This window comes from Pteronotus mesoamericanus, unplaced genomic scaffold (assembly GCF_021234165.1).
Source record: "Pteronotus mesoamericanus isolate MK-2021 breed Mesoamerican mustached bat unplaced genomic scaffold, CSHL_Meso_final contig_116, whole genome shotgun sequence".
Taxonomy (NCBI): domain Eukaryota; kingdom Metazoa; phylum Chordata; class Mammalia; order Chiroptera; family Mormoopidae; genus Pteronotus; species Pteronotus mesoamericanus.
In genome coordinates, this window is record NW_026555027.1 from 12,585,189 (window position 1) to 12,657,277 (window position 72,089).

The following is a 72,089-nucleotide window of genomic DNA, read 5'->3' on the forward strand; positions in this document are numbered from 1 at the left end:
ATTATTGTCTTCCCTCAAGTACCAACAACCACTATCTTATTGTCACCACTTGAATTCTGGATATGGCCCTCTAGAATGCCAAAGTTGCTATAAAACTGAGTTATAGTCATGACTGCTTTCATAAGCTAGATTTCTTTCTCTTTTTCTCCAACTCAGACCCAGATCATAAAAAAATAAACAGAAATGGAATAGTTTTGGCTTTGTCTCTCCTTACCCCAAACTTCTGAGATTAGAGGAAAGTGATTTAATCAAAATTAATTTAAGCAAATGTATGTTGACGGGCCACAGGCCTGTTGTTGTGCTAGATGCTGGAGGCACGTTCCGCTGGGTGGCAGCCCCCACACTCTGTGGTGGCAGGAGAGAGAAAAGGACGAGCACACAAATGACTTTCATTCTACCTGGGAGTATAAACACAGGAGGACATGAATGGGATACATAAAGTGGCTTTTAACATTCCTCTTTAGAGTTCACGTAGGTGTCAGAGGCAATGATCACTAGAAGGTGCATCTCTCTCAGCCCTTTGGCGGTTTCTACTTTGCATCAGCCTTGCCTCCAGTTTTAGTACCTGGAATGTCTTAAATACCTTTATTCTTCACAGCTGTAGTGATTTTCTTTCAACACCTCCTATCAGAACATACTCTTTGACGTGCTCTTTGAGCCAAAATATAAATGGACATGAAAGAATTCAAACTAAATCCTCAACAGCTGCAGTGGAATCATTGTCATCACCATGATCATCACCGCCGTCGTTGTGGTAGTAATACATTATTTCTTTTCTATGCACTTCACACATATTTAAACTGTTCATCTTAATAAAAACCCTCCTGGGCTTGGGAGGCCAACTCTATTAACCTAATTAGTAAGCTATGATTTTGTCACACTTTTGCAGATGAGGAAATAGGTGCGCGAAGGGTCTACGTAACTTCCCCAGGATCACAGATATGAACAGGCTGATGCATAACCTTGGGCATTTTGTCTCTTTGCTGTTGTTGTTCTTGGAGGGGTGCGGCCAGCCCTATGGAAAGGTAGCACAATGGACATCTTCTGCTATTCCCATGCCTCCCAACACGGTGGGGGCTTTGTTACAGTGCTCAGTTCTGACAGTTTCCTCTAACTACTCAGAGCTATGTCATTAGTATCTCTCTGCACAGCAGGGTTAGGCAGAGAGGAGGCAGGTGAGCCACACATCTCTTCAGAGTACCCACTGAAGGAGTGTTAGGTGTCCTTATATTCTAGAATTCCACACATTCACAGTACTTAATAAGATTATACAAACTTAGAATAACAAAAACACAGTGGGTGTCTCAGTTTTAACTAATCATAAATATAAAAAATCTGTAATTAGTCTGTCAACCCAGATAAAAAGTGTTGGCAATTTTGATACAGACCAGCGTTAGACATGCAAAAGTGAGTGACATAGGAGAGAATAACAGAAAATACAATAATAGAACAAATGGTGTGTATTTATTAGTTACTTGAGATAACAATTTTCAGGAACAATATATGATATAAGCTTGATAGTTAATTTCAGACCATATTAATAATGCGTATTTATTCCTTGATCCAAAAAAATTATTTAGACTGTCTACCATATGCAAAGCATTGAGCTGCAGACTAGATATAACATGGTGAGCAAAACAGGGGTGTGTTCATCAAAATTCTGTCTGTTTTAGATGACAGAATTCCTAATAAACTAGCATAAACAAAAATAAAGATTTTATTGAAATTGCCGGACTCAAGGGTTCTAATGGTATTATCTTCCCTTTGTTTTTTTCTTTTTTCAAAAAAGATTTTACTCATTTTTTGAGAGGAGGAAGGGAGGGAGAAGGAGAAAGGGAGAAAGACCAACATGTGAGAGAAACATCCACGGTTGCCTTTCTTGCCTTTCGCACCCCACCAAACGGGGAGTGGGGGGTTGAACCTGCAACCCAGTCAGGTGGCCTGACTGGGAATCCAGCTGGTGACCTTTCATTGAGCCACACTGGTCAGGGCTCTTTGTTTTGTTTTGTTTTTTTTTTTGTCTTTCTTACTTTCTTACTCATGTTCTCTTTCTCACCACTGCTTGGCTTTCTGCTTAGTCTTTTTCTATTTGGTGACATCATTAAGATAAACTGCCAACAGCAGAAACTGACTAGATGGGTTTTTCTCCCTCTTTCTTCTTGAGCTCACAGCTGCTCTATATTCTCCAGCTGCGTACCTCCACCTTATACCTGGGTGGGGCCACATGGCTAGTTTTGTCAATGGACTACAAGCAGAAATGAAGTATGTCACTCGTAGAATGAGCTAAGTAAGAGAGGGTGACATGTCTACCCTGTCTTCTTCCCTTTCTAAGCCTGCCTTCGAAGTAACAGGGAAAGGATTGGGTAGGATCAAAGCATGAAACAAGCTTGAATTCCTGATTGATTGCACAGACTACTATCAACCCACAACAAACTGTGATATGAGCAAAAAATAAATTGGATCATGTAAAACCACTGAGAATTTCAGTGTTTCTTACAGCAATCAAATAAACTTGGATTGTGTGAGATCATTGAGGATTTATCGGTGTTTATTATGGCAGTAAGATTTCCATTTTAATACAAGGTCTTTATATCAGCTGATCATGGAGAAAAAGTACATTTGGCTAATGACTTGGGGAAATATCCCAAGTGAGACTCCAATGGGCAGAGCTCTTTCTGGAAACAACAGCTACAGCCAAGTATATGGGGCACTTGAGTTGCCGATTTGGTATCCAGTGCCCAGACCTGTGAGAAGGAGTCAGGAATGGGACCAGTTTTATTCAAACACATGGTTTCCCTGAAAAGGTGTGACTTTATTATCAGAGAAAGAATGGATAAGAAGGGTGATGGACAAATATCAATAACCTTTTAAAATAATTGATCTACCTATTTTGCCTTCTAGTCGTCAGCTATGGAGGTGGGAAGTGGAGTTACAGTGGTGACAAAGGCAAGCATGGCTCTGTTCCCAGGGAGCATGCATTCTGCTGGAGAGGACAGACATAAAAGAAAGAGAAGGGGAGGAGAAAGGGAAAGAGTGTGGAAGGAAGGGAAGGAGGGAGGCCAAGAATAATTCTGAAGCATTATTTTGAGCATGCAAAAATTTACTTGCGTAGGACAGACCCGACCCTTAGACTGGCCAACTGTCAATGATCAAAACAAAAACAAGGTCTACGATGGAGAGAGAGGAGGGAACGAAAAAACACATCATAGTCTCAAGACATTGTTTTGCATTTTGGGGAGGGTAAATTGTTTGGCTGGAAGCCAGAAGAGAGTCCATTTAGGACAGTTTGCCCGGTCACCCTCTGATTACCAGCATTTTTTAAAAACGTTATTTTTGGACTCTGACAATTCTGTAGAGTTTAGCTGTGCGATATACGTAAGGCTCTCTTTGTGTCATACGAACACATTCCCTCTCCTCTGTGAATGTCTCCTCCTTCTGCACCATTTCCCCCATTTGATTTTTTTAAAGAAAGACATCTCATAAGCAGATAGATGAATAAAATAATGACCTATTTGCTTAATGCTTTGGCATAAATAAGTCAGGATCTAAGATGCGTTAAAAATAGACTAAAGATTATAAAGTTAATTGCATTCAGTAATTCACAACCAACTATTAGAAATTAATTCTAAAGTCGTGAGTTAAAAGAATTCTTTCAGATCTCTTTCAAAAGTCACCTAAAACATCTGGACCCAAACTGACTTACTCCATCAAGGGCCTGGTTATGTTTGTGGACAGATTCCATGGGGAGGACTCCTTTGGAGGATGATTTTGAACATCAGTTTGAGTTTCATGAGTTATAGAACCACACAACCTCATGCTTTCCTACACAGTCTCTGTTCTCAAAAGAATTTTAAGCCCCCTCTTTCCCTGAAGGAAAAGGGGAATCTTGTTTCATCACTAACACAGACCAGAAAGGTTGCCAATGGATTGGAAGAGTTTCCTGAAATGAGAGAGAGGAACAAAATCGATAATCCGTCTTGAGGGCAGAACAGAAGAACATGTGGGCCATGATTAGCTCCTTAAACTGTAAATCAAGTCCCACTTCCTACTTGCTTGCTGCTGTCTTAAGCTCATCTGCCCATAGCTTCAAAGATCAGAAGTGGCAACCCTGTTGGGACTCTGGGGCACGTTAGATAGTGGTAAAAAGGGAGATTTCAGGGCTGGCCAGCTGGCAAGGGACAAAGGGCTCAGGGGTTCACTGTGTTGTCACATCGGGGCTCCTTCCTGAGCCTTACCATCTAATCTTCATTTGTTCAGTCAGTAAGGTGGCCTTCTCATTTCCTATTTCCCACATGACTCAGGGGTTGGGAAGTGGTATAGGAAGAGTGACATCTCCTATATAAAAGTAAAAGCTGCAATGGCTTAAGCTGAACCTCCACCCTATGTAGAATCCTAACTTGAGATTGCTTTTCTACCTGCTAGTATCTGACTAGGAAGATGTGTATTAGAGAGGTGTAATAGTCCATGGGCAGTCATGATAAAAAAGATACTACGTATCTCTGTCTTAAACCATACAAGCAACTTGCAGTGATCCTAGCATCGTAGATGGGAGGTAACCTTATTGATTAGGCCAGTACTATTTCTGTTTTCTTACTGGCCAGGGTGAGTGAGGCAGTAACTAGTGATATTACTTTACCAATCAGAATAAGGGAGATACAGTTCATAAGGCGAGATTGGACAGTTTCCATGAAGATTGCGACATGCCAGAGTTAAAAAGCTAATTACAGGGCTGTGGAACAGCTCTTACCTGCTACAGTTACAACTATTAGTCATTCCATAATCTGAAATATTCCCTTGAATTTGCCGTCCTGTAGGAAAAAATAAAAACCTCAAATGTTTCAAATTACTCTAGGCTGGAAATTCCTGATTTTCCATGTGTTTCCAGTAAGGCTTGATTTTGAGATGATTTCCGGAAAATAGGGGAAAAAGCAGAACTCGGGCACTCATAAAAGCAAGTAATATGCGCATAATTGTGTAAGAAAAGCTAAAACAACATTTCACAGCTGGTCAGCGTAAAACTGACTTGTTGGTTTTACTTTACGGATAGCACCTGTATGTCTTAAATAATACACATGTACATTACTCATTTGAAGACTTTTAGACAGTAGAAAATTCCTGTGTATATGAAAAATGAAAATGTAGCTTTTCCAAAACATTATTTTCTCATAATATTAAGTAAAATGGATTCTGAAGCATATGTTATCCATCACCACAGATAGACTGTTCTTTAATATGTCCTCAGCAGATAACAGGGAAAATGTTCTGAGTTTTATCAGGAATGCAGGAAATGTCCTTGAAAAAATCTCCACACTGCAGGTCCCAAGAAAATTTTCCTTGCAAGGGGCAACGAGAGGTTGGTAGAATTCCTTCTCCTATTCCCCCAGCTTTGATCAGGACTTTCTATCCACCAGTCAGTACAGTGTAACTGAGTTAGGGCGTGTATATAAGCACATGCATGCCGATATGCTTTCTGTGTCTAATGTGTGAGAGGTTGCACATGTGCACCCATGTGTCAAAATGCATGTTAGACCACTGCAGAACATAGGAGGAGACAGAAAGGGAGGTTAAAGGGCTGGAAGAGGAGAGGCGGACTGTTCAGGTATAGGTTTTTCCTCTAAAAATTTAGGATTCATATCAAAGCTTGCATAGTTAATCCATTTTCCTACTCCCAAAGTGTTTTCTTAGGTTTGGTTTAGTTTTGTAGTAAGAACATTTAACATAAAATTTACCCTCAATCATGTTCGAAGTGTACAATATAGTGTTGCTAACTGTGGACATGATGTTGTACAGAAGATCTCTACAAGTTATTCTTCTGGCAAAATTGAAACTTTCTACTTTTTGAATAACAGCTCCCCATTTTCCTCCCCCTCGCCCCTAGCAAGCATCATTCTATTCTCTGCTTCTGTGAGTCTGACTACTTTATGTGAGTTGACATGGTAACCTGAAAGATGCTATGCTTCCTGAAGTATAAGCCAGTCGCAGAAGAACAAACACTGCCTGATTGCATTTATGCGAGGTACCTAAAATAACCTTTCATTTTGAAGAAAGTCTTCTGAAAGTTAGAATTTGCTAAGCCAAGTGACACTGGAAGAAACGGCTGGCCCAAGTTGCCTCAGGCAGGATACGTGGCTCAAGGACTAGGGGAGAGTTTGACTCCCAGCATCCCCCACCCTGCCACTGAGGAAGATGACGTTAAGGGAGCTCAAAATAGGGCAAGAACTAGGGTATGGATCTTGATGTGAGAAAGAAACTCTACTATAGAGTTGAAAGACTGAAATTCTCCCACCTGGGAGGTAAGAAGCAGATGTTTGTTTAGAGGAAAATATTCCATCGTCAGTTACTTCCTCACTCTTACCATTAAAATCATAGGTAGGGGAAAGGAAGGAAATGACACTTTGGCAAATGGAAATTTGAGAAACTACAACTCACAAAGATGCCCAAATTCTATGGGGTGAAGCCTGGTGGAAATACACATCTTGGAGAACCTGCAGGAGCTACTCTCTTGCTTTTTCCCCCTCTCTATTTGCATTTTCCAGCTTGTACGCCAAGTATCTCTTGGTCCTATTGGCTCCATCTCTGAACTGTGAGCTTCTCTGAACATGAATCATGACTTATTCGTCTTTATATGCCTTCAGAGAACCTCACAGAGCACTTTGTAGTGGTCCCTTGACAGATATTTGTTAAACTGCATAGATCTTAAGCAGTGTTGTAGATTGAATACCAATCAAGGGAGTACAGGAGTTAGGTTTCGGGAGAGCTGGCCACTGGTGGACAGTTTAACCACCGGCAAGTCACTTTGGTCTCTATTCTCAGTTTCTTTCCCATGAGTACAGAGAGGGAGTTGCCTTAAATGACCTTCAAGATAACTTCCAACTATAATGGCCTGCAGTAAAAAAAAAAAAACTCTCTTGCTCTTGGAAAAAGTAAAATGTAAAATTCTATATCAGATTTGATCATACACCTTGTAAATGCAGTGGGAATTTCTCATTAAATATTCACAAATAAAACCGCTATTTAAAATAATGAGATAATAAAGGAGCAGTCAGTCCATCTAAACATGATTGCCAATATATTTTATCTTTCTATGGTAAAAAAATTAAATGAAAACTACTTTCATTCAGTTCAAATTTCTTCCTTGGACTGACAGGAATGAATATTTTTGGAACATAGCAGTTCATCCTAATCCACTAGGGTAATATTTTAAAAGTATCACCAAATGTACTTCTCAAAGTATCTAAATTACTTTCACAAAAATAAAAGTTATATCCAAGTAGAAATTTTCTGAATATGTAAAAATTTACTCATTATATGTAAAAAGCAGTATCATGTCCTTTCCTTGTGAATATGTGATTCTAATAAATATTTAGTACTTGATATTCACATTTGGAGTTCTATCTGCTTCTCTCTTTTTCTTCAATGTATTTCTACACATGTAAATAATTTATCTAAGTAAAAATGTCATTATTTAATTAAACTGAGATTTAAGCATAAAATTCAGAGACATGATTCATGTGAGAAATGTAGCATTTGAGAAAGAAGAGAAAATTTTTCACTAAGAGGAATATTCAGTTGAAATTTCTTTCCATGCTAAATAAAAAATCTCCCATCTGTGAATGCAAACAATTGTAATCGATAAATTTAAACTACTGTCATCTAAAATGCCTATGAAAATGACCCTTTGAGATTTACAATGATAAAATGGTTAAAATTACTGAATCAAAATTGTTCTAGAGATGGTGTTTACTGCCAAATATTGGGCTCTTTTTCATTGAAATTGTCAGGGTAAAATAAACATGTTCTACAGGCTCAAGAATCAGGACACTTGAAGACCACTGGAGGAACAGAGAAGACTGCTGGAAACTAGGTTCTCCTTTCTAGTCTGATCCTGAACATCTGTGGTTCCTCAAAATATTCAGCTGGTAGCATTGACAGCAGGGGACTAACTGACCACTGAGAGGCTGAGGAGTGGGGCAACTAAAAGTCAATGGCCTTTAGGGATAGCCGACATCTTCCGGAGTCCGAAAGTATTTCAGAATCCACCAGAGGCTGTTGGGTAGACCAGGACCCCAGTGATCACTCCAGGTATACCTGTGAACTAAATCTCAGGACCTATTTCACTCCCATGCCTCTCAGATGGCTCCAGAGGGGGCACCAGGCCTCGGCTAAGGGAGTCATCACTGGGTGCGTCTGGGATTCTGGCCTAGGGTTCATTATTACTCAAAGGGCCTCACATCAGTCCAAGACCCTCCTGATCACCTCCTTGAAAAAGTAATCCGATCTCTTAGCAAGATCTGGGGAAAGCACCAGCAGTTTGGCGTCCACTGAGGCCTCCACATCCTTGTAAGTTAAACAAAAATTCGAAGACAGGAATGTGCTAATTATACCAGATTTTTCATTGATAAATGTATTAATTTGCCTAGAGAATAAGGAGGGAAGGATGTTCCTGCCCCAACAGTAGACCTTCTATTACCAGATAATGGTTTAATAGGCATCAGATTTTTTTTTCTTTCCCAATAAAGTTGGTTAGAACAACAAAAAAGGAGAAACCAAGGCACAGTGACAATGCCACTCAAATAAGCACTAGCATGCATCATTCTGTCCCTCACCCCAAATCTTTTTCTCCTAAATGGAATTTCTGAGAATGATACCTAGGGCGATAAGTTGTTTTAGGAGAGGTAAATATAAATACCAGTATCTATCACTTAGTTATCACTTAAGCCGAAAGGAAAAAAGCGTGGGTACAAATTTTTTAAATCTTTATAAAAAAAAATGAGCGTAATTCCCTTCAAGAGTTAACTCTTTCAAGCCCAACCTTCTTAAAGCAAAGCGAAGGAAGTTCCAGTCGTCCGGGATTAAGTGACAGATCGCGGGCGCCTGTGCAAAGCGCACTGGAGAAAAGGGGGGAGCCCGTGGCTCGCACACAAAGACCCGGAGTTCCCAGGCCGCGGGGGGTCCTGCGCGGGGCACAGCGGCGCTCCGGGCGCAGCGACGCGCCAGGAAGCGTCCGCGGCACTCCGGCTGCCCGGCCCCTCTGCTGGTGGCTGGAAGAAGTTAGTCACCCAGAGCCCCAAGCCGGCGAGCGTCGGAGCGCGCAGACCCGGCAATGGGGAGGGAAGAAACTCGGTACCCGACGGCAAGGAGGAGGCGAGAGGGGCGCGGGACAAGGGGGCGCGGAGGAAGCCGAAATTGCTTTGCTGGTGCGTGGAGTTGCAAGGTTTAAGAGGCCGGAGCGCACGGGCGAGCCGAGGGGAAAAACTTGAGGCAGGAACTTCCTAAGGAGGGGCGGGGGGGCGGGGGGAGCAGGAGAGAAGGAGGCAGGGAGAGACTTGAAATGTCTCAGTAACTTTAAAAACACACCAAACATCCCTGCAGAAGATGAGGTAAGCCGAGGTTAGCCAACCCCGATTCGTTGTGAAATATCAAACAAATCCGGAGCGGCTGTGGCTTTAAATGAGGCCAAAGAAATCTGTTTTTCTTCCCCAAATACTTTTTTCCCCCTTGTCGTTGCTCCCTCCCTCGTCCCTCCTTCCACACCGCCAGGTCCCTTCCTCCTTCCCGGTCCCTTTTTCCTCGATCACCCCCCCAACCCCCGCCCAGCGCGCGCCCTCCCCCATCTGATTAGGCGCGGACCGGGAAGGGTGGGAGTGGTGGGGGAAGCTCTCCCTTTAAGAGGCAGCTTGCAGTGACGAATTGTTGAAATTGCCATTGCAGGATGGCATGCCGCTATAAATTCATTGTTCCACCTCCTCGCATCTTCACAGCGCTCGCGCTGCTCTCTGCGCTCGCAGCGGCGGACTGGGGATGACGGCGGGCAGGACGACACTGCATCCGAAGGGACACGGACGCGCCGCTTCACTGGCTCGCTGCAAGCCGCCCCTTGCATTTTTGTTTTAATTTTTAAGGCTTTCTTTCCTTCTCTCTCTCTTTCTTCTCTTCCTCCTGGTTTCATTAGAGTCAAGGAAACCCACAAAATAAAAAGAAAGTGGGCTCCGGAGCTTGGAATCCCCGCTGCCAAAGGGTCCCGGGCAGCAAGGGGGCGGGAGACAGCGCGCACTAGTTGCCCGCCTGGTGCGCGGCACCTTCCTTACTCTTCTTGGTGCAGCGATAGTGGCTGCATTTGGGAAGGATTTAGGGGTTTTTCCTGCTTTTCTCGTACTTGCTGAATCTCCCTAGTCTGGCTTTTCTCTTTTTAATTTTTTTCCCCTCTTTCCGGAGCACGAATCCAAACATTTTCCAAACCAACAAAGAAAAGTTCGCACGCTGGCACCGCGGCCCGGACGGGCTGGCGTTGCTGCTGGGTCCCCCTCCCTCCGACTCTTGACTCAACTTGCAAGCAAGTGTGTGTGTGCCCCCACCTCCCGGCCCGGTAACTTCCACAGCGAATAACAAATACCCATAAAGTCCCCTCCGCGCAGCCCCTCCCCGCGGGCAGCGCACTATGCTGCTCGGGTGGGCGTCCCTGCTGCTGGGCGCGCTCCGCCTGCCCCTGCTCGCGGCCGGCCCCGCCGCGGCACCTGCCCAGGATAAAGCCGGGCAGCCCCCGGCTGCTGCAGCGGCCGCCCAGCCCCGCCGGCGGCAGGGGGAGGAGGCGCAGGAGCGGGCCGAGCCTCCCGGCCACCCGCACCCCCTGGCGCCGCAGCGCCGGAGCGGCGGGCTCGTGCAGAACATCGACCAGATCTACTCCGGCGGCGGCAAGGTGGGCTACCTCATCTACGCGGGCGGCCGGAGGTTCCTCCTGGACCTGGAGCGGGATGGTTCGGTGGGCGCCGCTGGCTTTGTGCCCGCAGGAGGCGGGCCGAACGCGACCCGGCGCCACCGGGGCCACTGTTTCTATCGGGGTACGGTGGACGGCAGCCCCAGATCCCTGGCTGTCTTTGACCTCTGCGGTGGTCTGGACGGCTTCTTCGCCGTGAAGCACGCGCGCTACACCCTGAAGCCACTGCTGCGCGGGCCCTGGGCTGAGGCTGAGGCCGGGCGCGTGTATGGAGATGGGTCCGCGAGGATCCTGCACGCCTACACCCGCGAGGGATTCAGCTTTGAGGCCCTGCCACCGCGCACCAGCTGCGAGACCCCCGCGTCCCCGCCAAGGCCCCGCGAGCGCCAACCGCAGCACAGCAGCCCTGACCGACGCTGGACGATGGCCCCGCAGTTCCTGGACCAGTCGACTCCCTCGTCGGATGGGGACCGGGGACCACAGACCTGGTGGCGGCGGCGGCGCCGCTCCATCTCCCGGGCCCGCCAGGTGGAGCTGCTCCTGGTGGCTGACACGTCCATGGTGCAGATGTATGGCCGGAGCCTGCAGCATTATTTGTTGACCCTGGCCTCCATCGCCAACAGGCTGTACAGCCACGCCAGCATCGAGAACCATATCCGCCTGGTCGTGGTGAAGGTGGTGGTGCTGGGCGACAAGGACAAGAGCCTGGAGGTGAGCAAGAACGCGGCCACCACGCTGAAGAACTTTTGCAAGTGGCAGCACCAGCACAACCAGCTGGGGGATGACCACGAGGAGCACTATGATGCGGCCATCCTATTCACTCGCGAGGTAGGTCCCGCCTGGACGGGTGGCTCAAACACTGACCGAGGTAGGTCAATGGGACAGCCTTCCTGACGGCCTTGTTTCTCCCACAAACCACCTGCCACTTTGGGTGTGCTTAATTGCTTCTGGCATGAAACCTAGCCGGCCTCCAGCTCTTTCCTGTATTCAGGGTAACCCCAGAAGCAAACTCCCCCATTAAAGAACCAGACCTGCTTGACAATCAGTCAATCAGTCAACCAGGCAGGATGTCTCTAGTCTGAGATAGGATGTCATAGATGCATATGATAAGAGGGGACCAAAATGTTTGGGAAAATGTAGATAACTTAGTGGGAAAAGGGGAAAACAAGTTTGTCTTTGAAATCAGCGATCTTCTCCTGTTCCAGTGGACCCCAAATTAGAACTTTGTCCAACATCATAAAACAGGCTTGATGGTTCATCCGCTGCAGTCACTTTTATCCATGATCCTCCTTTGTAATGTCCACACATTCTTATTTAAACCTCTTCCACATTAAGTTGAGGGAAGAGCTCATGACTGAAGGACTCTCTTTTCAATCTGGTTTCCTAATGAAGTTCTTACATGTCCACCCTGGTGGAATTACATTTCTGGGAAGGAAAAAATGCAGGAGGGTGAGGAGGATATAGAAGCCCAATCTTGCAAGGCTCCTCAGTAACTCCTTTGCAGGCTCTGCCTGCTCCTGTGAAGGGTCACATCCAGCTTACATTTTGGGGTTTTGGATGATGTTTCCGAAGCCCCAGTGTGTAAAGATCTGGGCGAAAAGTCAAGACCCGGGGAAGAATGTTTTCCCAGGATTTCCTCTTTTAAGGAAGATGGTTACAGGGAGGAAAAGAAATTGATCTTTATAGGCCCAGAGGTTCTGGGAAGAACACAATCTCTATTTGCACAGCCATTAGACCACCATGTAAGCGTGACATTCAGACACAAAGTCTGGGCGGGTTTTGAGCCTGGCTTGCTCAGAGCTCTGAGTCTCAGTTTTCACAACTCTGCTCTGATTGGCAGTTATGCCTCTCAGATGACTGGTAAGAATCGCCTTTTAAGGCTCATTCTTTAAGTGTTTGAGGTGCAGGATAGAGGAAGGATTGGAAAGTTTGAAATATTATGCAAAATCATGGGATGAAATGGAGCAACCAGAGCTTGGACAGGAAATTCAATGATGGCTTGCAGGAGGTTTTAGAATCACCGAACTCTACCACCAAATTCTTGTTTTGTTTTGTTTTTTTGTAAGAAGGCACCCTTGGTATGAAGGAAAAGTGTTGATAAATTTGGAGAAGAGAAACACTTGCGGTTTATGGGGTAGACATAAATGTAAACCACATGTAAACAGGGACAGCAGAGGGCAGTGGTCGGGGGAGAACCAGGCAGGACACTGCGCTATGCACAATGGAAACTCTTTCTCCTCATTGAAATGATCTCCTGGAAGCCATCCTTTAATTTCTCTGCACAACATTAATCTTTGAAACGGAAGAACATTCTGCTTTGTAACCTTCAGTATGAAGTTCTCCTGTAACACTATTTCTTTCTTGTTTAGTTTCCAAGTTCTTCTGTGTGTGTGTGTGTGTGTGTGTGTGTGTGTGTGCGCGCGTGCGTGTGCGTGCGCGCGTGCGCGCGCATGCAACTTTCCATGTCTGGATTTCTTGCTTTGCTACATCACAAGAGGCTGCCAAGAAGGAGGCTTCAGAGAGTTTATGGAAGGAAGTTCTCTAAAGACAGAGGAAAAAAATACTTTTGTAGGCAAGCTGCTCCAAAGAGTAGGTCATTTTAATGCTTCACTTTCATTTTTTAATACCAGTGCACATTCTGTAGTTTTTTAAGTAAAAATTAATAGACAACCTCATTACTTCTTACCACCTGCCCCACAACTTTCCTAATTGCGTCCCTGAGAAAGGGAACCTAGGCAGTGATGCTAAATGACCTGTCTGTTGTTTTTTCTGGATTTGTTTTTAGTTTGAGTAGCTACCATTTCCTATTTTTACAAGCTCTGAAACCCACTGGTATATTTTAAATAGATAAAAGCAAAGGAAGAAAAAAATTGACAGTCTATCTTAATTTTAATAGGTATTATAATAACATTTATCTCACAAACTAGTCTACACATGGAAAGTATTTTACATGAGCCCTCCCTGGCCTCGTCACCAAGCAGAAGCACACTTTTAGTAAAACAGTTGTCATTTAGTTTGTGGCTGGCCTTCTGGTATATACATTGAACTTGATGAGAACCAAATATTTGAAAAGCATGTGTGTTAAAAGGGTGCCATTAATTAGGGGGCTGAAAAAAGTACTATAAGACCCTTATTCATTGGAGAGTACTTCAAAACTGTAAAGCTAGTCTCCACCTAATACTTCAGAATGTGGAAAACACACTCTAGACTAGAGGAGAAATGATCTTAGCTCTCCTAACCCATGGAAATCGGATACCTAAAGACCTAGAGAAAAATGTTCATGGCTCTTATTTTTTCAATGAGAAATACCCGGAGTTGGCACCAGGATCCTACTTTTACAACTCTGTTTTGATGTCAGAAATCCGTTGCTTAGCAGCCAGACGCCAAGCCATGAAATCCATGTTTTGATGGGCTCTGAGCTCCGTTCAAATTGTGTGTCCAGATGTCTTCTCCTAAATTACTTGTTTTTCAGGCACGAAGCAAATGTGTGAGGATATGTTTTCCACCCCTGTTTACTAGCTGAGGCCACCTTGAGTGTCGTGTTTGGGAGTCAGCAGAATAGTGCTAGTAATTCATTTATCAAAGTAACACGCTTCATTGTCAGGCACTGAGTGCTGTCCCCCGGCACTCAGTACTGTTCTAATTACAGAAGCTTTAGCACCAGTCGGTCTTCTGGCAGAAGGACCATTTTTCATTCTGGAATGGCACTTATGCTGGAATTCACACCACTTTTGCCATCAGACAGCAGAAACCGAGTCTCCCCAGGATTTAATTGTGCTTTCCAGAATCCTTTTCTTGCTCCTAGCTTCTTCTTTTATTTTAATGTAGTTTCCTGAAAGACAGACCTTTAAACCCATTTTGGAGACCATGCACTCTACTTTAGAAGCGAAAGCCTTGGTAACAAATTTGGCAATGATTGACATCCCCTAACTGGTACACCACCAATGAAAGCTTCACTCGTTCATGGATGGAAAGCATTGGATTGAAACTGAACCAGCTACGAGACTGCAATATAAAAGGTTCATTCACTTGCATTAATTATCAGTGTGCCAGTTAATGGGCAGTTGTCTGTCAGCTAACGCGTCTCTTTATGTTCTTCCTTGTAATGCTGTGGTAGGGACTCCACAGAGAGCATTTCTCCTTTACCATCTGGGTTCCTGTTAGGTGCAGACAATAGGGGGCCCTAGAGGGAGACTAGAAGCTTGGAGAAAGCAGAAGGGTGTGCTTTTTCTTATTTGCTAGCTGACTGGGTTGACAAAATCAATCTCATATTTGAGTTCAAATCCCATTTAAAGCCAAAAGTGAGCCCTTACCAAGGATTTATAACCTATAGGTCAACCCCAATCAATAAAAGGCAAAATAACTAAGAAATGGGAAGACTGGGGCAAATTAAGCAGTTCTGGTTGCCATTTGGAAAATGACTGATGAATTGAAAGTTGCTAAGAGAGTAGATCTTGAAAGTTCTCACCACAAGAAAAAAATTGTAACTATGCATGGTGATGGATGTTAACTAGACTGACTGTGTCCAATCATTTCATGCTATGTACACATATCTAGCCATTACGTTGTACACTTGAAACTAATATAATGTTATAAGTCACTTATATAACAATTAAAAAATAAATTGTCAAGAATATTCTGAAAAATCTAAAATCTGTTAGAGACAATATAGCACAGTACACAGAACTTATTTCATTATTACCTGTCTCATGCGGTACATGCCAATAATGCTTTCTGTCAGTGAGGCTCTCATTTAGGCATCTGAAGGTGGCAAGATGGAAAATGCTGGTCCCTCCCACCAGCTCCTATCCCAGGAGAGAAGGAGCAGATACACGTATAAGACACTCTAATGTTAGGAAAACTGATAAATGCTACAGCTAAGCTACAACCAACGTCTGCAAAAGGAGAGGGGAGGGAACAATCAGCTCTGCCTGTTGATCTTTGTACAGGCTTCATTGCAAATGTAGAATTGAATTGACCCTAGAAGGATGGTTAGATTTTATTTGGAGTCAGACAGCTTTTAATGAGTTTTTTAAATATATTATCCATAACTATAAACAATTTTACAATTAACCTTTTCAACAACCTGCAACCTTAGTATTGCTGTCATTTGACAGGTAAGTACGTTCATAAAAAAAGAAATAGAGGTAATCTTTTCAGAGTTACAGCTGATGAATGACAGAGAGAGAAGGTAGTCTGGTCTATGTCTAGTGCTCTCTAAACTAAAAATATTATAATTAATTTATTCAGATATTCCTAAGAGGCAAAGAGGGATTCAGAGGTTTAGAAAGTGGCCCCTTTCCTAAGAATCCATTCAAGGAAACAGACTAGGAAATGGGTCGTTGTTGTACAGCACGATGACTTTTATAGAAGACGTGGTCATTAGATATCACGCAAGTACATAAGAAGGTTGCCTAGCCCATTTGGTTCAATTTGGAAGAAACAGTAGTCATTAGCCAGACTCATAAGGAAGAGACAGGCATCGCAGACACACCAAACTATCATGTGCATGGCCCAGAGGCAGCATGGTGGTTCTGGGAAATGGAGGGGGTTGGATGTGTTAAGACAGACAACATCAGAGTAGAAGGGTGATAGATCAATCTAGAGAAGACAATGCCAACAAAGTTATAGAAGAAATTGCATGGCTGCCGTATTCTATGGCAGAAGGGTCTGCCATAACAGCCATATGGGCTGCGATAACAAAATACTATTGTTTGGGTGGTGTAAACAAGAGAAACGTTTTCTCACAGTTCTGGATGCTGGGAATCTAAGATCAAGTTTCCAGCCTGCTAGTGAGAGTTCTTTTGCTGGCTTGTTGACTGCTGTCTTCTTGCTGTGTGTTCAAAGTCCTTGGAGGGCTTTCCTCCAGGCATTCAGGAATGAGGGTTGGGGATAGATGGAGACAGAAACAGAGAGAGAGAGAATGAGAAAGAGAGCTCTAATGTCTCCTCCTTTGGATCAGGGCTCCACTATTATGATCTTTTTTATCCTTAATTCTTAATTACTTCCTTATGGGCCCTATCTGCAAATACAGTCACACTGAGGATTTAAGGCTTCAACATATGAATTTTGGAGGGCACCCAAGTCAGTCCATAGCACTGTGCCAAAGAGTTTAAATTGTAAATTAAATTCAAAGAATACCTATAAAAAGAAACAGCCCTAATCAGAGGTATGTTCTGGAATAAGCCTTCTGGCCCATGTAGTTGTATGGATCCAGTAGTCTTCATGAGGATACTCAAGGTGGTCTAAATGAAAGCAGTGGCATCAGAAGTAGAGGAGCAGGGATCAGGTCAAGAAATGTTAAAATGAGGTGCATGTGAGTTAATCCTTTCTGGTTGAAGGAATATTGAGTCTGAGGTTCAGGGCCAAAATATTGATGAGCTACACAGGAAACAAGGGACAAGATGGACCATGAAGGTACAGCAGAGGCTAAAAGGAAGTTTGGATTGCATTGCACAAGGCAGAATGGCAGGCTAAGGTTGTTGTGTCTTTTAAATGTTGGAGGAATGGTGGATTCTTATAATATTTGGGGTCTAAGGTATACATGTGCTACAATTTTTTATCCACTCATTGGATGGGCACTTGGAGTACTTCCATATCTTGGCTATGGTGAAAAGCATTGCAATGAACACAAAGGTACCTATATTCTTTTAAACTGGTGTTTTAGAAGTATGCGGGAGGGGGACACTTTGTAAAGCATATGATTGTCTAAATACTGTGCTGTATGTACGCCTGAAACTAATACAAAATAATGTTGAATGTAAACTGTAATGGAAAAATAAATGTTTTTAAAAAGATATAGAGTTTAAGAAGGTAACCTATTGCAGCACATAGGTAGGGAAGTTACAGGAGGTCTTAGACCACCTTTGGGTGATAGTCTAATCAGGAAGAAATAATGGAATCAATGAGAAAGAGAGGACAGCTATAGTAGACTTCTTGTAGATGGAGTCAGTGACGTACAGTTACCTATCAGATGTGCCAGGTGAGAGACAGAGAGGCAACATAATGATGTCACCAGCTTTCTTATCCACCACTTCCATATTCTTGTTTTCTGGAACATCTTTCTCAGTGCATTTTGTATATTTTATATACCTCTGAGTTATTGAGTTTTACCAAACACACCATAGAGATAAAGACTATGCTGTATTTTTTTATACAAAAAAAGAAATTTGCTTGACCGAGCACAATTAATGAAAGTGAAAGATAAGAGTACTGTCAAGAATGACATATGCAATCATCTAATAGTACCATAGTGAAGTAGGTTCAGGAATTAGAGTGTTTACACATAGGTTTGACTCCCAGCTACACTGGTCTCAGGCTTCTCACTTTTAACACTTATTGTCCCTGAACTTTAATTTCTCCATCTATAAATTGGAGTGTTTTCATTTAATACCAACACATGTGTAGCTAGAAAGTTGTAGAGATCGCCTGGTCCAAATTTATTATGTTAATGATTAAGGAACTTTGTCCCAAAGCGTATAAAAGACTTATGTAACAATACTTCCTAATAGAGTTAGAATTAAAAAGCAATTGACCTTCCATTTGTTATCTCTAGTTAGCTTTCATTCCCGTTCTCCAAAGTGATTCTTCAAGCTTCTACTCCCCTCAAACTCCACCTTTCCCATCCGTTCTTCCCCTTCTTCTAACTGCACATTTAGCAGAGAAAATTTCCTGTCTGAGAACTCTGGGCCCAGACTACTGTTCTAGCTTCCCCTGATTGCCCTGCACCTAACAAACCCTGTATACTCTAGCCCCAAAAACTTCTTGCCACTTCCAAAGTAGGCCCTGCCATTTACCATATCCTGATGGATTCACCAATCTTCCCTTGTTAGAGTACCCTTCCTCTGAGACTGTCAGACTTCTGTTCCTCCCTCAAGATCCAATTACCTCAGTCCAGACACCTTTATTGATTCCCCCAAAGAGCTCGTCAATTCCTCTTCTGCATTCCCTCAACAATCTGTTCATAAGAGCATGTCACAATCTGCTCCTCTCATAGCATATCTGTTTTGCTCACTAATCCTCATGTTTCTTACAAGTCAGGATCAGCTTTTATTTTATTTGTGTACCACAGTGTCAGCACTTAATACACTGTCTGGCAGATTGTGGGCACACCATAATTGTTTGAGGAATAAATGCACTTGGATCTTTGGCCCCTAATCCAGCCATGCTCTCTGTGTGTAAATATGACTTGGTTGTATCCAGAAGCATGGATAGAGATCATATAACATGGGTTATTACAATGATTGGACTAACAGACCCAATAAATGCAGTCTCTACTGAAATCCACATCAAGGCTTTTATTTTTGGGGTAGCCAGAAAGCCAAATGATGCTTCAAGAATTGGATCCACAAGGACTGAGGATTGTGGTGTGTAAATGTATGTTTGTATAATTCTATGACTAATATATGTTCCACATCAGACTAATTCTTCTATCACTAATCCCCCTTCATAGGAATCGGTAGACAGGTAGATAGACATCCGAGGCTAGTTAAACTCTCTTCTATACTCTTCCCTTGAGCTCCACACATGCCCTTACCAGGTGGTGATATGTACTGAAACAGTATATATTATACAGTTGCTGTTATTTAACTCTACATTCTCCAGTACAAGGTATTCTTCCTTAATCTTGGCTGCCATTACTGCAGTTGTGATGATATCTGCTCTGATCAGCATGTGTTTTCTTTTAGCTCCTTTCCTTAACACGTTTATGGTGCAGGAGATACCAGTCTCCTGGGCAGGGCTAGAAATCATGCAGCTCCTGTTATTGTTTGCACATTCACATCAGCTCAGTTCACATTTCCCACCCAGTGTTGACCACTCCCAAGTTGTACTATCTTCACGGCACCTGCTTCTCAAGGTAGTATACTTTGCTGGCCCTCAACTTCAACTGCAAGAATAGGTCTGGGGTAGGATTAGTTCTTCTAAATTCTATGATAAATCACAGATATTGCCACATTCATAATGGCCAAACCTGGTGAATGGTCACCATGCCCATGACCCCCTTGTCCAGTCTTCATTGGTCTTGCTGACCATCTCGGCTCTGTTTTTGAATTACCTGCAATATCCCAGTCTTGTCTCCGGGCCAATACCACAGCAGAAGCCCACTGGTTAAATCTCTCTATACTCTTGCAAACCTCACTTTTCACTGAATCTCTCATTGCATTACTGTCTACACCACAGTGTTAAGATATTGATCCTGCTGAAAAGAGCCATCTTTAACAAAACAAAGGTATAACTTACCTTCAGATCTACACTAACCAAGCAAAAAACTTCTTGTCAACACTTTTAATGAATTTACTTCTTATGTGTTAACTGCATGTGACACATTTCTTCAGTACCCACCGCCCCCAGATACAGAAATTGATAGACAGATGATAGATAGATAGATGCTATTGCCCCAATAGTATTATTATTATTATTATTTTATTATTACTGTGAATAATAATAAAAATTCCTATAAATTTCAGATAAGTTTCTCACCTGTAAATATTGTTATAAATCACCACCAAGTCACAAATGTAACGTGCCATATTCTTAATAATTTGATGCCCAAGTTGAATTTTGATAGAATTTTAATACATTGGAATGAACATTGGATCACAAAGAAATATAGGCATTTATTGTAATCTTGCCCATAACCAGGCTTCCAAGGTTTGAGACTGTGTGAATTAAATGGAAAGTTTGCCAGTTTACATAATTATAGTTACAGAAATATAGAAAGTGTGGCTATGTAGTCAAGGGGTTTAATCCGTGTGTTTTTTTAAAAAAATAGCTGCTTCTGTTCATAATTTTGTCACATGCACACATGTCTCCATGGCAAAGGGCAAAATGCATTTAATGCAATTCAAGGGTGACAAGGAGGACTGATGGCTGCTCATGAGCAATTGATGACATATTAAGAAGCCCAGTTTAAACTTTGTTCAGAACAGGAGGGCCATTTGCATTTGCTGTGGCTCCTCAAGCTTATTAACAAAGTAGGAGTGAGAAGGGGAAAGGATTCTTGGATTTTATTATTCTATTTGAAAATAGTGAACCCCAAATTGTGAAGATAAACATAAATCTTGGTTTAAAGAAGTATGTGTGTGCAGAAATAACTTACAGTGTCTAGCAATTCACTTAAACCATGACCTGGGTCTTTGGTCTTAAAGTTACTAAACTGATTGGGGGAGGAATGGATTAAAAAATGTATTGTGCTATATTATTATCTCAAAGACTGATTATTATGCAAAAGTGTGTTCCAATTTCAATTTTAAAAACTACTAATTTGTTCTCAACAGCTGTAATTTGAGATCCCACGGGATGACATGTAAGGATACACAGGAAACTTTGGTAGTCTGTTGTTGGTTTGGTGACTTGATTCGCCAAGGCTACTTGGCCGAGATTCCCACTGTCTGAAACTATAATACGGTGGCAGCCACAGTATAATTCATCACAGCTGGGATCTCACAATACACGGGGCGCAATAAGGACCTGAAATGTACTAACTAGAGAGATCATAGGATATCTTTTAAATATGTTTCACCTTGGTTGGATTTTTATGTACCAAAATAGAGAAGAGTTAGAAGAGGATGTTGACAATGGGTAGGTGGCATTAGTTATGTAGTAATAACATCTCTTGCTGGCTTCTTGAAGGCCACTGTGGTCTTCTAGCATGCAGCATGTTAAAATGTGTGAGGTCTTCATTGTATCAGACCATGCATCATTTCACTGCAATTACACAAATGTTTGTTGAGTTTGTATCATGAGCCAGGCGTTGTAGTAGTGGGCATCCAAAGATGCTAGCTGCAATAGAAACAGCACATTATTTAAACCAGTCAATTGTCACCTTTCACAGTAATTAATACTATTGTTCTACAGTTATTTACCTATGACTTACTAGGATACTATCTTGCTTTTTTTGGATATAAATGTACACACTGTCAATTAATTTTTATTGAACACAGCAGTTAAGCTCAAGAAATTCTAATGTTCATTAATATTCAAATAGCATTTATGGGGAAGTTTATCATGATATATCTATCATGTGGAAAATTTTGGCTTACATTTTCTCTTTATGCTTCTAAATTTTAATTTGTCTTGTTGATGTCTCTTTCATCTGAATCTGTAACTTGTTAACCATTAGTAGGGCTATAATCATGTTCCCCTTGGAGAATCTCTTAAAATATAACCTCTCACCAGAAAAATGCATACACTCACTTGTGTAAACACAATGTATGACATGTATTTTCCTGAGGATTGATCAGCTTGAGAAATACTACATTAAATATTATGAATAAGAGTGCACACTTTTCTGAAGACACAACTTGTGAAACTACAGCACAATTTTGAAATTAAGAGAAGATCTTTCAAGGTATTATACTTTGGATTAGAATTTAGTTTCCTACTCAAATTTCTGCTGAATTTATGTTCTGCCACAAAGATGTGGTCGCACTTTGCACCTGCGATGGAAAATAAATTTTTAGGCCAGGCTTCTGGTAGTATTAGCATGAATTGAGGTGAGAATGTTAAGGCTTTCCTGAGCATGACCGTGTGTGAAAGCGACCTATGACATATGTGTCTGCATACATGGGGTACACCTTTATTAAGGCTCTGGCTGTTAGTATAATAGACAAGCTACCATCCTCCGACATCTTTTTAAATGTAACTGAGTCCTCCTGTCCTGTGCTTCTGGTGCTCAGAGACGCTTAGAAAAGTCAGTGCCATTAGTTTATCTTTGGAACATTTCCTGAGCTGAACAGGTGATGCCATAAACATACCCCAGTGCTGCCTCTTGCAGTGAGCAAGCGGTTCTCCAAGGTGGCTCCTTCTGGATGTAAATTGATTTTAATGATTTCTTTCTTTCTCCTGGGAAGGATTTATGTGGGCATCATTCATGCGACACCCTGGGAATGGCAGACGTTGGGACCATATGCTCCCCGGAGCGCAGCTGTGCAGTGATTGAAGACGATGGCCTCCACGCAGCTTTCACTGTGGCTCACGAAATTGGTATGCAGTGCCTTTTCTCTTCCCTCGCCAAATCAAACACTCATAACAGCTGCAACAGGAACCGAAATACTTGGCAATTAATTCCAGATTTCTCCTGGCTCAGATGTACCCTTGGGGATTCAATGTGTTTATATTTGCACTTTTAGGGTTAACTAATAGGGGAGAGGGAAAGGCAACGCCAGGCACACAGTAGATGTTTCCTGTCTGACAGTGTCATTTAAAAGCCTACGAGAAATTTGCTACTGCTACTGTCTTTTAAGCATCCTGAAATGACTCTTAGAAGAAATTTGTCACAGTGGACTACAGAATGCAGAGATGTTCCTCTTAGAAGTTACTCAAAGCTCTATTGGCTCATCCAGGGCTAAGCAGTCTGCACACAAATCTATCACGTTTTCTTCCATTGTGAGTGATAATAGCCTGGTCCTGTCAAAGGTAATTAACACCTGTCTCATTTTAAATAGCAAAGCAAATGAATCCAAGCTCAAGAGCCAACTTGGTTTGTTTTAAAATGTCATTTAATTGATTTGTTTGTCATAAGAAACACGTTTACATCCTAAAACCAGAAGTTTGGGACTGAGTTAATTGTTGAAAAATATTCCAGAAATTAGGAATATGTGTTTTCTCATCACTGACGCAGACTTCTAGGTATATGAGAGGTCAGTTTAGGATCAGGAGTAGATGTTAGACTTAGACATATCTGGGCTCCATTCTAATGTACTCTCTACCTGTATCTTATTATTTAAACTCTCCTAGCTTCAGTTTTTATATCTGAAACATACAAATAACAGTGCCTATTTCATGGAGTTATTTTCAGGACAAAATTGGGTAGATTATAGATATCATCTGTCACTGATAGCCACATAGACATCTGCTTTGCTTTTTAGTTAAATAGTTCATTTACATTTTTTTAATGTATGTCTCACCTTTTAGCATTATCTTTTGGAAGGGCAAAGTATGGTTTGATCATTATTGTAATTTTGCTGTATTTTATTAAAGAGATTAGTTTTTTAAGCTAAAACCATAATTTTAAAATACAAATTAAAACTTTTTTTCACATTTCTAGTAGGCAGAGTATATTCCACAAGGTGTCAATTCCTAGCCCCTATGTATTCTTTGGGGAGTTAAAATAATTTCAAATCAAAGGCGTAATTGTGTGTCAGTGTATTGCAGCAGTAAAATAGAGATCAGTAGTTAAATTTCAATTCTTATGCCTCAATCATGACTTTAATTTTCTCAACTGACACTCTTCTTATCATCTAAGCAAAATGAGGTGTTTATTCCATAAATAGCCATGCAGATGAATTGAGCATCTTTAGCTTAAGGAGCCAAGTATCTTAAGTGAAGGGCCAGCTCTGTCTCTGTGTCCTGTGTTTTGTGTCAGGCCAGGGGTGTAGACACTCTGAGAACCCCTTCTTCCCTGTGGGGTGACTGATAATGAGGCTGTGGCTCTCTGATGTCCGGGGCTGAAAGAGCAGAAAGCATTTTTAACGCCCATCTGCCATGTGAGCTTCAGGGGTGAGATGATGTCCTCACCTTTCTCTCATTCCTGCCTATGAAAGTAACTGATTGAAACTACAGCCTCATACAGACCGTTACTCGCTCTTCATCCCATGTCTGCGTGTGTTCAGGAGTGAGTGAACAGGGGACATGTGAGAGCTGCCCACGAATTGGCAACCGTCCAGTTCTGCATCAGAACCTACGAGAGATTAGCCCAAATACTCAAGAGGATTATAATTGAACAGAGGAGATTTTAAAAGTACATCAGTCATTAATCACTACTATTTAGAGTGAGTGAAGTCCCTTAAGAAAAATTCTAAATCTCTGGGAAGGCAGAGGCTGGTTCTCCTCAGACTGGGTGGGGGGATGGTGAGGAGCCAGGAATAGAGTTCAGCTATGGCATCACCCTTCCTTCAGCTTATGAGCCAAATTCTGATCTTCCAAAGAAGGGATCCCCTGAAGGAAGGGCTATTTCTCCCTTCAGTGCAGCAGCGATGCCTTTTCACACATTGACAGCATCTGGGAATCTTCCCCGTAAGAGAGCTCGTGGCAGAAAGGCATCTTCTCTGGGGCTGCATTGACTCTCAAGCCAATTGCACTGGAGTGAAGAGCTACTAGCGTCAGCCTTCCCCGCTCTCTTGAATTCCTACACCTAAGGCCTTGGGTCCCACGGTCAGATGCAGCAGTCTGAGAGGCAAGAAGCCAGGTATTGATGAGAACAAATGTTTTCTTAAAACCAAATACGTACAATACAAACTTTTCTTAATACTACGAGAATGTTGGACATAGTTTTACGCGACAACAATGTAGGAGAAATGGGGGCTTCCATATGAAAAAAATCAAACCTGAATCTTCGATATATGACTGCACCCGTGCGTCCCCTTTAATCTCTTGGTCAAATCACCTCTATTTACTTCTTTAGAATTCTCTAGAATTCATTCATTCTCCCATCGAACTCTGCCTACTTAGTTTCCCTTTTTGCATTATATATGGCCCATAAGGGGATCTGGCTTTCATTCATTTTTCTAATTGTTTTATTATTCTTTAATTTCACTTTTTGCCAAAAAATTGTGAACACGTGTTATAAAGTACGAGCCTTATAAAATTTAGAGAAGATAACTTTACAAAATATGTCCTAATCATCTGTATGTGATTATAGTCTTGCTTTGCACCCAGTGTGTTCTTGGGTAATATCATTCCCTGGTCCGTTTCCAGGGCTTTATTTTTAGGTTGTTGCATGAAGTCTTGCAACAAGCTATCCACGCTCTGGATTCTAATTCTACTCCATCCATCTCATGTAATTTCCTCCCTTCCCCTTTACTAGACATAAACTACTTTCCAGATTTGGAAGTTAAAGATACCGGCTACATATGGTGATGAAAGAGATCTTGCGAAACCTTGGTTTTGCTGGAGTGTTTTGAATTAACTTGAGCTCATCTCAAAACGTGCTATTTGCTTCATGCACAGAGACTGTCAATATGTTACTATGCTCAAAACATAAGCAGTGGAGAAAATTTCCAGGCTGTTTCCATCCTTTTTCTCCTTTAATTCTTCTAGAATCTGTAAAGGATACATTTGGTTAAGAATAACACTTTCATTAACCGACTTAAACATTTTCATAGTGTACCCCACTGCATCCTCTTTTTGTATATGTAGTGGTTTAAAACACAAAGTCACTGTACTTGAACCAAAATTTTTGTTCTTCTACCTCCTCCATCTAAAAAATGTGTGTGTTGAGAAATAATATGTAAGGTAAAGAGAGGCCAGCCTGAAGTCCCTTTTGGCTCCTTTTTAGTCCATGGTGTTAGAGGCAGAATGGAGTGGACTAAGTGAACAATTCGGAAAGTGACTCTTTTCATGTCCCGCATGTTAAGTGGAATGCTTCTCTTTTCTGGCTAATTCTTTCTAAGAAAGAGCTAGATTTTTGAGGTACAAGCTCAACTGGTGCCAATCCAGGCTTCTGGAAAATAGATTATAATGACCTTAGACTCTCCATAGACGGTAAATGTTGCCTTCCTCTGTTCTTTGTTATGCCCATGTAAACATCGACTAAATTGTTAGGACATTTGTGAAAGTGGCTTTAAACTCTCCGGAACACAGTCCCCTTCCCTGTTCCTTGAGTGGAGGCAAGAATGTGGTTACAGCCATTTTACAATCCAAATGTGAACTATAGAAAGTTTCAAGTGAATGTAAGCTTATATTTTGAGTTTATATTTTTAACTTGTCAAACTTTTATTATTGGCTTGTAATAATAAAGATTTCACCTGCTGCACACATGGTTCTTCAAAATAATAATTTTATTGATGTTGGGCCAGCTTCTAATACAGCGCGAGGAACAATCTGATTTTATTTAGACTGATGAAATCCATGATTTGCAAACTTGCCGAAGCTTTGCTTTATGGTCGTTAATTATAAAATGTGCTAAGTGAATCTCTTCACCATGAAAGATTCCAAAGTGCTGCCTAAGCTAAAAGCAGGCAACTGAAAAACCTGAAGTCAAATATTCAGCTGGAGACTTAGGAAGTGGTTAAGACACAGCAGCATGGCTGCCTGGGTTTTGCTGTGGTTAGAGAGAATTCTCTGGTTGTGTTGATCTGCATGTGACTGTGCTCCCACGGATGATTAGATTAAACAAGCCCGTGTTTTGAAAAGCTGCAGAGGCCCTCAAAACACCAGAGACCAAAGCCAAGTGCACAGAATCAGATGTCAGGACTGGCTGTGAGAAGTGAAGGGAAAGGAAGCTCGGATTAAACTTGGTATTTACCCTCAAACCCATAGCTTTAATCAGCACCAACTGAACATGTTTTCTACCCAGTGTGGAGCGGTGCCACACCGTGTCTTTCTTGGCCCCGAGATGAAAGGTGGGACTAGGTCTTTGCTCTATGTCCAGCAGCATTGAGAGATTTAGTGTTTAGTGTCAATTTTTTAAAAATCAAATTCCAATTCCTATTTCTGTAGAGGAGGCCTATAGATTTTCTGCCACGTGTGGAAATTCAACCACACAATCCATGGTTTTAGAGGCAGAATGGAGTGGGCTAAGTGAAGGCCGCTGAAAAAGTAAATATATCACACACTTAATGTGTGATTTTTCTCTTCTTAGATTGATTAGAAATGTCCCCTTCCCTCCCAAATCAAGAGTATTTAGTTCTGTCAAAATACATCAAAAGTACTGCATAACTGGAATACTCATAAGGAAAAGCATAGAGTCCAAGTATATCAGTAAGAACAACAAAGTAGCTAACAATCCCTGGGCATTGGGTTTTTGTCAAGCCTATATTCTAAGCACTTTGAATCTTTCATATCATTGAATCCTCATAAAATGTCACAAGATAAGTACTTTCAATGGGTCACCCAAGAGAGGAGAAAACTGACACACAGAGAAATTTCTAAATGTGTCTGAGGTCAACAACTAGCATACTGCTAAAATTCAAACCCATTTTATCTGATCCCAGAGCCCAAGATTTTGATACTATCTTCTAACGGTTTGTTGGTGTTTATTTTGAAGGAGACAATCTCGAATTTGATTCAAGAGGATATTGACACAGCTAGTTATAAAGTGAAAAAACTTGTGTTCTTCCTTCCAATGATGCAACACTTACCATTTATGTTTAATGTCTTGAAATGAGAGTTTAAGAGTTTTAATATGTTTTGCGTGAGAATTTGCATTTGCGTAAACACGTACAGTCCAGTTGCTGGCGTTACTGGCGCTCCTGGCTCTCTTCCTCAAGGATTCTAGATTCTGATCCCGTGTGAGCTATTGACTCACTTTTCAACCACTGGCAAGACCTTCTTGCACCTCAATAATCCCAGCTGGAAAATTAGGTAAAATAAAAACATGATTTCATTAAGAGACAGATGCTTCAGCTGAGCAGTACTTCCTTCAGTAAACACATTACAGAGCTTCTTGTGACATATTTTTAGGATGTGGTGTTGTATCCCCTTGTCCATTGGTCAGTCTGGGGTCAGGAGACAAGAGCTTGAAATTCTGTTTAATTTGCAGACCAAAGTTTAGAAAAACAACCATTTCCTTCCCAAGGTTAATGTTGTAAGTCAGCCCTGGTTGTACAGTAATACCTGAGTTGAACAAGAAGCTGAACTAACATTTTCCTTTAAAGTAATGTGTCTTCACCCAGGTGAACATTATCTCAGATTTTCTAACACAGATTCACTTGTGAATGTAGGGAGACAAGATGACTTTTAAAATCTATATTTTGAATATTAGAGATGAAATTTATTTAATAAAATGACACTCATTTGCCCATTTAAAAAAAACAATTATCGTGCTAGAAAAATTATAAGGCGACTAATCATTTGCTATCTGAACTAACAAAATAACTCAGACTCTTACCCTGTAGTCTTTGCTTTGACATAATGTATCACGAAATTCATTTCCTTAGCCTAATTAAAATAAACTCCTCCCTGATGTTACTATGGGTGATGGGCACTCATTAGCATGACTTTTGCATTTATGACATGCTTTAGTATCTATTAAGAATAAATCAGTATTTTCTACAGAAACACAATTTATACCTTGATTTTAAACAGTAAGACACAGTTGTGATGGCTGCATTACTTGGGAAAATATTGGATCAGACAGTTACATTATTCTGTAAATTTTACTCTGACTTCTCTCATACTTTTTTTCTTATTTAGTATGTAAATACAAATGCCATTAACGAGTGCATCCACTACACAAGGGTGTTTAGTCTTTAATTGCCTCTGGATTTTAGATGAAACATTTCCAATTACATCAACTGAGAATGAAATATTCACTAAGAATAGTAATGTAAACAAGACTGGTTAACTTAGTTAAAACTAACTGTGCTTCATTCTTTTGCATGTCTACTAATTATAAGTGGTTGCAAATACAAACACTAATTCTTCCTTAAATAAGTACTTCGGGGCCTCTACTTGAAACCCTGACTGTGAATTGTCACCCAGAATCCCTATCTGCCTTATGTCTCTCACTAGGAGTTTTCACTTCTTGTATTGCTGAGGGAGCTTGGCTAAACTTCCTTAATCTCTTCTTGTACCCTCCCAAATTGCTTTGAGACCTCTTTGCCTTTCTTTTCCTATACTTTGACATGAGAAAGATATATCCCTGTGTCTTTGCGAGTGTAACAATGGCTTTTCTGTGAGTTTCTGGAATCCGTCCCCAGCCTCCTCCAAGATTCCACCCCTCAAATAACTTTGCTCTGCATTGTTCTAAAAACCCATCATAAAAATACACTTTTGGTGAAGAAAACAATGAATCACTATAGGAGTTGTAAACATTTTTCCCAACATTTCTTCACATTCTTCATGTGCTGTTTTATTCTCTGGGGCACATGTGTGACTCTCAGCCACACTAAGCCTGCTGGAGGCTGTTCATCGGAGCAATGCTTAATCTCCCGTCCACATCTGCAATTTTAAATATCTCCGAGAGAGATTCACGAGCAAATGCTCACTGGAAAAATGGGATGTCCTAGATAGTCAGTGACATCATCATAAATTCTGATCCCCCTCACAACAGGTACTCAAATATATCATTGGCAGCTGGGACATCACATTATAAATTTCCTAGATTCTGGATTTTTCTCTATAAATCAGCTTTTCGTTTTCTAGTGTGTTGTTTTTACTGAGAGTGTCCTTTTAAAAATAGCACATGCATTTGTGTGTACCTGGCCATTTTAGGGCTCAAAGATATTGGTAGATGTCATGCCTGACACTAGATGTCTTAGTATAATGATTGGGAGATCCCACTTGCAAATTACCGCTGCCGCTTCTGCTCACGGCCTTCAGTATGTGTGTCACGTCTTTCCTGAAGAGCATCCAAGCATCCCTCACATTGATCTTCCATTTTCATTCCTGTCTAGCTCCTGCAGGGAAGTCACATGGGCCAGTCTCACTGTGCCCTGGTTCCAGCTACTGTGGAACCGGCTGCCTGTTTCTTGGGGTGCTTAAATGTTCTTCAGATTGCCTAGGACTCTCATCGCCCTTGAGAGAGCATGCCCGCCCCAACCAGCTGACATGCTTTTTCGTGGAGGGCAGAACATCCATCTGCCCTCCAAAGTGTCTGTCTCTCAATGGACACCCAAGCAGTCTGCTTCGGACAGACTCTTGGAGACCTTACAAAATTCACATCTCCTTTCAGCTCTTGCTGAAGTGGAACTAAGGTTTGTGCATGCTCAGAATGGCAATCTTCTCTGATGGCCATGGAAGAACCTCTCATATGTATTTTCAGCAGAAAGGAAATTGCATTGATAAATTAGTAAACTTAGGGAACACCAAATTCACACTGTTATGCCAAACAGCATGCCAAAATATTCATAAAATTATACCAAAATCTATTTTAATAGATTGCTTTGCTTATATAGTTGAGAGCTTTTAATTATACACCTTACCTTTCTATGAAAGAAAAAAATGGAGGTAGTCTCTCAGGCCCCTCAAAGTGAATTTGGTATTTGCCACATGGCCTGCATCTTAAATCAGAAATCAAAAATCTACCCTCCAAATAAAGTGACAGTCCCTTAATGCAATAATAAAAATGCATATGGAAGTGCTATTTATTTATATAAATTTGGAGGAAAAAAGGCTCTTACTCTATTAAGTAGACATGACTATCCTATAAAATAGAATGCAAAAATTACACTTTTTAAAAATATCAAACCTGGATTCAAATAACTATCATGTTGCAGAGGTCACCTCAGGCCACTTTCCCTCTCTTCTATGCCAGGGGAAAAAAATCAAGTGTGAAATTTCCCCACAAATCCCAATGCCTCTGATAGAGATTCTACCTTGGAAACCTTCAAGCAGCACAGAGTGCATTCTCAGCCCGTGTTTTAGGTACTAAGTAACTTTGAGCCATTTAAAATAGGACATGAATGAAAGGTTCTGTTTTTCTGTGAACTGCAGGTTCACTGTAAAATTCAACATGCCCTCCCAAAACTGGACGAACCCTTCTAATCTTCTCTTGCATGTTATTTGGGGTGCACTTTGCAGACTGTGATGCACTTTCACGCTACTTACCAAATACGTAAAAACGTGACTGCTGAGGGGAGGTTTCCCCAGAGAAAAGTTGCTGGCCTGGTGAATGCTGTTGAAGTAAGTAACTGCCGAAGCAGCATTAAAATGTTAAACCTCAGAAGGTCACCAAACCCTAGCCACTTAATTTCAGCCACAACAGCAACCAGCTGCTTGGTGGACAACTTTGTTATGAGGTGTTGGTGATTTAACAAGTTGGCCAAAAGTAGTTGGAATGCAGTGTGAAAGATTTCATCTCTGCTGGGTTTTTAGTGGTGCTCACTGGACTTTTTTGGTGGAATGACCCAAGTCCTTGCCTTTGGCATTCAGAAACCCACAGAAAACGTGGTAATCATTTTTCTATAGGATTTTCTATATTTTTGGATAATGGTTTATGTATGATTTTATAAACTTTTTCAAAAATGCTAGCAGGATATCTGTTTTCCACTTTTCAGAGTTTCTACTCTACTGTCCCAGATTTATTTTTAACAGCATTTTAGATTTATTGGACAATATTGTTTTATCCTGAGACTATTTAAAAATTAAGCTTGTATAAAAAAAAGCCAATTTGGCTGAATTACAAGAACGTGGTTATGAACTCGGTGATATAGTATCTACCTCGCAAAACGAAGGTGGCAGTGACTGCGAGCCCGGAGAACGTGGTTGAGAGGCATAAGCACAAAAACCAACCCTGAGTGGTTTGGGACGCCTACCCTCCCAATATTTTTTTTCTCTTCAAGCTCTAACCTTTCATGATGGACATTGGTATTTTAAGCATTTCCTAAATGTAAATGAAAGTATGCCATTTATTTGTGAGACAAGTAAATGTTCCCAACTCACTAAATAATAACAGGAAATGAAAGGGTGAAACAGGCTTCCATTTGCATGGAACCAAAAGGTTACTAATTTCACTTCTCATTCTTCCTCACCCCACCCCTGGTCATCTCTTATATATCTACCTATTTACTTGCCTAAGAAAATAAAAGTCATCTACTAAGTGTTTACAACTTGCAGAAAACAGAGTAAAGTACAGAGGATTCAACAGTCAATGGGGGGAAAAGGTCTCTGATCTCATGGGGATTATGGTTGATCAGAGAAGGTGGAAAATTAGACAAATAATCACAGTAATATGTAGTGAGGGCTATGACATAATCGCATAGTTGCCTTGCAAATTCTTGACTGTAAATAACACTGCCTTCCTCCATATCATTGAGCATGTGTGATCCAGATGGATTATGGGAACATCCACTCCTTAGTGTAATTTTTCAGATTTCCTCTAAGTGCTTCTAACCACATGCAGCTTTAATTTCCCCGGGGGTCCAGTCTCTGCGTGAGAAGGCAGTAAAAATGAACTCATGTACAATTGAGGGGGAAATCAAGTGCTAGTATAATTGTCACAGAGAAGTAGAAATGTGAACTCACTCTGATTTCTACTTCCTGTATTCTCTCCCTTAGGACATCTGCTTGGCCTCTCCCATGACGATTCCAAATTCTGCGAAGAGAACTTTGGTTCCACAGAAGATAAGCGCTTGATGTCTTCCATCCTAACCAGCATTGATGCATCGAAGCCCTGGTCCAAATGCGCCTCAGCCACCATCACAGAATTCCTGGATGATGGCCACGGTATGTATTATCAAAGACAACAGAGGCTCAGAACAAAACTTGGGGTTATTATGAGTTTTATTTCATTATATCCTCGTGACATTCATCATTGCCCTCTAAGACAATGGTTGTTTAGATAGTATCAAAAAAAAAATAAAAGAAAGAAAGGAGCAGGGGATATGTCTGTTGGTGTGCAATGCCAACGTCCTTGGTGGCATTATAGCAATGATATTTTTGCTTTTGAATTGTAAAGTTCAAAAGAGAAGCAATGTGGGAGACCACACAGAAGGCTTAGCGAGTGCCCTGAAATCCTGGCTTTTATTTCTTCTTTCACCACTAGCTTCCTGTGAGAATGCTGGCAGACATCTTGTATCCCTGCTATTAATATGACTCGCACAATTATTTGTTACATGCCTATTATAGGGGTGTGGTTAAGATGTGGGTGACAATCCTGTCAGATTCTTTTTATGGTAACAGAAAACCAGGGAAGGAAGCTCTTTAGATTTGCATTCACTGGAAGAATTTGGTTTCATCCTGACAGCAGGTTCTCCTGAAAGTAGAGTAAAAACTGAAGACCAGAAATAGAAATCAATCTGAGCGGTGGGGAAGTGCTTTGAGAACTTCAAAAGAAAATCTTTGGCTTTCTCATTTAGATATAGTTCAAGAACAGAGCATACTTTATTAAATTCTGTAATTCTAGGATTAGTGAATTATATTAAAATATTAAGAAAGTCTCCGTTTTAAGAAATAAAAATTTCTAGCCCATAAGCAATCTTTGAAACCAGTAGTTAGAAATTTCCTAGCACTCCTTATGGTTTAAAAATACAAGAAACACTGGAGAATAGACTCAGAGTTGAAAAAGATCTTCAGAGACCACTTAGTTCCTTCAAGGTTCTCATTCCACAGAAATGGGCATATTCTCATCTCGTTTCTTTTTACTTCTCTTAAAGTTTGTGTCTTTGTAAAACTGGTGATTGAATTGAATATGACAGAAAATCTTGAGCATAATAATTGTCCCTAAATTTAACTCATGATGTATGATTCAAAGTTGGGTAAAGAGAATCTGTGATAACTGTTTTTCCCTAGTACCACAAAATTTAGGGCTTCATCATGTCAAAACGACTGAAAATGTAATTCATCTCAGACAAAAAGAAATTCAGCCACATAGTTCTTTGGTATCTTGCAGGCAAAATCTGTTCAGTAGCTCACTTTTTGCTCCATTAGTGGCAATGCTTTTTCCACCTGAGACTTTTAAAATTTCCTATTCCTAAATATAATCCATGCCCAGCTTACTTTAAAATTTTCCTCAATACAAAATCATGTTCTTTGTTAATTGAAAAGACACCTCAATATCTTAGATTTAGAAACAACACCAAGAATCAATGAACAAGGCCTTTCCTTTAGACTACTAGTAAAGTGGTAGCTTTCTGTTTAGCTCAGTTTACAATGTTGATTAAATGATAAATTCCCAAAAGCAATGTTTACTTAATTATCTGCCAGTCTATATGATCAATTTGATCAAGTCAATATCTAATGAAGTACCTCTTGGATGGAACCTTACTCTCCACTCTTAATATTGCTTTGCTGGGTTTTTTCCTCAGGCTTTCTGAAAATGAAATCACATTAATATTTTATTTCAGCATCACACGTTACACATTCCAAAAGGTTGAGTTAAACTTTGAATCACTAAATGAATGGATTTCGTTGCTAAGGCAGCAAATACTTATGGCTAAAAGGGGACCAAACTGTCTTCCTGTTCAAGTATTAGGTCAGTTAATTACAACGCTGTGCAGATTTTGTTTCGTATTGCCATAATTTTGGAATGATTCATTTATTTCATATTTGTGGAATCCATGATCTTACTTTCTGTGCAGTATATATGCTTCGTATTGCCTTTATTTTTTAACATTATATCTGTATTTAAAAGAGCCCATGCTCAGATTTGTTAAATTTTTGCAACAAATTTCCATATTTTACATATCTCTCTGAGTTTATTCCAAAGGAGTGCATGGTCTATAACAACCAATAACATACTTTTAGTAGAAATAGATCTAACTCACTTGCAGTGATAAAATCTTATCTGAATTTCTCATGTGTATATTAAATAAATAAATTCAATTACCTAAATTCTTTGAACAACAAATTCTCTTAGTTGATGTATTAATTCATTTCATCAAACCTAGACTCTCACTTTTGAATATATTGGTTAGGCAGTCTTGTGTTTTAACAACAACAACAAAATACCTTCATCAGTAGCATAGAATGAATGACATAATTTTAGAATAAGGAAAACCAAAGAAAGGTCCTATGATACAATGGGAAGGCTCAATTATGTTCATTTAAAAATAGCATGCACAGCAGAGCTCTTTGTAGTGCTATCGTTTAATGTGAATTCAAGTAATATAATAACTTTTAAATTACAACCAGAAAAACTGACTTAAGTGACAGTGTGGCAGTAGGAACTAGTAAATGCAATGTCCAGATGTTGAGGTTCTGACGTTTTCACTCCAGAGCTTTGGAAAGAACCAAGAAGAAAGTCAAAGTCCTAAACAACGGCAAAGCAGGAAAAAGAAGGAAAAAAAAGCTACATGCATCTTTGTCAGAAAGCTGAACGAAATCCTGAAAACATAGCATAACACCCTTTCACTTTACTCACAAGGAACCACTCAGGCTTCCATCCAGAGCCCACTTATTCATATTTAGCAGAAATAATCTACTTTTTCTTTTTTGTTCTAATTTTCTAGGCCACCAACAATTTTAAGAAATTATATAATCATGGTAGGGGTGGGGTGCACTTCAGACAAGTAAACTGGGGGCAAGAAATTACATCATTTGACAATAAGAGGGAAACCAGAAAAGCTATAAGATTAACCTTAAAACATTCAATGCTTAGAGGTCTGGCACCATTTTCCAAAAGGTCAAAGACCCAATCCCACCAGCGTGATCCATGAAGGTACCTCTGTATTTCAGAATGATCCAAAAATTAATACGTGGATAACAGAGATTTTCTTTTATTTAGGAAGATTAAATCATGACAACAATATAAAGGCAGCCAAGAAATTGCTGTTTTTAAACAGATACCCTCATAAAATTTATCCAATTGGTAGATGTTAACTAAAGAATTCATTATCTGGAAACATCTATTTTTGGACAAATCTATTTATGGGTGAAAAATAGTTCATCCATCTCCCTCCCACCTCCAGCAATGCTGGAGAAATAGCGTCTTAGAGTATAATTAAACTCAAATCATTTGATTTGTTTTTAAAATTATTAGCCATAAGTAGGTGGACATTTATAGCACTCAACCACTGCCAAATTTAAATTCATTAATACTGAGTGTTCCCTGATTTAGTTCCAACAAGAAATATGTAGCAATTAGGTTATGGTTGAAAAGTTAGTGGGCACACATTAAAATAACTGTGCCTGCAGATTTGTGATTCAGAAAAAGAGAAGCCATGTCTCATGGGGACCCCCAGCCCCTGCCAGCCTGGCCAAGATACTTGCAGACATTCTGCAGTGTTTATACAAGTTAGTTCCAGGCAAAGCTGGCCAGGAGTATGATCCTCAAAAATAAAGAGAATCATTGGCGGAGAAATTGTGCAGAGAAAGCAAGTTATTGAATTTCCTTTGTTAAACGCTCAATAACCTTGAAGAAAAAAATGATAATTGTGCCCCTGCTGCAGCCCAAAGTTGCAGTACCAGGTGATGAGAAGGCTATCACCTAGGTAAGTAGAGTTCAAGTACACCCATGACACAGGCAGCTAAGGAAAATCTACACACAGCTTTGAAAAATTAACTTGGAGCATATTTAAAGGTCTCAGTGTGTAGCCACTTACTGAATGCAGAACCTTGGAGATAACATGGTATTAGAAAATCAATTCTCGAAATCCTGAATAAGTAGAGACTATAGGGCTAGTAATATGATCTTAACATTCAGTTTATTTTCATCTTGCTCAAAATGTATTGGCATAAAGTTATTTATAACATCCTTATTATATATTTAATATCTAGTGCATCTGCACTAATAGCCTATAAATTATTTAAAATTTTAGGGTTTTTTTAAAAATTTAAGTATAGTTGGTATACAATATGATGGTATTTTAAGGTATAAAAGATAATTATTTGGCATTCACATGCCTTAATATGTGATCACCCCACTAAATCTAGTAGACTTAACATTCAGTTTTTAAGGTAGTCCTCATCAATTCAAAGCCCATTATGCTAGTATCTTGATTTTCACCATAAATGTGTTCTTTACTAGACTCTGCAAATAAATATATATCTTAAGTCCGTGGTGACTTACATGGTTAAAAAGCTAGGCTTCATCCTTTTACATGCAGAACTTTTCATCTAATTTCACTGGCATTGCATCTGCTAAAGAGTGTTTCCAAAGCTTCTAACAGTTTCACAAACAGGCCTTTGAATTACTGTTGGTCAGCAACAATTGTCTGTGCTTCCTCGGTGCCCTCAGTAGTTCATCTGTCACTGGGCATCGTTTCTTTTTTAATGTCAAACATTTAAATAAAGACTAAAAGAAGAGTGGCAGGGCCAGGGAGATGATGGTAGGAAGTAAAGGTGGGGGCCAGGGTAGGGGAGTGGGGTGGCAGATAGCAGCGTTGTTAGACTCCTTTGAATGAGTTTCACTAGGAATATTAATTGATTTCTCCTAAGCCGTGGATATTGGGGCCAACGCTTAATTTCACACCTCTATAATGGAAAGGGAAACAGAATAACTACAGTGTCGGGAAGGTAAAATGAAAAGAATAAAGAGCAACCAAGCTTCATTAATTTCCATTAATCATTAATATGAAAGAGGAACAGTAGCGGAAGTCAGATATATCTTTTTTAAAAAGCCGAATATTTTTTCTGTTGCACTTCTTGGAGGCCTGGCATGCCCCCCGGCATTCCTAGTGCCCCCTGAGGCGGGGGCAGACCGTTCTTTCATTAATTGTCCGTCCCAAATCACTGCACTTTACTTTTTAATTTTTACCTTACTTGTGGCATTTAACTTAACACGGGCAGTACAAACAAATGTACAATATGCACACATTTCTATCGTCTTTCTTTTAGAGGCTATCCATTTATATACACCAAATGTTAAAGCCAAAGGAAGGGAGAAAGGAGGGAGGGCGAGAAAGGAGAGAGAAAGGAACAAGCAATTTGGCTCTTTGTGGAGCACAGCAAACAGACAAATGTTGGCAGCAAAGCCCAGACAGGATTTCAGATGAGGGTGAATTAAAAAAACACATGAAGTAGATGTAAAGAAGTAGCTGAGAATAAAAATAAAACAGAGCAAAAAAAGTCAGCAGTAGACTGAATGCTTTTAGAGGTCGATGTGAATAGTACTAAAAGATTGATCAATTTCCTCTTTCACCCCTCTCCAAAAATGTACAGTTTTTAAAAATTTTTAAAAATCTATATCCAATCTACTATTACTGAGATTTTTAAATATTTTCTACTGCAAGATTCAGAATAAGGCTTTTTATTGATTTTTTTTTTATTGCTCCATGGCACAAGTCTGCCATTTGGTAGAGACGCCTGTACCTATTTTATAGCAAAAGGACATAATCGGGACATAAATAGGATATAATTTCATATAGATGAAATTGACAGAGTGTATATTTCAGAGTAAAAAAGAAACTAAGGCAGCAACAAATCTTACTGTTGAGAACATTGGAGTGATATATTAATGGCAATTCTGAAATGAATCATTTTAAGCAAGGAAAGGTCATCTCCAGGTGACCTCTCTGGGAGAGCCATGCAGCTGAGATAGGAACTTTTAGTAGCAAGGCAAATGTGTTATTCATTTTTAAAACTCATACTTTAGTATTAAGTTTCATACAGAGATGCCACCTCTTAAACTCGCCTTTTCATAAGCTGATTCCAAATCGTTTGCATTATCCGTTCCTTTTCACTCCTCATCCGCTAGTGAGGGAGAAAGGATGTCAGTGACTACATGTCCATAAATAGGTGGTGAGTTATTGTGGCTGGAGGTGTACCAGGTAGACCCATGCCACGTGCACCCACACACAGAAAGACTTCTTAGCTAATAGTAAGCCACCCAGTCTTATGGTCTGTGCTTTTTAGTGAAGTGAAAAAAGTTTTTTAAAACAGTACTTTTGAAGACTTGGAAAGCATTCTTGCTGTCTCGGAGATTCGATGACAGTCTTCTGACACCAGCAATCTGCTGAGCGTGCCCTGGTGTATTTTACACAATGCTCTTTTTCATGTAGGGAGATAACACTTTCCCTGGAGTCTGCAGCGCCCAGTCTTACCCTGTCTTCTAAACAAAGCTGACGGAGGTTTTACTATCATTCTTTCCTATTGACTTGACATCGATGTTTTTCTTTTAACTTGATGTTTTTCTCCCAAAGTTCTCTTTGGCCGGGCTCTTATTTTTAATGCTTTTTCTGGCTTGCCTTAAGAAGCTTTACCTCTTCAAACGTTCTGGCTCAGAAGTTAAATAGGAACTTTGCTCTTTATTCATTTTCATATAATGCCTCCATCACAGATTGACAAACTCTAACGTATTAACTTTGAAGAATGTTGAATGTAGTACTTGTAAAAACATTTGCCGTATATTTAAAATGTGCTGAATAGTTCATTTCTTGGTGGAAAGTAGGATTTAAATATGATTTTCTTTTGTTGAATAAAAAGAATAACAAATACATTTAAATGGTGGTTAAATGTGCTGGGCATTGTTTTGTATTTTTCTGGTGGCCTCTTATATCTTCCTTAGATAATTTTACCTTTACAATATCACAGTGAAAGGAGAAACATCTCACAGAGCTTGGAAAATTAGGGAGAGGTTAACTAACTTGGCCAAGAACACTGAACCCTTTAGTGTTTTGCCAGAATTAGACACTAGACTGGGTGTTTCTACGATCAGGCATGACACCCACCATTTAAAGGATCCCTGCACATGCTTGCTCTTCAGCAATAAAACAAAAAATCCATCCCCGTGCTAAGCAGAGGTAAAGATGGTAAATGATGAGCAGGGTGGGCTCTGAGCATAAAACTCTAATTGCTACATGACCTTAGATAAGTGATCCATCTTTATGTGCCTCAGTTTCTTTCAATGTAAAATAAAGGAACAATAGAATCTGCTTGGCAGAGTTCTCATGAGGATTAAATAAACTCATACATTTAAATAACTGAGAATAGTCTAAGTGTGTAAGAAATAGTTGTTGTTTTTAGTACTCTTAATAATCAGCAGGTAAATCTTAAAATCAAGGAAATACGGAGCATGTTGGGCACTGTGCACGCTCCCCTGTGAAGGGAGAAAATGAAGGATACTAACTCGCTGGGCAGGTTTTCTTTGGGAAGCTTTTTGCAGGGAGGTGAGGCACGTCTTGGCTTCTGAAATTGCATCATTTATGTGAAGTGCAGGCTATCATTGATCCCCAGCTCACTGTATACTCCCCATATTTCTCAGCAATGAGGACACCAGCTAGTTGGGCACAGTCACACTCCAAACACCCAACTGATACTAATTACATTAAAAAGCTGACACAAAGGGGAGAAAAAGGAGGAGGAGAGTAAAAAGATGGGTCTCAGCCCAAATCATCAAAGATCCTCTTCTCCCACTCCTCCTTTATTCTATGACTCTTGAAAGCTCTCTATTACGATTCCTATCACTCTGGCAAAAAATATTTAGTCTATTTCTTTCACTTTATTAGGAGACCTTGAGGGTAGGATTTGGGTAACTTTTTTGTTTCCCCAACATCGAGTATGTTTGCTAGCACATTGTAGGCACTAACCAAATGTGTGGGCATTACACCGACTATCATTGTTTTCAGTGAGTGCAAGAGTGAATGAGGGTGAGTGGGAAGTGGAAAATGAGGTAAAAATAGAGCACCAAGGACAAACAGTTTCTCAGTGTTGTAAATGCTTATATATTGTTATGTCCATTACTTTACTTCCTCTAAGTCTGTCCCAATTTCTTTTAGTCCCTCAGCACAATGTCTGTTTTCACAACTAATTATTACCGAATTCTTTCCTTCAGTCATACCACTGCCATCATTACAGATACCCCAGGCTAATACGTTAACTCTCCGAAAGTCTTGGCGGCTCGGGCGAGCTCACAGAGGCGCTCCGCCTCACCCCTCCCCGGCCCCGGAAGCCCCTCTCCGGGGCATCGCACTGCAGATCTGCGGGCGCATCATGCTTCAGCGCCTGCTGGAGTGCTTCATTTTCAGATCCATGATTTTAGTGGTTTGCAAGCTAAACATGGAACAGTCGTCAATCTTGGCTCTTCTTTCAGGTAACTGTTTGCTAGACCTGCCTCGCAAGCAGATCCTGGGCCCTGAGGAACTCCCAGGACAGACCTACGATGCCACCCAGCAGTGCAACCTGACCTTCGGACCCGAGTACTCCGTGTGTCCTGGCATGGACGTCTGTGCCCGCCTGTGGTGCGCCGTGGTGCGCCAGGGCCAGATGGTGTGCCTGACCAAGAAGCTGCCAGCCGTGGAGGGGACGCCATGTGGGAAAGGGAGGATTTGCCTGCAGGGGAAGTGCGTGGACAAAACCAAGAAAAAATACTATTCAGTAAGTGATTTTCCTGCCTGGAGACCCGAGATCTGAAGTACATACCACATGGAACACAAGGAGACGGTCACCAGAAGGCTTTGCTTCCTAGTTCAAATATTTTTTTCCTGAGAGATCTATTTACTGTTTCCTCCTTTAACCACAGGAGCCATTTCTAGTCATCAAAACACTGAGGAAATGCAGACCGTAGGAACTCTTCCCAGATTCTATCTACTTGAGACCCCACATAGGGCCCACTTTTTGGAAGTTTTCTTTCAAGCTTGTCTTACCAAAGTTATCAGAATACATTGTTTGAATTCATTAAGGAAACAGCAGTAGAGTCGACACATGGTTCTCATATATGCTCGGAGGGCTCCAAAATGGTCATGTTTCTCCCCCTAGCAAGTCAGTCTAACCCTAGGAGCTAAGGAACTTAACGCCTGCCCCAGGGAAACATCTCCACCCTCCTCATACACTCCACGTCCCTGTCTGCAGCTGCCGTCTTACTTTTAAAGTCCCAAACAAAGCTTCTGTTTAGTTTTACTCACAAGATTTTCAAAGTCCTTAGAAAGGTATTGCCATATGCATATTGCCTGTATCTTCAAAGGCTGTTACCTTCTCAGATACCCTGACACAGGCAGCCCACGAATGTTCTTCACACATTACCTTGGCAAAGCAGTTCATAATATTCTCGCTCTTGGAGTCTCAGCTGCCTGCTGCAATGTTTGCAGAGTAATAGGCCTGGGGTGTCAAAAACAGGGCTCTTCGTTTCCTCTGGAGTGTGTGCGTGTGGTGTGGGTGCACCTCAATATCTGTCACGTTTTCTCTCTAGCGGCTGAGGCTCTAATCTAATTAGAAATTAAACCAACCCCAGGTCAAATTTGTGTATGCATGTGGTAGCAGGGCTCTCACAGGATGTGTGAGACAGGATGGGTGATGTCAACAAAGGCACTGCAGAACTTTCAGGCTCAAGTGGGACAAATGACACAAGTACAATGAACTAATGCCTGGTGTCATGCAAAACCTTCAGCATCATACATTTTGTTAAAGGTGCAAGATCAGAGTGGACACAAAGTTAGCCAGGGTTTGGTGGTGGTTAACAGAAATGTGCACTATCAGAAAGCCTAAGTTAAAATGGCCCAGAGAAACCAGGAGGCAATTCTGGCAGTGTACTGAGTACTTAAGAGTGAAGCATTCAGAACCTCTAGTGCAGGGGAGAGGGGAAGCAGAAAAGGTCAATTGCTTAGAATCAGAAACACATTGTAATTCCAGAATATGCAATACTTCTGACCAGGCTAAATTCACTGAAAATTTTACTCTGCAATGAAGTTTCCATTGTCTTTGATTTGATTTCCAAATGTACATTTTGTGTGCTTTCCTCCTTTCTGAGTTAAAATTGTCCTCTATTTTTCCATTTCAGACATCAAGCCACGGCAACTGGGGGTCCTGGGGGTCCTGGGGCCAGTGTTCTCGCTCATGTGGAGGAGGAGTACAATTTGCATATCGCCACTGCAATAACCCAGCACCCAGAAACAGTGGCCGCTACTGCACGGGAAAGAGGGCCATCTACCGTTCCTGCAGCGTTCTGCCCTGCCCCACTAATGGTACGCTGCTCCCAAGTGTCAGCAAACGCCATGCGTCACATGCACTGTCTATTTCGACTGTAATGAATAAGGCAGGTTATAGAAATAGACTACTAATCTTGTACTGCATAGTTCTGCCAGTGTGAAAATCAATAACATAGACATGAGTGATTTTTAAGTTATTATAAGCAATTGAGTACTCAGGGAGTAGGAAGGAAATAATTGATGTTTTCAACTCTGTGGATGAATAAAAATTCTTCAACACTGGTGCACAAAGACGCTCTAAAAGAAAAAACTTAGCATCTTAAAATTATTTAAATGCACAAGAATATATATAAGTTTCAGAACAGCAGACCAGTAACGTGACATGTTTGTTTTTTTAGGTAAATCTTTTCGTCATGAGCAGTGTGAGGCCAAAAATGGATATCAGTCTGATGCAAAAGGAGTCAAAACATTCGTGGAATGGGTTCCCAAATATACCGGCGTCCTCCCAGGGGACGTGTGCAAACTGACCTGCAGAGCTAAGGGCACCGCCTACTACGTGGTGTTTTCTCCAAAGGTAACTAACTGCACACGGTCTGCCCAGCCACAGTAGGCGTCCTCGGTGGAAATTACTTGGTAGAAGGAAGCCTACAGATACCAGTGTAAACAATCATTACTTTTTGGGTGGCTATATTTTGAAAGGTTTTATTTTCATCTCTATAATTTCTATATTTTCCAACTTTATACAATGAATAATTTTTTTTTTGTAAACAGAACAAGTAAATGTTTTAAAAGCTATTTTTGAGAAGTGTAACTTTGTCAAGTCAGGTGAGAGGTGACCTTAACTTCAAAATAGCCCTGCAAACAACTGGTATTTCCAAGGCACATTTGTAAAGGGGACTAAAGAGCAAGAAAGTTTTTTTTACATCATTTACTTAAGAATTTTGCTAGTGACTCATGAAGATAGATTTCAAGATCATTGACTCTGCCTTAGGCTTTTAAATGTCTTGCACCCTCAGTATAAATCAATGCCCCTCTAGTTGTACACATAATATATGCATGTAAAATGATCTCTTATTTTTCATAAAGGAACATTTTCTAAATTACTTCAGCTTTCCTTCTTACAATCAATATTACACAGCAATTTATCTAATACTGTTTATCTAATTTGCAAACAAGTGCTACATTTATTATTTATTTATGTATTTATTTTTCCAATTACAGTTGACATTCAATGTTATTTTGTATTAGTCTCAGATGTACAGCATGGTGGTTAGACAATCGTATACTTTACAAAGTGTTTCCCCTGATATTTTAGTGCCCACCTGGCACCGTACATAGTTATTACAATCTTACTGACTGTATTCCCTGTGCTGGACTTGCCGGCCCCATGACTGTTTTGTAACAACCTTCACAATGGATGCTTCCCTTAAAACCAACTCTGTAACTGGCCTTCAGTTATTTCTGACATATTGTTGAAAAATAACTTCATGTCCAACTAATGCGACTCACAAAATACTTGATCTTTTTATTGCAAAACAACACATTTCCATTTTAAAAAATAATTCAGAGGAATAAAAACAAAAACATCACCTGGAAATATAACTGTCTAGAGAGCTGTTAACCTGTTGAAATATATCCTACCTCTATACACACTCACATACACACACACACATGAAGAATTTCATATATATGCAAATACAAAATATATCTAGTTGTACATGGCATGTTATTTATATACAGTGACATGCACAAACCACAGGTAGTCCATATACATCCTGTTTTATAACCAGCTTTATAAATATATGTTAATTCTTTTTTTCAAATATATTCGCTCTCTTACGGTAAGTAGTTCTCTCTGACTTCCCCGGACCCCTTTTCCTACACGAATTTGTTTGTCTCGATTTCAGCATCTGCCAGTTTGACACAACTGGGAGTGCTTTCCAATCAATATGCTGTTTTTAATGTCAGGTTTAGATTTTCAAATACATTTCTATGCAACTATGCAACAAAGAAAGATCTCCCGTGATCTTGCACCTGCTCGTATTCTGGTCTTGGCACATGGAACAGACAACCCCACAGGCTAAGCGAAAGCATTGCTTCTCTCAATGTTATAAGGCAACACTGTGCAATGGGAACGTGTGTGGAGGAGTCGACTGGAATATCTTGGGTGTCCCCGCACATTGAGAGTTAAGCTCAAGAGAAAGTGCATAACCAAGATTGGTCCCAGGTCGTCTTCTGCCAATGTGTAAAGGATTTTTCAGTTAGATACTCCTAAAAACTATAGTTTTTAGTTCTTCATTTATTTCTCAATGTACTCTCTATTCCAATCAAACCCAAAACTCATAAATTAGAATGTGCTCTTTTACCAAAGAGACCAAGTGCCTGGGCACAAGTACTGTGCACGGCTAACGTGTTTCCCGTATTCAGGTGACCGATGGAACGGAATGCAGGCCGTACAGCAGTTCCGTCTGCGTCCGGGGGAAGTGTGTGCGAACTGGCTGCGATGGCATCATCGGCTCAAAGCTGCAATATGACAAGTGTGGAGTGTGTGGAGGAGACAACTCCAGTTGCACAAAGATTGTTGGAACCTTCAATAAAAAAAGGTAATGTGATAGGACAATTGCCCGTATGCAAACTGAACGAAGCTTTGAACTCCTGCAAAATCGATACAGGAGGACTCGTGTTACACCACAAGCTGTCCGTGAGAGGAGGGCTGGCAGGGCTCTTTCCGTGCATTTTGACTCTGAGAAGGAAAAGAGAGGAGATGAAAAAAGCTCTGGTTGCTGAGTGTGGGAACTCACGGCGCCGCTGGAAGCAGGCGGGCTGCGGCGGCCTTGAGGTCACGGTCTTGCAGTATGAAAACTGAAAAAAAAAAAAAGGCGGAGACATGCAGTGGAGCCCTGTCATGCAGGTCCATCATTCCTGAAACAGAACTTGGAAAGGATGGCTGGTTTCCACATTATGAACTTTTTTTTTTTTCTTCTTGCAAACAAATTCTCATTGGGCTGTATTTTTCTAGAGAAAACATTTCTCATTGAAAACTAAGTTAATTGCTGTAGTATAGACAACAGTCCCATTTTAACTATCCTGGTTTAAATCTCCTCTATAAAGAGTAATGTCTTTCCTGCCGCTTCTCCTGGTCCTTGGTTACACTCTTGCTTTAAACATGTAAGTTTTCAAAGTACCCATTTCTTGCATAAAACATTATGCTCTCAGCTAGGGTGGCTGAGTCAGCTAAAGAGCCTGCTGGACGCAGGACTGTTCTTCTTTACCAGATCCCTTGCGTGCTGAGTGTTATTGGTAAAGCTTACCTGTTGTCTTGATGGATGTGCTATCGGTCTTTAACTGGAGAGTCGTAGACAAACCAAATCAATGACATGGATTTATGTGAAAACTTGCATGCCATGTCAATGTAAAAATTACCTTTGACATGAAAATGTGTATGGTTGTAGAATTTATTCTGAATTAAAATATACATAGCTAAACATATGTGCTAGTGATAAAATAATTATTCATCTAATTGTGTCTGGCCATCTAGGTAAAAAAAAAAAAAAAACCCCAACCCTGCCAGTCCCATTATATCCTGAATTTTTATGTATTTCAAAGGTGCAAGGCACCTTAAAAATAACCAAGTATAACTTGTTTTACAAATGAGGGAACTGGGTCTCTGAAAATTTAGGATTTACCCAATCTTACATGGTTGGTGAATGACAGAGTGGAGGCTATAACTTAGGTCATAGGATGCACAGGTCATTTTTTAAAAAGAAAGAAAAAAGGAAGGAAGGAAGGAAGGAAGGAAGGAAGGAAGGAAGGAAGGAAGGAAGGAAGGAAGGGAGGGAGGGAGGAAGGAAGGGAGGAAGGAAGGAAAGGATGGAAGGAGGGAGGGAGATTCAGGAACCAAATGAGTAAAATTATTTTTACAAAATAATACCTATGTCCTATATGTTATATATTCTTCATACATAAACTTATAAAGTACTTTTGAAGGCTAAGTTAAGCATTTTAAGTTTTTTTGTTTTGACAACCAGTATCTGAATATTTGACATCACACAAAAAGATGAGGTTCTTGGTGTCAGCAAGCGGCATGCCACCTCGCCACTTACAGATTGATTTGACCAGCATTATATTATGTGATACAAATGGCCTGTTTCAGTACCCTGAATAAACTACCTTAGCTTACTGTGGTTTATTGAAAGGAATATTTGCAGGCAAGCTCTGGCTCGGTAATTCACCAGCCATGAGACTCTTGGTCACTTAATTTCTGTACTATCAGAATTCTTGACAGTAGAACAACAATGACACTAATTAATCTTTAACTTAAATATTGCTTTCAGAATCAAGTGAGGTGATGCATATCAAAATATTTCATCAGGTTCAAACTTCTTCAGAAATAAGACCCTACTCTTAATTCACTCTTCTCTCAATTTTCCTCATGCCAGCAAATGTGAATCCAATCCTTCCCCTGCGTAAGTCCAAAAGTTTAAAGTCATCTTTTACTCCTCATTTTCCCGCACACATTTCTCCATCAGCCTGTCCTGGCAGTCTGATTGCCAGCATATATTCAGAATGTGGTTGCCCCTTACCGCCACCAAGATCACCTCAGTCCCAATCCTGGGATCATACCCTCTTCTCTCCTGGACCAACCCAGCCGTCCTCCCAGAAGCCTCCAGGCCTCTTCTTCACAGAGCAGGGAGAGCCATCATTCATTACCTGTCAGAGACCAGGATATCCCTTGGCTCAAGAGCCCCCCGCCATCTCACTGTTTTGTAACCTCCAAGGGGCTAACAGCTCTGGCCCCTGCCCTGTTCTGTACCACCCCCTTCTCTGGCTCTGCTCCACCCACCCTGGACTTCTCGAAGCTTCTTAATCCTGCCATCCCAATGCGTGTGCACTATGTCCTCCATCTGGAACCCATTTCCCCAGTCCAGTGAATAAGCCACGCTGCTTCTGGAAGCCCTTCAGATGACTATCAAATGTTACCTTTCCAGGTGGTGGCTACCCTAACTGAAAACCTCCATCCCTGTCATTACTCTCTATCTGCTTATGCTTCTCCGTGTGTCTCCACAGCTCTTATCAATAGATATGGTCCCTTATTTCAGCCAGGGACCTGACTGCCTCCCACTGGAAGGACATCATGCTTAGTATGCAGGAGTGATTGTGTTCCCCCACGGCAGGCACCGACCTCGGTGCTGTGGACAGAGCCCTGAACCAAACAGGAGTCCCTCGTCCCGCCAGTCCTGCTCCCTAATAGTTACATGAAAACCACTGAACTTATTCACAGTAGCCAGGGAAGCTGCTCCATGTCCAGAGCTTCAGTGCTGCCCAGCACAGTGTAAAGACAATGAATGAGTACACTGATAACTGTATTTTCCTAGGCACTAAGAGATCAAGGCACTAATTCTTATACTTGTCTTGTGACCTTAGTTTGAAGTCCTGTTGCATTGCTGACAGTCCCCAGTGATTCTCATGAATATGATACAGGCTGTAAAGAATAGATTAAAAAACCAAACAAACAAAAACACCCTCTCCTACTTGATTCCATTCCCCTTCCTCCTTTATCTTCTTTACATCACCTGTTTGGTATCATTTCACTCTAAATATAACCGGAACTTATTTTCATTTAGTTATAAATGGCAGAGGTAAGGGTTATATGCATGGCACTCTGGTGGAAGGAGCACAAATTTGGAGTCAGGAAGCCTGGTTTCTAAGCCCAGCACTACCGTTAATTAGTGCTGGATTGAACTTCTTCAAATGTTTTCCCAAATCCCCATCATGTGTGCTTTTTTATGTAAGATAAGATATCATCTCCAACCTCCCTCCTAGTTTTGTTTGAAGCCATTGTAGGATTGCATATCATCTCTTGATATTAGATACTTCAAAAGAAAGTCTTGTAATGAAGTGTAATCGAAAGTGTATTACAACAGTAAGAAAAACGGAAAATAACAGGTCAAGTTGAATGGATAAGCAGCACTGCAATGCTGCATCTTCTGACTTCAACACAGTAGGAAGCTCCAACGCCTGTCTGGCAATCAGTATAGACCAGATACCCAACAGACGGGGGCTACCCCGGGGAGAAGCCTTCTCTCCAATTAAACACAAACAGGGAAAATGCTTGGGTCGGGGAAACACAGGCGGACTCTGAGTGTATGAATCAGTTGTCCCAAACCTCCAAACTTGAGTATGAATTTGAAAGTAATTAAATTTTACATACATCAGTCAAACTGCACAAGCAATTTATTTATTTCTATTTAAATAACTAGGAAAGTAAACCAAAAGGAGACTTGACTATGAAATTACTGAATAGAGGCAAATATTTTGGCAATAGATGACTACTTCTCTCTGGTATAGTCTTACTTACCTTTTCTTTCTTAGCATGTGCCACAAGCTTATGGATATTAGAGATATTTATGCCTTTGCCCATTGTCCTGAGCCCATGATGGATCTTTATTTTTTAAATATATTTTGTTGACTATGCTATTACAGTTGTCCTGATTTTCCTTCCTTTGCCCCCCTCCACCCAGCACCCCCTAGCCATCCTCCCGCCATGGTTCCAGTCCATGGGTCATGCATGTAAGTTCTTTGGCTAGAGACCTATCTTACTTGTCACTCACCAAAAAAAAGCCTCATTCAACCTATCATGATGCTTCACAGACACTAAGCATTTGGGAAAATTTGCTAAGGCATTAAAGATTCTTTTTTTTTTTTTCTTTTCATGATACTGGTAGGTGCTGGTTACCCAGTTACAGAATTTTATGTTCCATTTTGTGTCCTGCCCAGGACATCCAGAGTTCTAGTAGAAATGGAAGCAGAGCCTCTTTCTCTTGTTCACCAGACTAAGTAAGTCTGTGGCTCCCCACTTAGTCTGCATGTTTGGAACAATGTGAGGAGCTCCAGGATCACCGCTGTGTGTGCCCTGTCCTGAAAGCCAGGGATTTAACTGGTCTGCAGTCTGGGGATTAAAAATTTTTTAAGGTCCCTAGGTGATGCTGATATGCAAGCAGGTTTGAGAAACATGAATGTAAAGATTTCTATGAGGTTGAGGGCAGATCTGTGTTAGTTTGTGTTTATGTTTATCCTAGTTTGTGCCAGATGAACATTGATAGCTTTGTAAAGATGGTAGGATTTAATAAGAGTAATGTTTTGTAAGTCTTTAAATGAAGTCAATAGAAATTTTTTTAAAACAGAGGCGGGCTGCTATCATTATCCTAATTTTGAACATCATAATAAAAATGTATATAATATGCTAGTTTAACTGCAATTTTATTTTTTTAAAAAATTAATTTTTAAAATGAATTTTAAGCTCATCTCTTAAATACACTGAAACTTGGTGTTACAATCAGGTAAGACTCTTAGAAAATTTCTCATGGCTTATCCATTTATTAAGTGTTGACTTAGTTTTGTCTCTCTTTTCTCCTCTTTCTCTCTCTCCCCGCTTCTACCCCATGGACATTCCTGCTCCCAGTAAGGGTTACACTGACGTTGTGAGGATCCCCGAAGGGGCAACCCACATAAAAGTCCGACAGTTCAAAGCCAAAGACCAGACTAGATTCACCGCCTACTTAGCCTTGAAGAAGAAAAACGGTGAGTACCTTATCAATGGAAAGTACATGATCTCCACTTCGGAAACAATCATTGACATCAATGGAACAGTGATGAACTACAGTGGCTGGAGCCACAGAGATGACTTCCTGCATGGGATGGGCTATGCCGCCACAAAGGAAATTCTAATAGTGCAGGTGCTCGCAACAGATCCAACTAAAGCGCTAGATGTCCGTTACAGTTTCTTTGTTCCCAAGAAGTCCACTCAGAAAGTAAACTCTGTCACTAGCCATGGCAGCAATAAAGTCGGATCGCACACCTCACAGCTGCAGTGGGTGACAGGCCCGTGGCTTGCCTGTTCTAGGTCCTGTGACACAGGCTGGCACACTCGGACGGTGCAGTGCCAGGACGGAAACCGGAAGTTAGCCAAGGGATGTCTTCTCTCTCAGAGGCCTTCCGCATTTAAGCAATGTTTGCTAAAGAAATGTTAGCCTGTGGTTATGCTCTGAGGCAGAGATAACTGGATGATTGATCACTCCACCTAAAGCACAGAAAGTCACACTTCAGTGTCATTGTCAATATGAGTCCAATTATGGGCAGAATCTGCTCTCCGCGACCAAAAGAAGATGTGCACTATTTCATGTGACAGTGGTGACCCTGGAATATAGAAGAACTTGGGAGTTTGCAAACATCCTCTGGGGCTCTGGGAATGAAAAACACTGATGAATGTAGAATCAGGCGACATATGACAATGACAGAACAACAGTCTCCCCTTGTCACCTACCTCTTACAAAATGTCTTCAAAGACATTGTAATCATTTTCACCCACAACACACAGTAGCTTCTTTTTACTGTTTGTAAATACATTCTCCCTTGATGTGTCACTTTATATCACTTGGTTCTATTAAAAATATATATGTATGTATGTGTATATATATATATATATATGTGTGTATATATATATATATTTCTATAAAAAAAGTGTTTGACCAAAGTAGGTCTGCAGCTATTTCAACTCCTTCCAGTTTCTGGAAAGAGCTGTGGATATTTTACTGGAAATTAAGACCTTGCTGCTGTTTTAATAAGATTTAGTATACTTTCAGATAACAGGAGATAAAATTTTAGTCAAAAACCATTTTGACAGCAAGCATCTTCTGAGAAATTTTGAAAAGGATCTCAGTGTATCTAGTCATTTAAACACATACACGGGTCTATAACATTTGACAGCCTGCATTTTTTCAGGCAGCCAGCCAAATTAATGCATAATTAAGTTGTAGAATTAGTGTTTTTGTGTGTGTATGTGTGTGTGTGTGTGTTATTGGTATTCAAAAGTCTAAAAATTAGTTTCTTTGTGTTAGAATTTAAAAGGAAAAAAAACATACTTCACTGTATTTTCCATTTATGTTCTCACAATCGCTTTCCCTTTCTGTGGCTCTCTTCTGATTATCTCACGATGTGTAATGTACACACGATGTGATTCAACACTCTCAATACTGGTATACCTCTTACCAGCAAGCCTTTAAAATGTTTGTTTTCGCTTGTTTGTTTTTGTTTGTTTGTTTTGTTAAGGGGTTCTGTACGACCTACAAGGTTTTCTACTTCTTGTTGACTTATTTTAATAGAAAGATTAAAGATCACTTGATAGTTAGCCACATCTAGAAGTGATTATCATTAATGTGGTTAGTGCAAAAAAAGTAGTTATTCATAAGACTGTTTCCACACAGTACAGGCAATACTCCTTGCATTAAAAAACAATCCAAGTATATTGATACTGCACTTAAGATTTTTCCCAATTGGAAAGCATTTGGATGTACCAGTAAGTGCTTGGGTAATGATATATGATGATTTTTGAGAAGTTTGTTGCTTTTATTTCCATAACCTAAGTAGGTTGTAAGTTTCGATAGTTAAGCATAGAAAATTTTTGCAATTATATGCCTAAAAATCTCTTTTCAGACAGTAAACTGTATCCCTTCACCCCATAGTTCAGAAAATCTAAGGTGTTTTGTTTCATTGGGATTTCTTTTCCTTTGTGAAATATCACAAAGCCAATTGTTTTTATAAAATTGTATAATAATCATACCGAATGTGCCTATTGTAAAGATTTGCATATAAGAATGTTAGGGGACCATTGTTTGAGTTCCCTTAAAATCAAGAGAGTTTATTTTTATTATAAGATATTTTTAATATAAAAGAGTTATGTAATTCATCTTGCTATATCACCTTCATTTCAGTGGGCCAGGAGAATGCCTCACTGTTTTAAGTATTTTCTTAATTAATTATTTGATAAAACAAATAATTATTTTACAAAACTGATGATCTTTGGGATTTTTATAGGCTGACTTTGCTTTGGATATGGTCATTTTTTTTCTTAATAAATTATCAGGTAGCAAAATGAAGTCTATACAAGACTGGTAACCTACACTTGATGGAGGTAAATCAGATATCAGGGATGGGGACAAAGCTATTCAAATTAGGAAAAAAATTAAAATTACAACTAACTGGTTGACTATGCAGAGAGAAATACTAGAGAGACCAATGTTATTTTTTCCAATTTTCAAAATAATTTTAATCAAATAATCCAATATGACAGAGTTTTATTTTTATCTTTTGTGGCTATATTGAAGGCAATATTAAAAGATAATTAAAGAGCAAATATGATTGTCTCCTATTCTGCTTCTCTATACTTGATTCATAGATTTTTAATATGATTTATCAATGATTCATTTTCCCCCAAATAATGAAGTTTTTACTCTTTTCATTGGAGTGATCCTACAGAGCTTATAATGAATAAACCACTATTTCATGTTTTTTACAGAATTTTCCTTAGGTTTTTTTTTTTTTTGGTGTTCTTTATTTTTGTATGAGTATCAATAGATTGACTAAGGAATGTATGTCTGAGCTCCTGAGAAAAATGATATAGACTGTAAACTGAAATTCAGAGAAATCGATATAAAGAATGATAAGCAAAGGAAAAATCCTCTATGACACAATCTGATTCAGTCCAGTTTGATTTTGGACTATTCCTTTCATGTTTCCGTAGTTGTACCTTGAATAAAAAATCTAGGATTCATGATGTTAGGGGCTACCTCCTCCAAAAAGGAGTGTGTCTGAAAATGCTCAGATTAGTAAGAATCTAACCTCATAAACTAACCACTCCAGATTCAGTTTAATTAAATACAAAGAGAGCCCCGAAAAAGTAGCTTTTATTTCTTCTAGAACAGAAAAGATCAACTTATGCCCTGCTTTGTTGTTTAGGGATTTAAGGGCACTGTTGTAAATGATTCAACAAATTTGACTTACTTTGCCTTCCTGTGGAAACAGTTTTATCCCATTATACTAAGAATTAAGGGATTAATCACAGACAAAAAAAAAGTTGCAGCACTGAAAAAAGTAATTTATTGTTTTTTGCAACTGCTATGTGAATTTGTGTGATAAAATTATTTATTCTTATTTAACAAAAATATGTGCAAAATCTATATTTAAAACGTTTCACTGTTGTCCTGCTTTTTAATTTATGCTTCATGTTTGTGGATGAAGTACACTTTGTGAGTTTACATGATATATAGCACTGTTTGCTTTTGTATTTTTTTTACAGAAAGCTTTCTGTGTGAAACAGGCATATATGTATATATTCCTCATGTACCTTTATTCTGATACTGTAGTTTTCCTTTCTAAGGAAGTTTTTAACTTAATCTTTCATGACTAGTAGTGTCCATTAATCCTAATTCTTCCAAGTCACAAATAAAAAAACACTTATTCAAGCAACTAAGGTCCAAGTTCTAAACCTGGATCCATAGAAAGCCTGGCAGTCCATGGGAGCTAAGACACAGTTGAGAATCAGGTCTATGCATTTCACTGGATGCACTTGGACAAAGAGGTGTTGATGGATTATGTGAAAGTTGTACACACATAAACTCCAAGTGATATCAATTATAATAAAGCCAAATATTGTCTTTTACTGCTTTAGAAACACTCTTTAAAAATTAATATCATTTAGTCTGTAGTGTCTGTAGGATTCTATAGATGAAAGTAAACAAACGGGGTTTAAATTATTCCAATGTTAGTAATTATAACTGTTTCTATGAACACGGGATCTCCATTGATAAAGGGTGACTTTTTACTTGTACCCGTGTCTTTTATGGAGTGATAACAGGACTTGGGACAGGGAGGGACACCTCTGATCACATTAGCATGCCCCTGAGTATGATTTCACAGTCTGGTCACAGCAATAAGGCAAAGCACCCTTGGACACACAACTGACCAGATCAACCTCTGGCTCTAATGTTTCTCCCATAGGCTCCTTCCTTATCATCAAGGTCATTGTCATGGTTTCTTTGAGGACAACAGCCAGATTCAGAGAAGTCCAGGACTTGTGCTTTGACTTAGAGTTCACTGTTTGTGAAATAAGGCTGAATGTAATCATGACCAAATTTTACTAAGTAGTTTATGGCTGAATATAAAATCTCATTGGCATGATCGGTGAATATTACCACTCTTTTTATAATTAAACGAGACCATAAAAGTACCTTATATTTTTCAACATTTTGAAGCTAAAAGTGAATGAATAACCATGAGTACAGAAATGGTCATCCAGAGCAGTAACAGAACCAAGTGGAGTCAGTGTCAAGACGATCTATCAGTTAGATGGACAGAAAAGGAACTTGTATGTTTTCTCTATTATTTTTCTCATTTGGCCGAAAACTGTAGTTTTAGACTGTCTAATAGGTAGATCAACCTAACTCACTAGTTCACAGAGGGGGGAAAAAAAGTAATCTTCCTAATAGCTTCCTGCTAGCAGGAACTGCAGAAATGACTTCTCAAGTTATATCGTCATGAAACACATCAATCTATAATGCATAATGTGTTCTGGGCAATTAATATATGGAAACATATTGAAGTAAAACCCACGCATTAGTGAAGCAAAAAATGGAAATAGACATGGTGTCCAGGCCAGAAAAGCATTTTATCTGGCAAATAGCTTTCTGATGCCATGATACCATAACTCTCAAAGAAGATTTTATGGGGAAAAATAATGGAATACATTGTTAGAAGATGCTGGTTTTAAAAGAGAGTAGGAGTACATGTTAGCCAATCTGGTTAAATGCACACTTCTAATGTACTAGCACTTTATCAATGTCTGCTTGCTGTGGTCCTTGTCCTGTAGTTCCACCTGGTCCGTGTGGGATACCATAGGTCAAATGATAAAGCAAATAATGGCCCATCATCCTATAGGCACTGTTACATCAAAGTGATCCAAGTCTAACACTGTGAGAAAAGACTGTGATTTATAAATGAAACAGGGCATTCTTTTTATTTTTTATGTTCCTTTGGCACATCCAATGAACAGTTATAATTTTTTATTGAGGTGCTAACATCTTCAGTGATCAACAGTCAAATGTGGCATTTCTGAGTTACTATTTTATTCTATGATTTTTCAATTTTCAAGAAAGAAGTAAGTTTGGGTTTTGTTTTATTTTTTAGTTTTTTGGGGGTTTGGGGAATTTTTTGTTTTTTTGGTTTTTGTCAAGGCTGGGCACAACCTTGACACATTGACACTTGACACTTTGATACTCAAAGTTAGAGAGATTGCATTTAACGGTCACTCTGACCAGCAGTGTTCAGTGACATGCAGTCATGTACATCGAGGACGTTTAAGGTGACATCAAAATGTGAAGAGTGTCAGGCTGGAGTAGCAGACTTTTAGATGAATCATGTCTCATCACTTACGAAGACATCAGCATTCTTTTCAAACATTCCTTTTTAACAAACTTGTTTGATTCTTATACACAAACTCCTGTTTATATTTTGCCTGACTTTGTTTAAGCTTTGCAATATTTTATGTCTGTAGTAAACACTTAGCTACTATATCTCAGCCTTTGCTTTAACAATTCACAACATATTAGGAGCACTTCACCCCATACTGAGAGCATATTGAAAATAATAGATCATACTGTGTGTTGACTTTGTGAGGCTAGACTTTTGATCAAGAAATAGATATTGTCTCTAGATGATGTCTTTGCATTATACACTCAGGCATTACGTAAATGTAGGAGTTGACAAATACTGCTTACATTTTAGTATCACATATTTGTCAGAGAAAATCATGCGCATGCTTTGTAAATAGACTGCAGATAACTAAACAGATTGCAGAAATATGTTCAATTTGATGTGAGCAGCGGCGCAAATATTTGATATCTGTGTTAGAGTCTGTGAGTAAATTCAAGTAATAGATCTAAGCAGGTAGAACAGAGATTCTTAAATCCTGAAAGGTGCTTTCAAAGTATAGTGAAACAATGAAGATTTGCATAATGTATATAAGTAGTAAAATGTAAGCTGCTTATTACCCTAGTTTTTCAGAAGTGATGGCATTTTCCAGTAAATGCAATCCAGTTGAAAAACCAAAAATTTTTGGAAAACTAAAATGGGTCTCATTTATAAAGCTTCTTCAGCTATGGCAAATTTCAAACCGAAATCGACTATTGAAAGCATTATTGTGTCTTATAGCCTGCATTCCACCACAGCTCTGTTATTCAGGTAAATCACTTGAACTGAGTCATTTGGGGCCTGTACTGTAATATTTTTCATTGAGGAACAATATCCTACTTTGTAAAGCATTTCCCTATGTGTGACTTTAAACTGTAAAATTAAACATTGGCTTTGTGGTTTCAGTGAGCATAATAAATGTAAACTGTAAACTAGGTTAAAGTATGTATTGCATATAATGTTTTAGAGTTGGAAACTATTGTCCATTTAATTTATATATTCTCATAGCAGCAGTAGAACCCAGCCAGGTCTTAAGGAAACTCTAGGCTCTCCATAGTGTCTACCATACTTCATCCACTTTGGCACAATTAATATTTTCTCTCTCTTAAAGTACCATGGAACTATTGCTCCAAATCTTCTTACCCCCCCCCCAAAGTGTGTCTACCATCAAAATTTTGGTACTGAATTAGAAAGAGCAAGCAAAACAATCTACCTGGTTCATCTACTTTTTTAAAGACAAACTTTTTTCTAGAAAAAAAACTAAAGAGTCTAAAGTATTATGCATGCATGGAAATTCAAAAAGACTTGACATTCACTAGAAAAACCCTATTTATTTGCTAACACAATTGTGGCATTAAGGTTCCTAAGGATACCAATTGCTTCTAAACCTGAAATCATCACTGTTTAGCATGCATTGCAAACATTGAATTTCCCATATCAAATAATATTTCAGAATTGTGAACATTATTTTATCTTTTAGTAGGATGTTTACTTTTCAAGAAATAATTTAAAACTCCTATACTTTTAAAAACATTGTACTAAACAGCCATCATAAGTGGCTAAGGGTTGTTGAACGTCTCCTTGGGTCAGACACTGTGGTAAATACCTTATCAACTTTCTCCCACATGGTCTTCTCCCTGACCCTTTTGACCTTGGTCTCAGATTCTAATATTATGGATGACTATCATATCATAATAACTGTTCACAGTCATCTAGCTGTTGCCAAGTGCCATGCACTGTTATAAGCACTTTGGATATTTATTTTCAATTTGTGGCTTTTTCAAACATTGAGAGTCTCAAATCCTTATGGGCTATGAGTCTGACACAAGGACTTTAGGGTAGATGGATGACTGTGTGAGTCTGGAGAAACGAGAAGTGTTTAGATGCCCTGATGTGTGGGCCCCCTGTGTAAAGCAAGAGTGGTCCTACAATGCCAATAAAAATGGCAAGGAAACTCTGGAGAATCAGGCAACCAGCAGGGCTAGAGGCAGGAGCTCAGAGTATACAAAGCGCTGTTGTTTAAGGAGAGAAAATTTGATTTAGAAAACTAGTAAATTGCTCGGAAGGATTAAAAAAAAAACTATGGTATTTAACCTTACAAACTCCTTCACAGCTATTAATGAGCAGGTTCAGACAAGGTCAAACGCATAAAAATGGCCCTGGGGGTAGATTTTAGATTAGGAGTAGAATGAACAAAGAAGAAGGTTAGAAATAGAACTATAGATGTTTGAAAAGTCAAAACTGTCTTTAATTCCTAGATTCTGGGGGGTATTCTCTGATATACTATTATTTTATCTGTTCAATTAAACTCATGAGACAAAAGATTATACGTTTTACTATGAAATAAGAAATAGAATAAATATTTATATTTAATATAAGAAATAATATGAAAACTGCTCAAGAAATACACTAACAAGCAAAAATATATGGAGAAAGGAGAACGTGTAGTTTTGACCTAAGAAACTGAAAGGAGACTGGCCCACAGAGGAAAATGTGCATCCCGGAAAGTCAGGTGTGAAGATTGTAGAGTGCCACCATATACAACTTGAATCTCCCCTAATTCCTGAATAAAAACAAGATCGTGCAGCACTTACACTTCATGGCTCCGACCCCATCTCACTTGGCTCTGTCCTTTACTTTCACACAAACGAAGGGGTGTAGCTTTGTTTTTCTCAGTTTCCCTCCATGGCCCCGCTCATGGTTAATAGAATCAAATCCCAGAAGGATGAACCCTCTGTGGTTCCCAGGGAAAAAAGAAAATAAGAAGCAGTCTGAGGACCCCACTGTAACGTGATGTCAAAATATGTATTTGCTGGAGTATAGATTTCTCTTTCCACTTCTAGATGCCTACAGCATTTTGGCTTTCAGATTTCAATGGAATTTGCCTTGAATTGTAGTTACAGACCTTTTGTTGTTGTTGTTATTTCTTATTATAAGCATCTAAATTTTGAACAGCAGGAAAGCATCTTTTTTAATTGCATGTAAGTAGACTCATCACAAAAACAGTGGCTGAACTAGTTTTAAGTTAAAAAGATTCTCCGCAAAGTGTCGGGAACCACTAACTTACTCATCTTCCAAGTAAGTGTCGTACCTACTAGACATTGTAGAGAATGTATGCAGATCACTTCCTTACTCTCCAGCTCCTTCGCTTTCTCTTTTCCAAGACATCAAAGATGTTTCCTCTTGCTCCTTGGATCTCAGTTGTATTGTTGTAGGCACTTACGAGATGGGAGCTCAGACTTAAGAGCTGGATAAGATACAAAAGACACAAGAACCTACCTAAGTAAAGAAGAGGCTGGAGCCATGTGTGACCCTCTGTAGGTATGTCAGATGGAACAGCCACTTCTTAGCTCTTTCACAGCTACCACTCTAGTCCAAGCCCCCAACCTTTCCACTCTGAACAACAAATGCCTCCTGTTTTCTTCTGCAGCCAGACCAATCAGTACAATGTCAGATCATTCAACTTCTTTGCCAAAATTCATCGTCTTCTTAGTTTAGAACAAAAAGTGTTACTTTCCATGACCTTCAAAGCACCCCTGGACCAGGCTGCCACCTCCTCTCTGACTTCCTCTCCTCTTTCCTTCCCCCCCGTCCAGCACTCCAGCAGCTATAAATCTTTGGTGTCCTCTATTGTACTAAGCATGAACTTTGCCCAGAAAGTTTAGCCTAGAACACTCTTCCCCAGATAAAGTTTTTCTGCTTCTCTCCCTTCAAGTCCCTGCTTAAATGTTATTTCTCAGAGAGACCATCCCTGACTAGAACAATTCCTCCTTCATTGTTCCTTATGGCACTTATCAACACTTGAAATTTCATTATATACGCATTTGCTATGTCTGATATCATTTACATATATGAATATATGGAAGCAAGTGTACATATCAGTACTCTGAGGGTGCAGTCTCTGTTTTTTTTTTACTGACATATTGCTAGCTTCTAAAAAGCTGCCTAGCATGTAATACTTACTCAATAAGAACTTCTACAATGAATGAATGAATGGCAATCCAGACAGATAATTATCATTAAAAAGGTTCAGAAAATGGTCAATGGTACCTTTGCAAGTGGACCAAATAAAAAAATGAAAATATTTTAAACATGTAACACTGACATTTTAGACAAAAAGCAAATCAGGGTTAGGCCCAGAGAGTAGGGAAACCAGGATAGATGGATGGTAGCAAGAACTCAGTTCCTTGATTTCAAGACAGATCTTTAGTTCCTGGGATGTTGTAGAACACAGAATTCCAAAGATGTCCCTGCAGAATTCACATCCTTTCATTATTCAGTCAAACACTAATATTATTGTAAAAGTATTTTGCAGATGGAATTAATGTCACTAACCAAGAAACCTTAAAATGAGAAGATTACCCTAGATTAACTGGGGAGGGCTGGGGGCAATGTAATCATATGAACACTTAGAAGCAGAAGAGAAAGGCAGGAGTCAGAGAAATTCAAAGCATGAGAAGGATTTTGAACTCAACTGCTGTAAAATGGAACCACGAGCGAAGATTTGCAGGTAGAAATGCATGACCCTCAGCCAACAGCCAGCAGGGAAACAGGGATCTCAGGTCTACAACTGCAAGGAGCTAGACTGAAGCAACATGAAGCGGCTTGGAATCAGGGCCATCCTCAGAACCTCCAGAAAGGGATGCAGCAACCCTATTAACACCTTGAATCCAACCTGGAAATGCTCACAGCAGAGACCAGGGAGCCATGCTGATCCTAGACATCTATAGCACTGTGAGATAATAAATTACTATCGTTTGAAGCTGCTAAATGTATGGCAATTAGTTATGGTACTTACAGAAAATGAAAACAAGGAAGGATCTCAATTTACAGGGGAGTGTTAGAAAGGCTATCAGGTTAGATCCTTAAGTAAAATAAACAGGTTAAGACCCAGTTTTGGCGACCACGCACAGTGTGAGGGGGATCATAAGAAAAACACAGAATCAGAGTTACTAGATCTGGCACAATGTCTTGGAATAGGACCATCTAAACTAAATTTGATAGGGAGTCACTTGGGCTGCTAGACAAGACGTTCATGTAAACACCCTGACTCAAGGCTGCAATTAGCTAAAAGCTTGGTCTGAAGAAAGAAACTGTAGCCACAGTGATCAGAATAAGCAAAAACAAGGTTGAAAATGGGAGGGAAACAGGTATTAGAGTTTATGGATGGGGGAGCCTGTTGAATGGAACAATGTTTTCCAAAATGCAGCTAAGAAATCCTTCGTTGGCAATACATAAGTGAATATAAGTTTTGATCGATTAAATTACATTTTTAACCAAGGTGCCCTGGTTATATATTGCCCTTAACGAATCATCCTAAAATCGTGTGGTTTAAGATGTCAGTACATTGATTTTGTGAATCAAGGGGCTCAATTGGACCACATGCCTGCCCTTGGCATTGACTGGTGTCTCCCGGTGAGATGTGCCTGGTGGCTGACCTGGGCCGCAGGGTCCGAGACAGGTTCACTCACATGCCTGGTGTGTTGGCAGGGGCAGCTCAAACGTCAGTTTCAGCTGCGCCCCTCCCTCTTCATGTGGTTTCAAGCCTGTTCCTGTGGTCTCTTCGGTCAATTGTAGTTAGTCTTCTAGCAAGGTGGCTCAGGGTCCCAAGAGCAGGTGTTTCCAGAGCACCAAGTGGAATCCACAAGGTTTCTTACCACAGAGACTATGCTGTGTGAGTCGGCAACACTCAAAGATCCTTCCTTGATTCTTCCACAAGTTAAAAGGTTACATAATATGCCATTCTGTGCAGTTTGGTTATCAACATTTTGAAGTTCATTTTTCTTTGCCAACATCATTTCTACATGCAAATCAGTGGAGGTTTTCATTTTAAAAACAACATTTTTAAAGACACAATAGTTAACAATAAAGTGGAAATCATTACTCGATACTCATTTCAATCCAAAACAAGCAAGCTACAGACAGTAAGTCATAGAATCCTAATTCACTTGGTGTACCAGCCCTGACTCTAGGGAATCTTCCTCCTTGGGTAGGGAAGATGAATTGATTTTTATTATTTTTTTTATTTTCTTTTGTTTGCCAAGCCTGCATGTATTTCCCTGAAGAAAAAAAAATTCAGCATGTGTAGATCAGGGGTGTCTGACAAGGCGGCCTCCCATTGAAGATTGCAGGGGAAGTTTTTGGTGTTTGCTGTACATGTGGAGCTGGCCATCTTTACTTTCCAAAATATACTGGAGCCAAATGTATATAGTAGCATAATAAATTGTTTAGGCATCTGCAGGACATTTCTTGAGCAACTAAAACCCCTCTACTTAGGATGCTGAAGACTTAAGAAATATGCTCTTTAGTAAACATGTCTAGCTCCTTAATTCGTCTCTCTTCAATGTAGCCACGATCAAGTACCTGTTCCTTTAAGGTGATAGACTTCACTCCTAAATCCTACCAGTTTCTTTACCATGGGTCCTACAGTGGGCCAATCAGATATTCAATGAGTCAGTATAAATCCATCAACACAGGATTTAAAAGGTATTTGGGGGAAATAGGTCTAGAGCCTATACAAAAGACAGTTACACATTTATTTTATTGATAGAATTAGACCATTTTAACATTGGCAGTGTTTCTGGAGACTATTACATTTATACTCATAATGCAGTAGAGATTAGACTCCTAAACTTTTTTGGATTTTGGCATTGAATATGTCTCCATTATGTGAGCTCAGAGACAGAATTTGACATGAAACCCAGGACAGTCATTGAAGATGCTTTTATATATTCATTTTTTTTAACGTTGGGATCATAGGAAAAAAACAGAAATCTCTCAAAAATAGGCTTTTTCTGGCCATCCCAATTTCCTGAACCCATTTCTTCTCTGAGTATTTTTCTTTTGATCTCCCATTTATCCTTTTTTGAAAAATCTATATTTCAAATGAGAACTTCAGATTTCTTGAGCCACATACTGCTTTAATGACCTGATTAATGCACAGAAAACACTATATACAATTTCTAGAGAATTCATGGACCTCCAGAAGCTAAACAAAGAATTCCAAACTAGCAAAAAGACAAATATGTTTTAAATAGAAATTTTCTAATAAACAACTTCTTGCAAGTGAAAATTTTGCTTCCAAGGTTAGAACATATTGCTATACATTGGTAATTTTAAAAATATTTTTAGTGGTTACTTATGTATATAAGATGTAATCATATTAGAGTGCAATTGCAAATAACACCAGGCTCCAGTAATCAAGGATCTAAAGCCAGGGAGAGACAAATTATATTGTAGTGGCATAGTAATTATGACACAGTTAAATAGTGTCAGTCATGTAATGTAGTTGCCAAAGAAGCAACTAGGCTCCTCAAGTGTATTGATACAGTTACATATACACTGCATACATAGAGCGATTCTCTTCCTGTTTTGCACTGATAACATATGTTGCAGACTGTTTATGCTAACGCCCTTTCTGCTTTTTGCTTTGTGTTAATAACGGTGGGATAGGTGATTAGCAAGAAACACGTTGCTGGAGCAGTTGAGCTAATGCCAACAATCAACCATCTTTGGAATTTTTATTTTGTGAGGACATTTTTAAAGGTTTAAGTTCCTACTGGACTTCCTCTTTCTTACAGACAAAAGCATTTCTAATTGATTCAAGTTCTTATTCTTATCCTAGGAATCATAATTTAAGAATATAGGCAGATTGAAGCTCCACTAGGGGTAAGGGATTAATTAGAAAGACAAAGGAACTTAAAACTGGGTCCTGTTTTCTATGGTAAAAAGTGTTGGAAAGGGACTTTGGAATGATAGAGTACATATTTTCAAATATTTGATGAGCTATCATGGGGGATAAAAAATATAATTATTTTACAGAACCAGAGGGTAAAATTAAAACCTATTAGGTTTTAAAAGAGACCAGGGAGGGAAAATATTTCTGCTGTTCACCTTTCTCCCAAACACAGGTGCTTCAGAAATACAATAACTGTGGAGGTTTGTTTTTACCACTCCCCTCCCCAGTGAAAAGTTTTCTAAAAGTGTGTCAATCTATGCTTTGTGGTATATACATTACTTTTAAATATGTTTAATAAATGTGTGTCTTATGATTACCTTTCATGCTCTTGACTGCTCCAGACCATGCGTTCAGTGTGCAACACTGGCTGATTATGAAGGCTTGGTTTTACTTTTCTCTTAGCACAGTAGTTCTCACTCAGGGGAGTTTTAATCCCCTAGGAGATATTTAACAATGTCTGGGGATATTCTTGATTGTCACAATGCAGGGTGGGGGTGGCATCTAGTGGGTAGAATCAAAGGATGATGCGTTGCACAAGCCAGCCCCTACCACAAAGAATTAACCCGCCCAAAGTGTCCATAGCGTTGAGGTTGAAGAACCTTGCCTTGGTAAGCCAGTCCTGCGCTGCTTTCCTGGGTGATGCACATTCTCAGGGCACTTATTTCTCACCCTCCACTCAGATGTAAGTCAACATGCCCATGGCTCTTTTCTCTTTGCTGTTCTGGAATTTGGAGCCGCAGGCGCTGGGGGCCAGGGCTTGCTTCTCGGAACATTGGCACTTGGTGTGTGTTTCCTTACACAAGAACCAAACAACCTCAGAGAGCGTATGAGTTCTGGGCATTGTTGGGACAGTTGATGGATTATGCAGGTGAGCATGGCACAGACTGACGACAGGCAATTACCCTAAATCACTGTGCGTCTTCCAGCCACGTGCAGCTGATTGCAAAAAGCTGATTGTACGGGCACCAGCCCTCGTCCGCCCAGTTTAGAAAATTAATACTGTGCCCAATGCCAGGTTTGCACATTTTCTGAACGAGCTAAGTGGAATGTTTTCCATATAGCCAAATGAGGAAATGGAGAAGAATGAAAGTTTTGTTTCTTCAAGGACATTTTTTAAAAGATTTTTATTTATTTATTTTAAGATGGGAAGGGAGGGAGAGAAACAGTGATGTGTGAGAGAAACATCTACTGGTTACCTCTTACACATCCCTGGCTCGGGACCTTGCCCACCACCCAGGCATGTGCCCTGGCTGGGAATCGAACGCTTTGAGCGACAATGCCCAACCCACTGATCCACACCAGGCAGGGCTCATGGGCATTTTTAAATAATTTTATTTTAGGTGTACATAACATTTGTTTTTAAATTGTAAGCACTGTAAGTGAACATGTTTTAGGTTTTAGAGAATTCTAGAAATACAAAAACATAATCATATAATAGACAATTCCCAGTTCAGCTTTTACATCAGTCACTAACTATAGATATTGGAATATTTTGTTTGGTTTGCTTTAAAAATCTTTTTGATCAAGAGCAAGAGTAAAAGTTACAAGGAGGCTTTATATAGCTAAATTACACATTCTTAAACGTGGTCATTTAGAATAACTCTAATTCTATTTCAATTGACTAAAGAGAAAAAAGGGGGTTTTCTTTTTTCCAACCACAATATCCTAATGTAGAAAAAAATCACCAATAATATAATAGATGAAAATTTAGTCAAAACCAAAAAGAAAACACAATACCATTAGAGATTAAACAGAGTGAATATGTATGTGTGTGTGTGTTTGTGTGTGTGTGTGTGTGAGAGAGAGAGAGAGAGAAACATAACTGTTAAAATCAGGTAAGATCAGGGGAGGACACACTATGAAATTTTGCTTACATTTTTATGAGGTTATTATTCATTTTAGATACATACAGTGTACTTGCCACTGGATTCCATCATGCCAAACCAGAAGGATTCCTGAGGTTCTCGTTTATTTCTGCTGTCTAAAGCCATTACCTTCCACCTCCTAAAAGACTCAACACCACAGCTTTCAAGTCAAGGCCAAAAACACTACATCTCCAGAAGCAAGTGTACAATTTGAAAAATGATTGCTCTTTGATGTGCTTTGTTTTTCTCTCACAGCAAATATTTTCAATCATAAGAGTCAACCTTGGCTTCATTCAAAACCTGATGCGCCGTGAATGGTGTCACTCATGAGCCGTCAAAACTGAGAGCAATCTCTAAAAATGTGTTACCTTTGTTCTGAATCACTGGGCATGTGATATCGATGGGCCAGTGAGTAATTACTTTTATCAGCTCAAAGCTGAGTTCTAGAGGCAGCATATTTTCTTTGATGTTTCACTAAAACTTCTTGGCTAGGTTGACTAGGTCAGAGCTACCAACTCCCCAAACACTGTTGCATTTAGAAATACAGGGGGTCTCATTTGTGGGGATTCTGCACTTTTAAGAATGTTTACAGCTCTGTTCTTCGCCCTAGAGGACCAGTCTCTGGAATCCAGCAGAGGACAGGTATTCCTAACATTCAAATCTCAACCAATGTCTCCAGCTGCAGGTCCAACCATTGTAACCGATCACACACACTTATGATTCTGCCACAAAAGCCATCTCCCCTCCTGAATTTTCTCTGTATCCCTAGTCTCTGTGCCTTTGCCACTTCATTCCTTCAGTTTGAAGGAATCATCATCTCTCTTAACAAAACTCTACACAGTTAAAAATCACATTTTTCATGAAGACTGCCCAAATCTACTACACAGTCAAAAACCTTGTCTTCTAAATACCTATATTACAGGCACCTATATCATTATACTCTCCTATTTTGCCTTGTCTTATAATTAAATGCAAACGTCTGCTTCTTCCCTTACCCCACACACTTCACCACCCCACATTAGATTTTAAGTCCTTTCAAGACAAAAGCTATGTTTTCAACATACTCATATTTGCAATAACTCTAGGTTTAATGTATGAATGATTCCACAAACATGTATTTGAATATTAGCTTGGGCAAACACTATAAACATCAACTTATACTAAGCAAATCTAAATTTTGAAATGTAGCCTTTTTTACTCATATTATCGATATTTTATTCATCATAGATATTTTACACTGATTCTGATTTTTTAAAAACGTGACACTAGATTTTTTTCTTAATTACTGAGTCTTCTGTCACCTCCTCCTCCTTCAAGTTGGTGCTACGGGCAAGCTCTTCTCTCACCTTAGATCTGGTGCTGAAATAGCCATGACATTTAAGTAACTGCTGAAAAGATAGTAGAACATACATTTTGTTTCCTTTTGTCATGCTCAAGGCTAATCAAATCCTAATACTGAAAAAAATAATATTATAATATCTAGATTAGAGAATTAAGGAAGCTTTTAATCATATCATCTGCACTCTTCATTGTACAGATGAATCACCTGAGGGCCACAGAGTTCAGGAGAAAAGAGTCCAGGAAAACACTTTTACCTCCTTTTTGGTTGGTAATGCTAGATCTTCAGGGAGCCCTTCAGGCTCTATGACCAGAACAGAGCCCCGTCAGCCTCCTTGTGCAATGGTCCAGGTTCAAGGTCTTCATTCTCATTGGTGCTGTTCTCTGTTAGTCTAAACTCAATCAACCTTGGGATAAAAATGTATTCTAAATTTAAAAAAAAAAGAGAGAGAGAGAGACAAAGCCTACCTTTTGCAACAACATGGATGGAACTGGAGACGCTCATGCTAAGTGAAATAAGCCAGTTGATGAAAGACAAACACCATGTGATCTCACTTACAAGAGGAATCTAATGAACAAAATTAACTAGTGAGCAAAATAAAACCAGAGCCATGGAATTATGGAACAGACTGAGAGCTGTAAGAGGGGTGGCAGGAGACAGGACTTAGTGAAAGAAGATGAAGGAGTTAATCAATGAACATGTATGAAGGACCCATGGACATGGACAACGGTGCACAGAGTGGTTATGGAAGTGGGAGGTGATCTTGCTGGGGGGGGGGGGAGGCGGTGGAGAGGGAAAATGTGGGACAACTGTAATAGCATAAAAAGTAAAATATTCAAAAAGAAAAGAAGTAATCTTCGATCATATGCAATTCCAGCTCATGTGCCGTTAAAGGGCACGTATGAAATGGTGGCCACTTAATTTGGAGGTTCGGATTTGCAGACAATAAAAACCCTAAGACAAATAAGAATAGCTAAGTACTTTATTAAGAGAAAGCAAAGTGAGAGCAAGAATCAGGAGCGCACATCACCAGGTGGGAAATCACCAACACCGAACACAGAGGTTGGGGAATCGCGGAGGCAGCATGCGGGGTCCGGCCGGGAAAGTTCCGAGCGAAGTGTCCTTTCCTCGGGTGAGATTCCAAAATCTTGCTGTGGGGGCTTTGCTTAAGTAGATTTTAGACAGAGGTGGCTACACACCAAGGGCCTTGCGTGACTTGGTTGACTAACAGGGCCTTCCGGGAGAGGGGCCGTCCCCTCCAACCGGACAGTTAAACATTAACAGTACTAGTCTCCCAGGAAGAAGGGCCCCTTCTCCCCCGGAGACAGTGCGTCAACAACCCACTCTTACAATAAAGGTCACAGCGTGGGTGTAAACAGGGAGAATTCTTAATGTCTCTTTAACCCTTCAGCTTATCTTGTGTGCTGGCTGGCTCTCATGTTTTAATATGGGAATATATTTCCTTGAAGCATTTTATAATATGCACATTAAAGGAACATTTCCAAGAAGGTAGGAAAAGCAGAATGGTTTGCTGAAGATTTTCTTATGAAAGGTTTCTCTTTTACCAGCTAAAGAAACTGCCATTCAGTGAGAGGAACATGGCTGTGAAGAGATGTTCTTGCTAAGTCAATGGTCCTTAACCACTTTGCATTAGACTTACACGGGGACACTTAAAACATGCTATTGCACAGGCAACGCCACGCCAGTTATTTCAGAAGCTCTGGCTTTGAGGTCCAGGTGTGGGTGGGTCTTTTTGTTTTAATCTCTTCGCGTTAATCATGCAACCAGGAAAGCTAAGTATTTCTGCATGCCTTTGTGGCAATGTTCTCAGTTCTCATTCCATATTTTCTTACCATAGACACCACAGACTTCGATTTGGTTTAGTTTTTAGTTGCTCATCTTTGAAGTCTATCCATACATGATTTTTGCAATGTAGAGGACAACCAGCCTCTCTCATAATCCATTCGAATGTTGGGAGTTTTCCTTTGAACCTAAAAGCCAAGAGGAGGTACATAATGTTTTGCTCATCTCATGGACCAAAGCAGGGATTTATCTATCTGGTGGGCGCACAGAACTGGGTTTGTGTCTTCTTCGACACTAGAAGTTTGCACTGACAATGTTTGAATTGGATGCCGTTCACAGTTCTTCATATCTTCAGTGTGCTACTATAAACAGTTCCCATTTCTATCTACTGTTAACCCCCTCTAATCCCTGAATGAATGTCCAGAGAGAAGTGGATGCATATACATAGAAGAAAAGAGGGAAAGAACTGGGCTCTGAATTTCAGGAGTTTGGAGTTTCTAGCTTACCCACTTTCTCTTCAGGGAACTCTGCTTAAAACTGCCAGTGTCTGCCAACGGCCAATTATTCAAATAAAACTCCTACTGCTGGCATTCTGGGGTATGCTCAAGACTAATTTCCTACTTCCCCTCTACCTTTGTTTTTGTCTTACACCATAAAGTGGTTCTCATGGATGAAAGAAGATGAGGGCATTAGTCAAAGAACATATATGCAGAACCCACAGACACAGAAAACAGTGTGGTGATGGCCAGAGGGAAGGGGAAACGGGCTGTGTGGAGGTGGGCAAAGGCAGGGTGGGGAAATCGGGGACATCTGTGATAGTGTCCACAGAGAAAAATAAAGTAAAAAAAAATGAGTTAGCCTTCACTCGTATCCTTGAATTTAATGATCCCATCCCCTCTGTAAGGGAGAACTCTGACCCACCCTTTTTGTTACTGAAATCATGCCCTATCTCTAAGGGCCAATTTAATTGCCAGCCCTCCCGGAAGTTAGGAGGACTTCACTCCAAAGACAAGTTTCCAAATTTAGGGACTGAAATTCATCCTTTGCTTTTCAAAATCAAAAGTCAAATAAACCAAGAACTTATTTGAATTCACGTTGGAGTCAACAAATGGAAGAAGAAAATAAATGTGCCAGAAAAAAAAAAAAAACATGCTAAAATGTTTTTAATTAAAAATCTGGTTCTTCATTCATACACTTTGTATTTTTAATTTCAACAAAGTCAGATAAGCTAAATGTCATTTGTTTCATTTCAGCTTAACCTTCTTTTACTCTAAAAGAAAGGCATGCATTTATATTAATTCTCTATGTAGATGAAATTCTTAGATCATTGAAGGGTCTGGTATACATCCTGTTTGCAAACTAAGATTTCTTTATGAATGAAGAATAAAATGCGCATATGCAGGCCTGAAACAGAAACCTTGCTTTGTGGCACGACTATCAGTTCCAATATTTATAATCGGCATCTCTGAAATGTTCCACTTTCAAAGTACAGAGGCTGTTTTCACAGTTCTCTCTCATAAACGTGTTTTCCTAATGCACTCTAGTTTGATGCCAGTAAGTTTCTGTTGTGTTTATTATATTCTGTCTTCTCTCCACTCAGGCCCCCACCCTCAGATCCCACATTGTGAGCAAGCCCTTTGAGTATAACCAAGAGCTTATTAACAAATTTTCCAGCAAATAGAATTTTTTTGGAATTTTTTCCACCTTTGGTTGATGGGCTTCCACTGAAATAAACCAGTTATGTTTGTGCTAAACTTCTAAGGGAACTTCACTTCCAGTCATTTCAATGAACAAATGACAAACTGAATATACCAACAAATCAAGTCATGAACAAAAATAGAGGCAGAAATACATTGAGTAAAACAGAAAGAATGTGAGAAGGGAAAGTTGGGAAAGAGAACAAATGTTTACTCCTCTGACTTCTACAACAAAAACTTAAAAACTGTAGGTTTCTTTAAATTGAATATGAATACGTGAATATCTGAGAGGAGTACTTTAAGAAGTTTACCCTTATTTTATTTTCATGTAGATCTTTTTCTTAACTATTGGTCCCCTCAAAGAGCATCATAACATTGATAAATCTATCATTTACGTGAGTGTTAAAAGCATAAAATTAACATGAGATCATAAGTAACTGAATTCAAATATTAAGTAGATATATCCAGTTGAGTTGAGACATATACAATAACAAAGCCATACAAAAAACATCAGTAGGCATGAGATCTAGACTTCCTCACTTTTTAAAATTTCTGAGGCCTTGAGTACATTCACTGCTTGAGTTTTTGGTCCCATACTTGCCCACTCATTTAATTTGTTTACATTTAATTTCTTCGTACTTTTCTTATTACCTTCTTAAAAAGTGCCAAAGTATTAGCTTTGACCTAAAATGAATAACAATAGTAATAGGAAAATAAGCAGAGAAAAATAAAAACAGAGAAAATAACATCTTCATGCTCACACTTCCATCCTCTAAAGCAGTTTCACATATTGGCTCAACCCGTAAACATTCACTGTTAATTTAATTGAATTTAGTCTTGAGGATCTGAGAAAACTTGAGAAGATGATCATCATGTACATCCTGATCCTGGATAATATTGACACCTAACATGTTCTAAATACCTCAAAATAATTCTAAACCTCAAGTTACTACAAAATAATAATAATTTCTTTCACATAGAATAGTACTGTGGATTTTTCCATAAGTGCTTTCAAATACGGCATCATATTTGGTCTTACTGATGTAACCACGCAGAAACTTCATTTCTTTAATATGACCTTTTATCCTTTCTTTGCTTTTGATTCAAACTGGCCTCAGCCAGCATCCTGACTCATCCACCTCCTTCTCTTTTGCATGCCCACTTCATTAATCATTAAGCTGTCAGGACAATGAGGTTCTTTCTGGTCAGTATCAAATCATCTTAGGAACAAAGCCTCCCATCTGTTGACCACAGAGACAGAGTTTCAGTCAAATTAGAGACAACGTCTAGGCCTCAGTTGTGTATCAGCTCCAGACCCAGAAGAGCAACAGGACCCCACCAACCACACCCTTGCAAAACCAGACACAGCGACGCCAGGACCGACATCAGGACCAGATACACTGATCAACTAGCCCTTAGTGCAACCAGTCAATAGAGACCATGACCCTAAC

General features: G+C 39.8%; 1 protein-coding gene across 1 annotated transcript; it reads left to right on the forward strand.

Annotated features, from left to right (window-relative positions):
• The first annotated feature begins 9,701 nt into the window (after positions 1-9,701).
• On the forward strand, positions 9,702-51,351 carry ADAMTS5 (ADAM metallopeptidase with thrombospondin type 1 motif 5). The gene is made up of 8 exons (XM_054579489.1): positions 9,702-11,542; positions 22,567-22,699; positions 32,654-32,821; positions 41,064-41,347; positions 42,747-42,930; positions 43,293-43,468; positions 45,322-45,497; positions 50,357-51,351. Exons 1-8 carry the CDS (start codon positions 10,439-10,441, stop codon positions 50,922-50,924), a joined length of 2,793 nt encoding a protein of 930 aa, XP_054435464.1. The 5' UTR covers positions 9,702-10,438; the 3' UTR covers positions 50,925-51,351.
• The last annotated feature ends 20,738 nt before the right edge of the window (positions 51,352-72,089 follow it).

Coding starts and splice junctions, on each gene's coding strand:
- ADAMTS5 (XM_054579489.1), top strand. CDS start 10,439: ATGCTGCTCGGGTGGGCGTCCCTGCTGCTGGGCGCGCTCCGCCTGCCC. Junction 41,348..42,746: donor CCAAGAAAAAATACTATTCA/GTAAGTGATTTT, acceptor TTTCCATTTCAG/ACATCAAGCCACGGCAACTG. Junction 42,931..43,292: donor TCTGCCCTGCCCCACTAATG/GTACGCTGCTCC, acceptor TTGTTTTTTTAG/GTAAATCTTTTCGTCATGAG.